The sequence below is a fragment of the Prinia subflava genome, chromosome 4 (genome assembly GCF_021018805.1).
Source record: "Prinia subflava isolate CZ2003 ecotype Zambia chromosome 4, Cam_Psub_1.2, whole genome shotgun sequence".
NCBI lineage: Eukaryota > Metazoa > Chordata > Aves > Passeriformes > Cisticolidae > Prinia > Prinia subflava.
The window spans coordinates 16,542,274-16,605,442 of record NC_086250.1 but is presented as its reverse complement, the minus strand read 5'-3'; the positions used below and the strand labels follow the sequence as shown (position 1 = coordinate 16,605,442).

The 63,169-nt window shown below is 66.1% G+C and overlaps 9 protein-coding genes across 9 annotated transcripts; all 9 read left to right on the top strand.

Annotated features, from left to right (window-relative positions):
- Positions 1 to 6,911: 6,911 nt before the first annotated feature.
- On the top strand, positions 6,912 to 10,088 carry LOC134549287 (collagen alpha-1(I) chain-like). Its single transcript, XM_063394857.1, has 2 exons — positions 6,912 to 8,651; positions 9,989 to 10,088. Exons 1-2 carry the CDS (start codon positions 7,366 to 7,368, stop codon positions 10,086 to 10,088), a joined length of 1,386 nt encoding a protein of 461 aa, XP_063250927.1. The 5' UTR covers positions 6,912 to 7,365.
- A 122-nt stretch (positions 10,089 to 10,210) lies between these two features.
- On the top strand, positions 10,211 to 14,022 carry LOC134549286 (uncharacterized). Its single transcript, XM_063394856.1, has 6 exons — positions 10,211 to 10,395; positions 10,448 to 11,352; positions 11,503 to 11,595; positions 11,822 to 11,925; positions 12,018 to 12,072; positions 12,146 to 14,022. The coding sequence occupies exons 1-6, from the start codon at positions 10,211 to 10,213 to the stop codon at positions 13,495 to 13,497; spliced, it is 2,694 nt and encodes an 897-aa protein (XP_063250926.1). The 3' UTR covers positions 13,498 to 14,022.
- Positions 14,023 to 19,853: 5,831 nt separating this feature from the next.
- On the top strand, positions 19,854 to 24,921 carry LOC134549285 (uncharacterized). Its single transcript, XM_063394855.1, has 4 exons — positions 19,854 to 20,994; positions 21,145 to 21,237; positions 21,464 to 21,571; positions 21,716 to 24,921. The coding sequence occupies exons 1-4, from the start codon at positions 19,854 to 19,856 to the stop codon at positions 23,137 to 23,139; spliced, it is 2,766 nt and encodes a 921-aa protein (XP_063250925.1). The 3' UTR covers positions 23,140 to 24,921.
- On the top strand, positions 24,752 to 28,337 carry LOC134549284 (uncharacterized). The gene is made up of 5 exons (XM_063394854.1): positions 24,752 to 25,736; positions 25,887 to 25,979; positions 26,206 to 26,309; positions 26,402 to 26,456; positions 26,530 to 28,337. The coding sequence occupies exons 1-5, from the start codon at positions 24,752 to 24,754 to the stop codon at positions 27,879 to 27,881; spliced, it is 2,589 nt and encodes an 862-aa protein (XP_063250924.1). The 3' UTR covers positions 27,882 to 28,337.
- Positions 28,338 to 34,391: 6,054 nt separating this feature from the next.
- On the top strand, positions 34,392 to 37,800 carry LOC134549283 (uncharacterized). Its single transcript, XM_063394853.1, has 5 exons — positions 34,392 to 35,376; positions 35,527 to 35,619; positions 35,846 to 35,949; positions 36,042 to 36,096; positions 36,170 to 37,800. The coding sequence occupies exons 1-5, from the start codon at positions 34,392 to 34,394 to the stop codon at positions 37,519 to 37,521; spliced, it is 2,589 nt and encodes an 862-aa protein (XP_063250923.1). The 3' UTR covers positions 37,522 to 37,800.
- A 1,333-nt stretch (positions 37,801 to 39,133) lies between these two features.
- Positions 39,134 to 44,201, top strand: LOC134549282 (uncharacterized). The gene is made up of 4 exons (XM_063394852.1): positions 39,134 to 40,274; positions 40,425 to 40,517; positions 40,744 to 40,851; positions 40,996 to 44,201. Exons 1-4 carry the CDS (start codon positions 39,134 to 39,136, stop codon positions 42,417 to 42,419), a joined length of 2,766 nt encoding a protein of 921 aa, XP_063250922.1. The 3' UTR covers positions 42,420 to 44,201.
- LOC134549281 (uncharacterized) lies at positions 44,032 to 47,440 on the top strand. The gene is made up of 5 exons (XM_063394850.1): positions 44,032 to 45,016; positions 45,167 to 45,259; positions 45,486 to 45,589; positions 45,682 to 45,736; positions 45,810 to 47,440. The coding sequence occupies exons 1-5, from the start codon at positions 44,032 to 44,034 to the stop codon at positions 47,159 to 47,161; spliced, it is 2,589 nt and encodes an 862-aa protein (XP_063250920.1). The 3' UTR covers positions 47,162 to 47,440.
- A 6,822-nt stretch (positions 47,441 to 54,262) lies between these two features.
- On the top strand, positions 54,263 to 58,427 carry LOC134549280 (uncharacterized). Its single transcript, XM_063394849.1, has 4 exons — positions 54,263 to 54,500; positions 54,651 to 54,743; positions 54,970 to 55,077; positions 55,222 to 58,427. The coding sequence occupies exons 1-4, from the start codon at positions 54,263 to 54,265 to the stop codon at positions 56,643 to 56,645; spliced, it is 1,863 nt and encodes a 620-aa protein (XP_063250919.1). The 3' UTR covers positions 56,646 to 58,427.
- Positions 58,258 to 61,666, top strand: LOC134549279 (uncharacterized). The gene is made up of 5 exons (XM_063394848.1): positions 58,258 to 59,242; positions 59,393 to 59,485; positions 59,712 to 59,815; positions 59,908 to 59,962; positions 60,036 to 61,666. Exons 1-5 carry the CDS (start codon positions 58,258 to 58,260, stop codon positions 61,385 to 61,387), a joined length of 2,589 nt encoding a protein of 862 aa, XP_063250918.1. The 3' UTR covers positions 61,388 to 61,666.
- The last annotated feature ends 1,503 nt before the right edge of the window (positions 61,667 to 63,169 follow it).

Sequence of the window (63,169 nt, the reverse complement as noted above, 5' to 3'; positions counted from 1 at the left end):
GACAGAGGAACTTCCTTTGTGTCTGAAGGATCTTCCCAGGCAGAGAGGAGTGGGTATTTCCAGTTGGTAACGCTGCAGGGTCTTGGGAGCTGTGGACTTGACACGGCTGGCACCAGCACTCTTCCTGATGTGCCACCACTTGCTCCAGGAAAGGATTCATTGGAACAGGCTGACCTCTGCTTCTTACTTCCAGGCTTTTTCTGGCCACGGCCATCTTCAGGGATGAGCCAGTTCTGCCGAGCCCTGAGGCGGGCGGGGCACTGACGGCACAAAGGGGCCGAGCGCTGGCGTGAGGCAGGGCTGTGATGTTACAGGGGGTCCTGGCCACAGCACTGTGACATCACCCGCCACCCCTATATAAGCCGGGCCAGCCCCCGCAGCCGCCAGTGCGGTTGCCATGGGACGTGCCGGAGCCATGGGTGACGGTGGTGTCCTGCTCACCGCACTTGTCCTGCTGCTGGCCGCCGTGGCTGTCTGCTGGGCCATCGGCCACTGGCAACCACGGCGGCGGCACACACGGACAGCAGCGACGAGGAGCAAGCGCTCCCGCGTCCGGCCCAGAGGCTCTCGGAGGAAGCGAGGAGCCCCCGCGGCTCCCAGGTCCTGCGGGCCTCGGGCCACCTCTCACAAGCGGCCACGCGCTCCCGCCAGCCCCACGCGCGGCGCCTGCAGCTGCCGCCGCTGCACGGCAGTGGCCCGCGAGCTGCAGGAACTGATGCTGCTGCTCTGGGCTGGCACTGGGACACGTGTGCCGCTCTACGCGGGGATGTGGCAGGCGCTGTGGGAAGGACTGGAGGAGCTGGGGAAGCGAGGCCACCTGCCCTGCTGCGGCTCCTTCAGATCCTCCACAAGCCTCCGTCCCCGCAAGAGGCTGCTCCCAGCAAGACTCTCCATCCCTGGGAGCGCCTCAACCCCTGCAAGGATGGCACAGCAGCGGAGACCCGCCATCCACGCAGGAGGTGCAGGCTGTCAGAGACCCTCCATCCTGCCAGGAGCCTCTGCTATCTCTGACAGCCTCCATCCCTCACAGAGGCTCAGTGAGACCTGTCGGCCTGCAGAAGGTGCAGAGCCCATGCACAGGTCTCCCAGCTCCCTTGGGCTCACGGACTTCAAGGGCACAACCCCGAGCCTTGACGTGGCCAGGGAAAGCCCTGAAGTCCAGATGGGAGCCCAGCCCGAGGCAGGGGAGCTCCAAGAGACCTGTCGGCCTGCAGAAGGTGCAGAGCCCATGCACAGGTCTCCCAGCTCCCTTGGGCTCACGGACTTCAAGGGCACAACCCCGAGCCTTGACGTGGCCAGGGAAAGCCCTGAAGTCCAGATGGGAGCCCAGCCCGAGGCAAGGGAGCTTTCCCAGGAGCAGCTGGCGGAGCAGCCAGCGTCCTGGCACCAGCAGGTGTCATCCCGCAGGTCCCAGGACGCTGTGTTGGCTGTGCCAGCTGGCAACAGCCCCAGCCTGGTGGTGGAGCCGATCCTTGAGACACCAAGGAGTCTCCTCCATCCCCAGGAAGCTGCCGCACCACGGCTCTCGACTACCTCGAAGGCCTTCGTAAGAGCAGGTGAGAGGTCCTGAGGAGCTGTCAGAGGCTCCCCTGGGGCTCCTGACGGGCATGCCCAGGCCAGGCCGGGGCCCCTGAGAGTGGCCTAGTCCCTGGCTGCTTCCAGCGCCTCTGATGCCACGGCTTCAAAAGGCCCTCTCTGCTTTGCAGCTGCTCCTGGGACGCCCCCGGGCGAAGCCTCGGGCTGTAGCCCCGGCCGGCCACAAGAGCTGAGCGCGGCCCACGACGCCGGGGATAGAGACGGTGCCGCCCTGCCCCGCTGCCCTGCGCCTCCCGCAGCCGCCTCTGCGCCCTGCCCCGGCCCGGCCGTGCCGCTGGCCAGCCCCGGGGCTGCCGGGCGGGGGCCGCTGCCCGGCGCACAGCAGGAAGCAGGTCAGAGCAGCGGGGCCCGCGGCGGCTCGGCCCGCTTCACTTGCGGGCGCTCGGGGGGTTCCTGGGCGCAAGGCTGACGGCTCGCTCTTGGCCGCAGGGCGAAAGAAGGAGCTGCAGGAGCTCTACCAGCTGGGCCCGCAGCTGGGCAGCGGCGGCTTCGGCACCGTTTTCTCGGGCATCCGCCTCTCGGACGGGAGGCCGGTGAGTGAGCGGGAAGGCCGGGCGTGCGGGGAGGGGCAGCGGCGGGCAAGGGCAGGCCTTGAGCTCAGCCCCCCCGTCTCGATGGCTGGCAGGTGGCCGTCAAACGCGTGGCCCGGGAGAGCGTCCTGCAGTGGGTCGAGCTGGTGAGTGAGCGGGGCCAGCGGCACAGAGCGGGCTGTGCCCCAAGCGTCCCCCGGGCGGGATGAATCCCCATCACCAGGGAGGCTGCCCGAGGGGCCACGGGGGCATGCCAGGCAGGGCCCGGCGCAGCCACAGGGCAGCGTCAGGCCCGCTGTAGGCGCTGTCTCCTCCTCACAGCCCGACGGCACCTGCGTTCCGATGGAGATCGCGCTCATGGAGAAGGTGGGCTCCGGCTGCCGCTTCATCATCCAGCTGCTGGACTGGTTTGAGCTGCCTGACAGCTTCGCGCTGGTGATGGAGCGTCCGGAGCGGTCGCGGGATCTCCTGCAGCTCCTGCGGGAGCACGGGTTCCTGAGCGAGGACAAGGCGCGCTGGCTCTTCTGCCAGGTGCTGTGCGCCGTGCAGCACTGCACCGCCTGCGGCGTCCTGCACCGGGACATCAAGCTGGAGAACCTCCTCGTGGACCCGGCATGCGGAGATCTGAAGCTGATTGACTTCGGCTGCGGCACCTTCCTCCAGGAGCGAGCCTTCACGCGATTTGCCGGTGAGCCGAGAGCCCCAGCCCGGGCCCTGCTCCCGGTGCCGGGCACTGCACGGCCCCGTTCCCTCCTTGGCCGTGGCCGTGGGGGGCGGCGTTCAGCCGGCTGCCGCCAGCCCTGTGGCACGGGGCGGAGCCGTGTCCCAGGAGCCGGCTGCCGGCCCTGCCCACACGGGGCGGGGGCCGCCAAAGCCGGGCCCCGGCCGCTCGGCTCGGCAGCCCTGCGAGGGCTGGGGCTGCCCCGTCGGCCTTGTCTGCCTTGCAGAAGGGGTTCTTGGCTTGGGCCGGAGGGCGCGGAGTGGCCTCGGGGGTGGGGGGAGGTTGTGGCCGGCAGTGCAGCCCCTGCCTCTGGCAGGAGGCTGGCGCCAGGCTCTGGAAGGCAGCAGCCTGCGGCTGGACAGCGCTGCCTGTGTCCCCTAGGAACACAGGCGTACAGCCCGCCCGAGTTGGTCGCCATGGGCTGCTACCGCGGCGATTCGGCCACCGTGTGGTCCCTGGGCGTGCTGCTGTACGCAATGGTGTGCGGGAGCCTCCCCTTCGAGGACAACCGCGCCATCGTGCTGGGGCAGCTCTTCTTCGGGCCGCAGGTCTCTCCAGGTTGGTACCCGGCCTCAAGCGGGCGGCTTTGGCAGACGGCAGCGCGCAGCCCGGCGCGGCCCTCCCGCAGCTCCGCGGCCCCTGCCCTCAAGGGCCGGCCGCAGGCAGGAGGCGGCCCGTGCCGCCGGGCTCCGTGTGGCACACGCCGCCTGAAGGAGGGGGCCGTGTCCCGCCGGGCCGCCCTCCCGCACCGGGCACCGGCGGCGCTCTGGGCCCGGCGCGGCTCTGAGCACACGCAGCACGGCCCGGGCCCCGCGGGCGTCGGGGGGCGCCGGGCACGAGCCTTCTGCAAGTGACCGCCGCTTTCTGCCTCCTCTCCGCAGAGTGCCAGCACCTCATCTGCTGGTGTCTGTCCAAGCACCCCGCGGACAGGCCACAGCTGGAGGAGATCTTGCGCCACCCTTGGCTGCGGGGCTGGCGGTTTTGAGGCCTTGCCAGAGCCTCTGCAGCACCCAGGTACCCGGGCCCAGGCAGGACTCAATAAAAGAAAAAAACACCAAACCAACCACAAACCAAAAAATAAAACAACCACCAACCCATTCCCGGCTGTCAGGTCTGGTGCTATTTGGGACCATTTCCACTCCGAGCCGAGCCCCAATGTCCCCTCATAATGACCGCCAGCTTGAGGGAGGAGCCGCCATTTAAGGGAAGCCGTGAGGGGCAAGCAGTCACCCCGCAAAGAAATGGGGGTAATCTGGGAAAACACCCACACATATCAAACACCCACCAGCTCCCCGAGTGAGGAGGGACCCTGGCAACTCCCAGAGTGACGCCAGCTCCTCTGGTCACTTTTGAAACGTCACCCCCGAAGGGCACGGGAGCAGGTGATTCCCCAATGTCAGCAGGCAAGCAGGTGAGGCAGAGGGCTGGCTTGCCTGAACAGGCATCTTCTCTGGGAAATAGCATGGAAAAGGAAGCTGTGTGCCCAGTGGAAAGCAGGTCACAGATGCTTCTTGCCACTGAAGGGAGAGATTTGGTGTGGCGAAAGCTCAGCTGGAGATGAAGGTGGCCAGAAATGTGAGGCACAATAAAAAGCAGTGTTTTCAAATACATTAAAGGGAAAAAAAATCATTGTAAAAGTAACATTGTCCCCTACCAGGATGTGGATGGTCACCTCACAGACAGGGGCAGAGACACGGTACAGGTGTTTAATGCATTCTTTGCCTCTGTCTTCAACACTCATCCCTCCCTTCCCAGTGGAAAACGGTGCATTGTAGCAAGGGACACAGCAGAGTTTTGGAAGAGGGCAAGCCCTGCTCAGCAGAAACCAAACCACCCCTGTTTGATTCACAGCATTCCCATCCAAGCCCAACACAGGCCAGCTTCTTGGAAGAAAGGAAGCCTATCCCAGTCAAAACCAGAGCGGTGGGAGCACCATGAGCGGTCTTTAACAAATCCTGATTTATTTAGATCAGAGGCACTGCAGAGGTCAGGGAGCTGCAAACAAATAACTCTTCCAGCCCTCGACCACCGTCTCAGGAGAGCTCCCCAGAGACAGAGGAACTTCCTTTGTGTCTGAAGGATCTTCCCAGGCAGAGAGGAGTGGGTATTTCCAGTTGGTAACGCTGCAGGGTCTTGGGAGCTGTGGACTTGACACGGCTGGCACCAGCACTCTTCCTGATGTGCCACCACTTGCTCCAGGAAAGGATTCATTGGAACAGGCTGACCTCTGCTTCTTACTTCCAGGCTTTTTCTGGCCACGGCCATCTTCAGGGATGAGCCAGTTCTGCCGAGCCCTGAGGCGGGCGGGGCACTGACGGCACAAAGGGGCCGAGCGCTGGCGTGAGGCAGGGCTGTGATGTTACAGGGGGTCCTGGCCACAGCACTGTGACATCACCCGCCACCCCTATATAAGCCGGGCCAGCCCCCGCAGCCGCCAGTGCGGTTGCCATGGGACGTGCCGGAGCCATGGGTGACGGTGGTGTCCTGCTCACCGCACTTGTCCTGCTGCTGGCCGCCGTGGCTGTCTGCTGGGCCATCGGCCACTGGCAACCACGGCGGCGGCACACACGGACAGCAGCGACGAGGAGCAAGCGCTCCCGCGTCCGGCCCAGAGGCTCTCGGAGGAAGCGAGGAGCCCCGCAGCTCCCAGGTCCTGCGGGCCTCGGGCCACCTCTCACAAGCGGCCACGCGCTCCCGCCAGCCCCACGCGCGGCGCCTGCAGCTGCCGCCGCTGCACGGCAGTGGCCCGCGAGCTGCAGGAACTGATGCTGCTGCTCTGGGCTGGCACTGGGACACGTGTGCCGCTCTACGCGGGGATGTGGCAGGCGCTGTGGGAAGGACTGGAGGAGCTGGGGAAGCGAGGCCACCTGCCCTGCTGCGGCTCCTTCAGATCCTCCACAAGCCTCTGTCCCCGCAAGAGGCTGCTCCCAGCAAGACTCTCCATCCCTGGGAGCGCCTCAACCCCTGCAAGGATGGCACAGCAGCGGAGACCCGCCATCCACGCAGGAGGTGCAGGCTGTCAGAGACCCTCCATCCTGCCAGGAGCCTCTGCTATCTCTGACAGCCTCCATCCCTCACAGAGGCTCAGTGAGACCTGTCGGCCTGCAGAAGGTGCAGAGCCCATGCACAGGTCTCCCAGCTCCCTTGGGCTCACGGACTTCAAGGGCACAACCCCGAGCCTTGACGTGGCCAGGGAAAGCCCTGAAGTCCAGATGGGAGCCCAGCCCGAGGCAGGGGAGCTCCAAGAGACCTGTCGGCCTGCAGAAGGTGCAGAGCCCATGCACAGGTCTCCCAGCTCCCTTGGGCTCACGGACTTCAAGGGCACAACCCCGAGCCTTGACGTGGCCAGGGAAAGCCCTGAAGTCCAGATGGGAGCCCAGCCCGAGGCAAGGGAGCTTTCCCAGGAGCAGCTGGCGGAGCAGCCAGCGTCCTGGCACCAGCAGGTGTCATCCCGCAGGTCCCAGGACGCTGTGTTGGCTGTGCCAGCTGGCAACAGCCCCAGCCTGGTGGTGGAGCCGATCCTTGAGACACCAAGGAGTCTCCTCCATCCCCAGGAAGCTGCCGCACCACGGCTCTCGACTACCTCGAAGGCCTTCGTAAGAGCAGGTGAGAGGTCCTGAGGAGCTGTCAGAGGCTCCCCTGGGGCTCCTGACGGGCATGCCCAGGCCAGGCCGGGGCCCCTGAGAGTGGCCTAGTCCCTGGCTGCTTCCAGCGCCTCTGATGCCACGGCTTCAAAAGGCCCTCTCTGCTTTGCAGCTGCTCCTGGGACGCCCCCGGGTGAAGCCTCGGGCTGTAGCCCCGGCCGGCCACAAGAGCTGAGCGCGGCCCACAACGCCGGGGATAGAGACGGTGCCGCCCTGCCCCGCTGCCCTGCGCCTCCCGCAGCCGCCTCTGCGCCCTGCCCCGGCCCGGCCGTGCCGCTGGCCAGCCCCGGGGCTGCCGGGCGGGGGCCGCTGCCCGGCGCACAGCAGGAAGCAGGTCAGAGCAGCGGGGCCCGCGGCGGCTCGGCCCGCTTCACTTGCGGGCGCTCGGGGGGTTCCTGGGCGCAAGGCTGATGGCTCGCTCTTGGCCGCAGGGCGAAAGAAGGAGCTGCAGGAGCTCTACCAGCTGGGCCCGCAGCTGGGCAGCGGCGGCTTCGGCACCGTTTTCTCGGGCATCCGCCTCTCGGACGGGAGGCCGGTGAGTGAGCGGGAAGGCCGGGCGTGCGGGGAGGGGCAGCGGCGGGCAAGGGCAGGCCTTGAGCTCAGCCCCCCCGTCTCGATGGCTGGCAGGTGGCCGTCAAACGCGTGGCCCGGGAGAGCGTCCTGCAGTGGGTCGAGCTGGTGAGTGAGCGGGGCCAGCGGCACAGAGCGGGCTGTGCCCCAAGCGTCCCCCGGGCGGGATGAATCCCCATCACCAGGGAGGCTGCCCGAGGGGCCACGGGGGCATGCCAGGCAGGGCCCGGCGCAGCCACAGGGCAGCGTCAGGCCCGCTGTAGGCGCTGTCTCCTCCTCACAGCCCGACGGCACCTGCGTTCCGATGGAGATCGCGCTCATGGAGAAGGTGGGCTCCGGCTGCCGCTTCATCATCCAGCTGCTGGACTGGTTTGAGCTGCCTGACAGCTTCGCGCTGGTGATGGAGCGTCCGGAGCGGTCGCGGGATCTCCTGCAGCTCCTGCGGGAGCACGGGTTCCTGAGCGAGGACAAGGCGCGCTGGCTCTTCTGCCAGGTGCTGTGCGCCGTGCAGCACTGCACCGCCTGCGGCGTCCTGCACCGGGACATCAAGCTGGAGAACCTCCTCGTGGACCCGGCATGCGGAGATCTGAAGCTGATTGACTTCGGCTGCGGCACCTTCCTCCAGGAGCGAGCCTTCACGCGATTTGCCGGTGAGCCGAGAGCCCCAGCCCGGGCCCTGCTCCCGGTGCCGGGCACTGCACGGCCCCGTTCCCTCCTCGGCCGTGGCCGTGGGGGGCGGCGTTCAGCCGGCTGCCGCCAGCCCTGTGGCACGGGGCGGAGCCGTGTCCCAGGAGCCGGCTGCCGGCCCTGCCCACACGGGGCGGGGGCCGCCAAAGCCGGGCCCCGGCCGCTCGGCTCGGCAGCCCTGCGAGGGCTGGGGCTGCCCCGTCGGCCTTGTCTGCCTTGCAGAAGGGGTTCTTGGCTTGGGCCGGAGGGCGCGGAGTGGCCTCGGGGGTGGGGGGAGGTTGTGGCCGGCAGTGCAGCCCCTGCCTCTGGCAGGAGGCTGGCGCCAGGCTCTGGAAGGCAGCAGCCTGCGGCTGGACAGCGCTGCCTGTGTCCCCTAGGAACACAGGCGTACAGCCCGCCCGAGTTGGTCGCCATGGGCTGCTACCGCGGCGATTCGGCCACCGTGTGGTCCCTGGGCGTGCTGCTGTACGCAATGGTGTGCGGGAGCCTCCCCTTCGAGGACAACCGCGCCATCGTGCTGGGGCAGCTCTTCTTCGGGCCGCAGGTCTCTCCAGGTTGGTACCCGGCCTCAAGCGGGCGGCTTTGGCAGACGGCAGCGCGCAGCCCGGCGCGGCCCTCCCGCAGCTCCGCGGCCCCTGCCCTCAAGGGCCGGCCGCAGGCAGGAGGCGGCCCCGTGCCGCCGGGCTCCGTGTGGCACACGCCGCCTGAAGGAGGGGGCCGTGTCCCGCCGGGCCGCCCTCCCGCACCGGGCACCGGCGGCGCTCTGGGCCCGGCGCGGGCTCTGAGCACACGCAGCACGGCCCGGGCCCCGCGGGCGTCGGGGGGCGCCGGGCACGAGCCTTCTGCAAGTGACCGCCGCTTTCTGCCTCCTCTCCGCAGAGTGCCAGCACCTCATCTGCTGGTGTCTGTCCAAGCACCCCCGCGGACAGGCCACAGCTGGAGGAGATCTTGCGCCACCCTTGGCTGCGGGGCTGGCGGTTTTGAGGCCTTGCCAGAGCCTCTGCAGCACCCAGGTACCCGGGCCCAGGCAGGACTCAATAAAAGAAAAAACACCAAACCAACCACAAACCAAAAAATAAAACAACCACCAACCCATTCCCGGCTGTCAGGTCTGGTGCTATTTGGACCATTTCCACTCCGAGCCGAGCCCCAATGTCCCCTCATAATGACCGCCAGCTTGAGGGAGGAGCCGCCATTTAAGGGAAGCCGTGAGGGGCAAGCAGTCACCCCGCAAAGAAATGGGGGTAATCTGGAAAACACCCACACATATCAAACACCCACCAGCTCCCCGAGTGAGGAGGGACCCTGGCAACTCCCAGAGTGACGCCAGCTCCTCTGGTCACTTTTGAAACGTCACCCCCGAAGGGCACGGGAGCAGGTGATTCCCCAATGTCAGCAGGCAAGCAGGTGAGGCAGAGGGCTGGCTTGCCTGAACAGGCATCTTCTCTGGGAAATAGCATGGAAAAGGAAGCTGTGTGCCCAGTGGAAAGCAGGTCACAGATGCTTCTTGCCACTGAAGGGAGAGATTTGGTGTGGCGAAAGCTCAGCTGGAGATGAAGGTGGCCAGAAATGTGAGGCACAATAAAAAGCAGTGTTTTCAAATACATTAAAGGGAAAAAAAATCATTGTAAAAGTAACATTGTCCCCTACCAGGATGTGGGATGGTCACCTCACAGACAGGGGCAGAGACACGGTACAGGTGTTTAATGCATTCTTTGCCTCTGTCTTCAACACTCATCCCTCCCTTCCCAGTGGAAAACGGTGCATTGTAGCAAGGACACAGCAGAGTTTTGGAAGAGGGCAAGCCCTGCTCAGCAGAAACCAAACCACCCCTGTTTGATTCACAGCATTCCCATCCAAGCCCAACACAGGCCAGCTTCTTGGAAGAAAGGAAGCCTATCCCAGTCAAAACCAGAGCGGTGGGAGCACCATGAGCGGTCTTTAACAAATCCTGATTTATTTAGATCAGAGGCACTGCAGAGGTCAGGGAGCTGCAAACAAATAACTCTTCCAGCCCTCGACCACCGTCTCAGGAGAGCTCCCCAGAGACAGAGGAACTTCCTTTGTGTCTGAAGGATCTTCCCAGGCAGAGAGGAGTGGGTATTTCCAGTTGGTAACGCTGCAGGGTCTTGGGAGCTGTGGACTTGACACGGCTGGCACCAGCACTCTTCCTGATGTGCCACCACTTGCTCCAGGAAAGGATTCATTGGAACAGGCTGACCTCTGCTTCTTACTTCCAGGCTTTTTCTGGCCACGGCCATCTTCAGGGATGAGCCAGTTCTGCCGAGCCCTGAGGCGGGCGGGGCACTGACGGCACAAAGGGGCCGAGCGCTGGCGTGAGGCAGGGCTGTGATGTTACAGGGGGTCCTGGCCACAGCACTGTGACATCACCCGCCACCCCTATATAAGCCGGGCCAGCCCCCGCAGCCGCCAGTGCGGTTGCCATGGGACGTGCCGGAGCCATGGGTGACGGTGGTGTCCTGCTCACCGCACTTGTCCTGCTGCTGGCCGCCGTGGCTGTCTGCTGGGCCATCGGCCACTGGCAACCACGGCGGCGGCACACACGGACAGCAGCGACGAGGAGCAAGCGCTCCCGCGTCCGGCCCAGAGGCTCTCGGAGGAAGCGAGGAGCCCCCGCGGCTCCCAGGTCCTGCGGGCCTCGGGCCACCTCTCACAAGCGGCCACGCGCTCCCCGCCAGCCCCACGCGCGGCGCCTGCAGCTGCCGCCGCTGCACGGCAGTGGCCCGCGAGCTGCAGGAACTGATGCTGCTGCTCTGGGCTGGCACTGGGACACGTGTGCCGCTCTACGCGGGGATGTGGCAGGCGCTGTGGGAAGGACTGGAGGAGCTGGGGAAGCGAGGCCACCTGCCCTGCTGCGGCTCCTTCAGATCCTCCACAAGCCTCCGTCCCCGCAAGAGGCTGCTCCCAGCAAGACTCTCCATCCCTGGGAGCGCCTCAACCCCTGCAAGGATGGCACAGCAGCGGAGACCCGCCATCCACGCAGGAGGTGCAGGCTGTCAGAGACCCTCCATCCTGCCAGGAGCCTCTGCTATCTCTGACAGCCTCCATCCCTCACAGAGGCTCAGTGAGACCTGTCGGCCTGCAGAAGGTGCAGAGCCCATGCACAGGTCTCCCAGCTCCCTTGGGCTCACGGACTTCAAGGGCACAACCCCGAGCCTTGACGTGGCCAGGGAAAGCCCTGAAGTCCAGATGGGAGCCCAGCCCGAGGCAGGGGAGCTCCAAGAGACCTGTCGGCCTGCAGAAGGTGCAGAGCCCATGCACAGGTCTCCCAGCTCCCTTGGGCTCACGGACTTCAAGGGCACAACCCCGAGCCTTGACGTGGCCAGGGAAAGCCCTGAAGTCCAGATGGGAGCCCAGCCCGAGGCAAGGGAGCTTTCCCAGGAGCAGCTGGCGGAGCAGCCAGCGTCCTGGCACCAGCAGGTGTCATCCCGCAGGTCCCAGGACGCTGTGTTGGCTGTGCCAGCTGGCAACAACCCCAGCCTGGTGGTGGAGCCGATCCTTGAGACACCAAGGAGTCTCCTCCATCCCCAGGAAGCTGCCGCACCACGGCTCTCGACTACCTCGAAGGCCTTCGTAAGAGCAGGTGAGAGGTCCTGAGGAGCTGTCAGAGGCTCCCCTGGGGCTCCTGACGGGCATGCCCAGGCCAGGCCGGGGCCCCTGAGAGTGGCCTAGTCCCTGGCTGCTTCCAGCGCCTCTGATGCCACGGCTTCAAAAGGCCCTCTCTGCTTTGCAGCTGCTCCTGGGACGCCCCCGGGCGAAGCCTCGGGCTGTAGCCCCGGCCGGCCACAAGAGCTGAGCGCGGCCCACGACGCCGGGGATAGAGACGGTGCCGCCCTGCCCCGCTGCCCTGCGCCTCCCGCAGCCGCCTCTGCGCCCTGCCCCGGCCCGGCCGTGCCGCTGGCCAGCCCCGGGGCTGCCGGGCGGGGGCCGCTGCCCGGCGCACAGCAGGAAGCAGGTCAGAGCAGCGGGGCCCGCGGCGGCTCGGCCCGCTTCACTTGCGGGCGCTCGGGGGGTTCCTGGGCGCAAGGCTGACGGCTCGCTCTTGGCCGCAGGGCGAAAGAAGGAGCTGCAGGAGCTCTACCAGCTGGGCCCGCAGCTGGGCAGCGGCGGCTTCGGCACCGTTTTCTCGGGCATCCGCCTCTCGGACGGGAGGCCGGTGAGTGAGCGGGAAGGCCGGGCGTGCGGGGAGGGGCAGCGGCGGGCAAGGGCAGGCCTTGAGCTCAGCCCCCCCGTCTCGATGGCTGGCAGGTGGCCGTCAAACGCGTGGCCCGGGAGAGCGTCCTGCAGTGGGTCGAGCTGGTGAGTGAGCGGGGCCAGCGGCACAGAGCGGGCTGTGCCCCAAGCGTCCCCCGGGCGGGATGAATCCCCATCACCAGGAAGGCTGCCCGAGGGGCCACGGGGGCATGCCAGGCAGGGCCCGGCGCAGCCACAGGGCAGCGTCAGGCCCGCTGTAGGCGCTGTCTCCTCCTCACAGCCCGACGGCACCTGCGTTCCGATGGAGATCGCGCTCATGGAGAAGGTGGGCTCCGGCTGCCGCTTCATCATCCAGCTGCTGGACTGGTTTGAGCTGCCTGACAGCTTCGCGCTGGTGATGGAGCGTCCGGAGCGGTCGCGGGATCTCCTGCAGCTCCTGCGGGAGCACGGGTTCCTGAGCGAGGACAAGGCGCGCTGGCTCTTCTGCCAGGTGCTGTGCGCCGTGCAGCACTGCACCGCCTGCGGCGTCCTGCACCGGGACATCAAGCTGGAGAACCTCCTCGTGGACCCGGCATGCGGAGATCTGAAGCTGATTGACTTCGGCTGCGGCACCTTCCTCCAGGAGCGAGCCTTCACGCGATTTGCCGGTGAGCCGAGAGCCCCAGCCCGGGCCCTGCTCCCGGTGCCGGGCACTGCACGGCCCCGTTCCCTCCTCGGCCGTGGCCGTGGGGGGCGGCGTTCAGCCGGCTGCCGCCAGCCCTGTGGCACGGGGCGGAGCCGTGTCCCAGGAGCCGGCTGCCGGCCCTGCCCACACGGGGCGGGGGCCGCCAAAGCCGGGCCCCGGCCGCTCGGCTCGGCAGCCCTGCGAGGGCTGGGGCTGCCCCGTCGGCCTTGTCTGCCTTGCAGAAGGGGTTCTTGGCTTGGGCCGGAGGGCGCGGAGTGGCCTCGGGGGTGGGGGGAGGTTGTGGCCGGCAGTGCAGCCCCTGCCTCTGGCAGGAGGCTGGCGCCAGGCTCTGGAAGGCAGCAGCCTGCGGCTGGACAGCGCTGCCTGTGTCCCCTAGGAACACAGGCGTACAGCCCGCCCGAGTTGGTCGCCATGGGCTGCTACCGCGGCGATTCGGCCACCGTGTGGTCCCTGGGCGTGCTGCTGTACGCAATGGTGTGCGGGAGCCTCCCCTTCGAGGACAACCGCGCCATCGTGCTGGGGCAGCTCTTCTTCGGGCCGCAGGTCTCTCCAGGTTGGTACCCGGCCTCAAGCGGGCGGCTTTGGCAGACGGCAGCGCGCAGCCCGGCGCGGCCCTCCCGCAGCTCCGCGGCCCCTGCCCTCAAGGGCCGGCCGCAGGCAGGAGGCGGCCCGTGCCGCCGGGCTCCGTGTGGCACACGCCGCCTGAAGGAGGGGGCCGTGTCCCGCCGGGCCGCCCTCCCGCACCGGGCACCGGCGGCGCTCTGGGCCCGGCGCGGCTCTGAGCACACGCAGCACGGCCCGGGCCCCGCGGGCGTCGGGGGGCGCCGGGCACGAGCCTTCTGCAAGTGACCGCCGCTTTCTGCCTCCTCTCCGCAGAGTGCCAGCACCTCATCTGCTGGTGTCTGTCCAAGCACCCCGCGGACAGGCCACAGCTGGAGGAGATCTTGCGCCACCCTTGGCTGCGGGGCTGGCGGTTTTGAGGCCTTGCCAGAGCCTCTGCAGCACCCAGGTACCCGGGCCCAGGCAGGACTCAATAAAAGAAAAAAACACCAAACCAACCACAAACCAAAAAATAAAACAACCACCAACCCATTCCCGGCTGTCAGGTCTGGTGCTATTTGGGACCATTTCCACTCCGAGCCGAGCCCCAATGTCCCCTCATAATGACCGCCAGCTTGAGGGAGGAGCCGCCATTTAAGGGAAGCCGTGAGGGGCAAGCAGTCACCCCGCAAAGAAATGGGGGTAATCTGGGAAAACACCCACACATATCAAACACCCACCAGCTCCCCGAGTGAGGAGGGACCCTGGCAACTCCCAGAGTGACGCCAGCTCCTCTGGTCACTTTTGAAACGTCACCCCCGAAGGGCACGGGAGCAGGTGATTCCCCAATGTCAGCAGGCAAGCAGGTGAGGCAGAGGGCTGGCTTGCCTGAACAGGCATCTTCTCTGGGAAATAGCATGGAAAAGGAAGCTGTGTGCCCAGTGGAAAGCAGGTCTTGCCACTGAAGGGAGAGATTTGGTGGTGGCGAAAGCTCAGCTGGAGATGAAGGTGGCCAGAAATGTGAGGCACAATAAAAAAGCAGTGTTTTCAAATACATTAAAGGGAAAAAAAAATCATTGTAAAAGTAACATTGTCCCCTACCAGGATGTGGATGGTCACCTCACAGACAGGGGCAGAGACACGGTACAGGTGTTTAATGCATTCTTTGCCTCTGTCTTCAACACTCATCCCTCCCTTCCCAGTGGAAAACGGTGCATTGTAGCAAGGGACACAGCAGAGTTTTGGAAGAGGGGCAAGCCCTGCTCAGCAGAAACCAAACCACCCCTGTTTGATTCACAGCATTCCCATCCAAGCCCAACACAGGCCAGCTTCTTGGAAGAAAGGAAGCCTATCCCAGTCAAAACCAGAGCGGTGGGAGCACCATGAGCGGTCTTTAACAAATCCTGATTTATTTAGATCAGAGGCACTGCAGAGGTCAGGGGAAGCAGGCAAACAAATAACTCTTCCAGCCCTCGACCACCGTCTCAGGAGAGCTCCCCAGAGACAGAGGAACTTCCTTTGTGTCTGAAGGATCTTCCCAGGCAGAGAGGAGTGGGTATTTCCAGTTGGTAACGCTGCAGGGTCTTGGGAGCTGTGGACTTGACACGGCTGGCACCAGCACTCTTCCTGATGTGCCACCACTTGCTCCAGGAAAGGATTCATTGGAACAGGCTGACCTCTGCTTCTTACTTCCAGGCTTTTTCTGGCCACGGCCATCTTCAGGGATGAGCCAGTTCTGCCGAGCCCTGAGGCGGGCGGGGCACTGACGGCACAAAGGGGCCGAGCGCTGGCTGTGAGGCAGGGCTGTGATGTTACAGGGGGGGTCCTGGCCACAGCACTGTGACATCACCCGCCACCCCTATATAAGCCGGGCCAGCCCCCGCAGCCGCCAGTGCGGTTGCCATGGGACGTGCCGGAGCCATGGGTGACGGTGGTGTCCTGCTCACCGCACTTGTCCTGCTGCTGGCCGCCGTGGCTGTCTGCTGGGCCATCGGCCACTGGCAACCACGGCGGCGGCACACACGGACAGCAGCGACGAGGAGCAAGCGCTCCCGCGTCCGGCCCAGAGGCTCTCGGAGGGAAGCGAGGAGCCCCCGCAGCTCCCAGGTCCTGCGGGCCTCGGGCCACCTCTCACAAGCGGCCACGCGCTCCCGCCAGCCCCACGCGCGGCGCCTGCAGCTGCCGCCGCTGCACGGCAGTGGCCCGCGAGCTGCAGGAACTGATGCTGCTGCTCTGGGCTGGCACTGGGACACGTGTGCCGCTCTACGCGGGGATGTGGCAGGCGCTGTGGGAAGGACTGGAGGAGCTGGGGAAGCGAGGCCACCTGCCCTGCTGCGGCTCCTTCAGATCCTCCACAAGCCTCCGTCCCCGCAAGAGGCTGCTCCCAGCAAGACTCTCCATCCCTGGGAGCGCCTCAACCCCTGCAAGGATGGCACAGCAGCGGAGACCCGCCATCCACGCAGGAGGTGCAGGCTGTCAGAGACCCTCCATCCTGCCAGGAGCCTCTGCTATCTCTGACAGCCTCCATCCCTCACAGAGGCTCAGTGAGACCTGTCGGCCTGCAGAAGGTGCAGAGCCCATGCACAGGTCTCCCAGCTCCCTTGGGCTCACGGACTTCAAGGGCACAACCCCGAGCCTTGACGTGGCCAGGGAAAGCCCTGAAGTCCAGATGGGAGCCCAGCCCGAGGCAAGGGAGCTTTCCCAGGAGCAGCTGGCGGAGCAGCCAGCGTCCTGGCACCAGCAGGTGTCATCCCGCAGGTCCCAGGACGCTGTGTTGGCTGTGCCAGCTGGCAACAGCCCCAGCCTGGTGGTGGAGCCGATCCTTGAGACACCAAGGAGTCTCCTCCATCCCCAGGAAGCTGCCGCACCACGGCTCTCGACTACCTCGAAGGCCTTCGTAAGAGCAGGTGAGAGGTCCTGAGGAGCTGTCAGAGGCTCCCCTGGGGCTCCTGACGGGCATGCCCAGGCCAGGCCGGGGCCCCTGAGAGTGGCCTAGTCCCTGGCTGCTTCCAGCGCCTCTGATGCCACGGCTTCAAAAGGCCCTCTCTGCTTTGCAGCTGCTCCTGGGACGCCCCCGGGCGAAGCCTCGGGCTGTAGCCCCGGCCGGCCACAAGAGCTGAGCGCGGCCCACGACGCCGGGGGATAGAGACGGTGCCGCCCTGCCCCGCTGCCCTGCGCCTCCCGCAGCCGCCTCTGCGCCCTGCCCCGGCCCGGCCGTGCCGCTGGCCAGCCCCGGGGCTGCCGGGCGGGGGCCGCTGCCCGGCGCACAGCAGGAAGCAGGTCAGAGCAGCGGGGCCCGCGGCGGCTCGGCCCGCTTCACTTGCGGGCGCTCGGGGGGTTCCTGGGCGCAAGGCTGACGGCTCGCTCTTGGCCGCAGGGCGAAAGAAGGAGCTGCAGGAGCTCTACCAGCTGGGCCCGCAGCTGGGCAGCGGCGGCTTCGGCACCGTTTTCTCGGGCATCCGCCTCTCGGACGGGAGGCCGGTGAGTGAGCGGGAAGGCCGGGCGTGCGGGGAGGGGCAGCGGCGGGCAAGGGCAGGCCTTGAGCTCAGCCCCCCCGTCTCGATGGCTGGCAGGTGGCCGTCAAACGCGTGGCCCGGGAGAGCGTCCTGCAGTGGGTCGAGCTGGTGAGTGAGCGGGGCCAGCGGCACAGAGCGGGCTGTGCCCCAAGCGTCCCCCGGGCGGGATGAATCCCCATCACCAGGAAGGCTGCCCGAGGGGCCACGGGGGCATGCCAGGCAGGGCCCGGCGCAGCCACAGGGCAGCGTCAGGCCCGCTGTAGGCGCTGTCTCCTCCTCACAGCCCGACGGCACCTGCGTTCCGATGGAGATCGCGCTCATGGAGAAGGTGGGCTCCGGCTGCCGCTTCATCATCCAGCTGCTGGACTGGTTTGAGCTGCCTGACAGCTTCGCGCTGGTGATGGAGCGTCCGGAGCGGGTCGCGGGATCTCCTGCAGCTCCTGCGGGAGCACGGGTTCCTGAGCGAGGACAAGGCGCGCTGGCTCTTCTGCCAGGTGCTGTGCGCCGTGCAGCACTGCACCGCCTGCGGCGTCCTGCACCGGGACATCAAGCTGGAGAACCTCCTCGTGGACCCGGCATGCGGAGATCTGAAGCTGATTGACTTCGGCTGCGGCACCTTCCTCCAGGAGCGAGCCTTCACGCGATTTGCCGGTGAGCCGAGAGCCCCAGCCCGGGCCCTGCTCCCGGTGCCGGGCACTGCACGGCCCCGTTCCCTCCTCGGCCGTGGCCGTGGGGGGCGGCGTTCAGCCGGCTGCCGCCAGCCCTGTGGCACGGGGCGGAGCCGTGTCCCAGGAGCCGGCTGCCGGCCCTGCCCACACGGGGCGGGGGCCGCCAAAGCCGGGCCCCGGCCGCTCGGCTCGGCAGCCCTGCGAGGGCTGGGGCTGCCCCGTCGGCCTTGTCTGCCTTGCAGAAGGGGTTCTTGGCTTGGGCCGGAGGGCGCGGAGTGGCCTCGGGGGTGGGGGGAGGTTGTGGCCGGCAGTGCAGCCCCTGCCTCTGGCAGGAGGCTGGCGCCAGGCTCTGGAAGGCAGCAGCCTGCGGCTGGACAGCGCTGCCTGTGTCCCCTAGGAACACAGGCGTACAGCCCGCCCGAGTTGGTCGCCATGGGCTGCTACCGCGGCGATTCGGCCACCGTGTGGTCCCTGGGCGTGCTGCTGTACGCAATGGTGTGCGGGAGCCTCCCCTTCGAGGACAACCGCGCCATCGTGCTGGGGCAGCTCTTCTTCGGGCCGCAGGTCTCTCCAGGTTGGTACCCGGCCTCAAGCGGGCGGCTTTGGCAGACGGCAGCGCGCAGCCCGGCGCGGCCCTCCCGCAGCTCCGCGGCCCCTGCCCTCAAGGGCCGGCCGCAGGCAGGAGGCGGCCCGTGCCGCCGGGCTCCGTGTGGCACACGCCGCCTGAAGGAGGGGGCCGTGTCCCGCCGGGCCGCCCTCCCGCACCGGGCACCGGCGGCGCTCTGGGCCCGGCGCGGCTCTGAGCACACGCAGCACGGCCCGGGCCCCGCGGGCGTCGGGGGGCGCCGGGCACGAGCCTTCTGCAAGTGACCGCCGCTTTCTGCCTCCTCTCCGCAGAGTGCCAGCACCTCATCTGCTGGTGTCTGTCCAAGCACCCCGCGGACAGGCCACAGCTGGAGGAGATCTTGCGCCACCCTTGGCTGCGGGGCTGGCGGTTTTGAGGCCTTGCCAGAGCCTCTGCAGCACCCAGGTACCCGGGCCCAGGCAGGACTCAATAAAAGAAAAAAACACCAAACCAACCACAAACCAAAAAATAAAACAACCACCAACCCATTCCCGGCTGTCAGGTCTGGTGCTATTTGGGACCATTTCCACTCCAAGCCGAGCCCCAATGTCCCCTCATAATGACCGCCAGCTTGAGGGAGGAGCCGCCATTTAAGGGAAGCCGTGAGGGGCAAGCAGTCACCCCGCAAAGAAATGGGGGTAATCTGGGAAAACACCCACACATATCAAACACCCACCAGCTCCCCGAGTGAGGAGGGACCCTGGCAACTCCCAGAGTGACGCCAGCTCCTCTGGTCACTTTTGAAACGTCACCCCCGAAGGGCACGGGAGCAGGTGATTCCCCAATGTCAGCAGGCAAGCAGGTGAGGCAGAGGGCTGGCTTGCCTGAACAGGCATCTTCTCTGGGAAATAGCATGGAAAAGGAAGCTGTGTGCCCAGTGGAAAGCAGGTCACAGATGCTTCTTGCCACTGAAGGGAGAGATTTGGTGTGGCGAAAGCTCAGCTGGAGATGAAGGTGGCCAGAAATGTGAGGCACAATAAAAAGCAGTGTTTTCAAATACATTAAAGGGAAAAAAAATCATTGTAAAAGTAACATTGTCCCCTACCAGGATGTGGATGGTCACCTCACAGACAGGGGCAGAGACACGGTACAGGTGTTTAATGCATTCTTTGCCTCTGTCTTCAACACTCATCCCTCCCTTCCCAGTGGAAAACGGTGCATTGTAGCAAGGGACACAGCAGAGTTTTGGAAGAGGGCAAGCCCTGCTCAGCAGAAACCAAACCACCCCTGTTTGATTCACAGCATTCCCATCCAAGCCCAACACAGGCCAGCTTCTTGGAAGAAAGGAAGCCTATCCCAGTCAAAACCAGAGCGGTGGGAGCACCATGAGCGGTCTTTAACAAATCCTGATTTATTTAGATCAGAGGCACTGCAGAGGTCAGGGAGCTGCAAACAAATAACTCTTCCAGCCCTCGACCACCGTCTCAGGAGAGCTCCCCAGAGACAGAGGAACTTCCTTTGTGTCTGAAGGATCTTCCCAGGCAGAGAGGAGTGGGTATTTCCAGTTGGTAACGCTGCAGGGTCTTGGGAGCTGTGGACTTGACACGGCTGGCACCAGCACTCTTCCTGATGTGCCACCACTTGCTCCAGGAAAGGATTCATTGGAACAGGCTGACCTCTGCTTCTTACTTCCAGGCTTTTTCTGGCCACGGCCATCTTCAGGGATGAGCCAGTTCTGCCGAGCCCTGAGGCGGGCGGGGCACTGACGGCACAAAGGGGCCGAGCGCTGGCGTGAGGCAGGGCTGTGATGTTACAGGGGGTCCTGGCCACAGCACTGTGACATCACCCGCCACCCCTATATAAGCCGGGCCAGCCCCCGCAGCCGCCAGTGCGGTTGCCATGGGACGTGCCGGAGCCATGGGTGACGGTGGTGTCCTGCTCACCGCACTTGTCCTGCTGCTGGCCGCCGTGGCTGTCTGCTGGGCCATCGGCCACTGGCAACCACGGCGGCGGCACACACGGACAGCAGCGACGAGGAGCAAGCGCTCCCGCGTCCGGCCCAGAGGCTCTCGGAGGAAGCGAGGAGCCCCCGCGGCTCCCAGGTCCTGCGGGCCTCGGGCCACCTCTCACAAGCGGCCACGCGCTCCCGCCAGCCCCACGCGCAGCGCCTGCAGCTGCCGCCGCTGCACGGCAGTGGCCCGCGAGCTGCAGGAACTGATGCTGCTGCTCTGGGCTGGCACTGGGACACGTGTGCCGCTCTACGCGGGGATGTGGCAGGCGCTGTGGGAAGGACTGGAGGAGCTGGGGAAGCGAGGCCACCTGCCCTGCTGCGGCTCCTTCAGATCCTCCACAAGCCTCCGTCCCCGCAAGAGGCTGCTCCCAGCAAGACTCTCCATCCCTGGGAGCGCCTCAACCCCTGCAAGGATGGCACAGCAGCGGAGACCCGCCATCCACGCAGGAGGTGCAGGCTGTCAGAGACCCTCCATCCTGCCAGGAGCCTCTGCTATCTCTGACAGCCTCCATCCCTCACAGAGGCTCAGTGAGACCTGTCGGCCTGCAGAAGGTGCAGAGCCCATGCACAGGTCTCCCAGCTCCCTTGGGCTCACGGACTTCAAGGGCACAACCCCGAGCCTTGACGTGGCCAGGGAAAGCCCTGAAGTCCAGATGGGAGCCCAGCCCGAGGCAGGGGAGCTCCAAGAGACCTGTCGGCCTGCAGAAGGTGCAGAGCCCATGCACAGGTCTCCCAGCTCCCTTGGGCTCACGGACTTCAAGGGCACAACCCCGAGCCTTGACGTGGCCAGGGAAAGCCCTGAAGTCCAGATGGGAGCCCAGCCCGAGGCAAGGGAGCTTTCCCAGGAGCAGCTGGCGGAGCAGCCAGCGTCCTGGCACCAGCAGGTGTCATCCCGCAGGTCCCAGGACGCTGTGTTGGCTGTGCCAGCTGGCAACAGCCCCAGCCTGGTGGTGGAGCCGATCCTTGAGACACCAAGGAGTCTCCTCCATCCCCAGGAAGCTGCCGCACCACGGCTCTCGACTACCTCGAAGGCCTTCGTAAGAGCAGGTGAGAGGTCCTGAGGAGCTGTCAGAGGCTCCCCTGGGGCTCCTGACGGGCATGCCCAGGCCAGGCCGGGGCCCCTGAGAGTGGCCTAGTCCCTGGCTGCTTCCAGCGCCTCTGATGCCACGGCTTCAAAAGGCCCTCTCTGCTTTGCAGCTGCTCCTGGGACGCCCCCGGGCGAAGCCTCGGGCTGTAGCCCCGGCCGGCCACAAGAGCTGAGCGCGGCCCACGACGCCGGGGATAGAGACGGTGCCGCCCTGCCCCGCTGCCCTGCGCCTCCCGCAGCCGCCTCTGCGCCCTGCCCCGGCCCGGCCGTGCCGCTGGCCAGCCCCGGGGCTGCCGGGCGGGGGCCGCTGCCCGGCGCACAGCAGGAAGCAGGTCAGAGCAGCGGGGCCCGCGGCGGCTCGGCCCGCTTCACTTGCGGGCGCTCGGGGGGTTCCTGGGCGCAAGGCTGACGGCTCGCTCTTGGCCGCAGGGCGAAAGAAGGAGCTGCAGGAGCTCTACCAGCTGGGCCCGCAGCTGGGCAGCGGCGGCTTCGGCACCGTTTTCTCGGGCATCCGCCTCTCGGACGGGAGGCCGGTGAGTGAGCGGGAAGGCCGGGCGTGCGGGGAGGGGCAGCGGCGGGCAAGGGCAGGCCTTGAGCTCAGCCCCCCCGTCTCGATGGCTGGCAGGTGGCCGTCAAACGCGTGGCCCGGGAGAGCGTCCTGCAGTGGGTCGAGCTGGTGAGTGAGCGGGGCCAGCGGCACAGAGCGGGCTGTGCCCCAAGCGTCCCCCGGGCGGGATGAATCCCCATCACCAGGGAGGCTGCCCGAGGGGCCACGGGGGCATGCCAGGCAGGGCCCGGCGCAGCCACAGGGCAGCGTCAGGCCCGCTGTAGGCGCTGTCTCCTCCTCACAGCCCGACGGCACCTGCGTTCCGATGGAGATCGCGCTCATGGAGAAGGTGGGCTCCGGCTGCCGCTTCATCATCCAGCTGCTGGACTGGTTTGAGCTGCCTGACAGCTTCGCGCTGGTGATGGAGCGTCCGGAGCGGTCGCGGGATCTCCTGCAGCTCCTGCGGGAGCACGGGTTCCTGAGCGAGGACAAGGCGCGCTGGCTCTTCTGCCAGGTGCTGTGCGCCGTGCAGCACTGCACCGCCTGCGGCGTCCTGCACCGGGACATCAAGCTGGAGAACCTCCTCGTGGACCCGGCATGCGGAGATCTGAAGCTGATTGACTTCGGCTGCGGCACCTTCCTCCAGGAGCGAGCCTTCACGCGATTTGCCGGTGAGCCGAGAGCCCCAGCCCGGGCCCTGCTCCCGGTGCCGGGCACTGCACGGCCCCGTTCCCTCCTCGGCCGTGGCCGTGGGGGGCGGCGTTCAGCCGGCTGCCGCCAGCCCTGTTGCACGGGGCGGAGCCGTGTCCCAGGAGCCGGCTGCCGGCCCTGCCCACACGGGGCGGGGGCCGCCAAAGCCGGGCCCCGGCCGCTCGGCTCGGCAGCCCTGCGAGGGCTGGGGCTGCCCCGTCGGCCTTGTCTGCCTTGCAGAAGGGGTTCTTGGCTTGGGCCGGAGGGCGCGGAGTGGCCTCGGGGGTGGGGGGAGGTTGTGGCCGGCAGTGCAGCCCCTGCCTCTGGCAGGAGGCTGGCGCCAGGCTCTGGAAGGCAGCAGCCTGCGGCTGGACAGCGCTGCCTGTGTCCCCTAGGAACACAGGCGTACAGCCCGCCCGAGTTGGTCGCCATGGGCTGCTACCGCGGCGATTCGGCCACCGTGTGGTCCCTGGGCGTGCTGCTGTACGCAATGGTGTGCGGGAGCCTCCCCTTCGAGGACAACCGCGCCATCGTGCTGGGGCAGCTCTTCTTCGGGCCGCAGGTCTCTCCAGGTTGGTACCCGGCCTCAAGCGGGCGGCTTTGGCAGACGGCAGCGCGCAGCCCGGCGCGGCCCTCCCGCAGCTCCGCGGCCCCTGCCCTCAAGGGCCGGCCGCAGGCAGGAGGCGGCCCGTGCCGCCGGGCTCCGTGTGGCACACGCCGCCTGAAGGAGGGGGCCGTGTCCCGCCGGGCCGCCCTCCCGCACCGGGCACCGGCGGCGCTCTGGGCCCGGCGCGGCTCTGAGCACACGCAGCACGGCCCGGGCCCCGCGGGCGTCGGGGGGCGCCGGGCACGAGCCTTCTGCAAGTGACCGCCGCTTTCTGCCTCCTCTCCGCAGAGTGCCAGCACCTCATCTGCTGGTGTCTGTCCAAGCACCCCGCGGACAGGCCACAGCTGGAGGAGATCTTGCGCCACCCTTGGCTGCGGGGCTGGCGGTTTTGAGGCCTTGCCAGAGCCTCTGCAGCACCCAGGTACCCGGGCCCAGGCAGGACTCAATAAAAGAAAAAAACACCAAACCAACCACAAACCAAAAAATAAAACAACCACCAACCCATTCCCGGCTGTCAGGTCTGGTGCTATTTGGGACCATTTCCACTCCGAGCCGAGCCCCAATGTCCCCTCATAATGACCGCCAGCTTGAGGGAGGAGCCGCCATTTAAGGGAAGCCGTGAGGGGCAAGCAGTCACCCCGCAAAGAAATGGGGGTAATCTGGGAAAACACCCACACATATCAAACACCCACCAGCTCCCCGAGTGAGGAGGGACCCTGGCAACTCCCAGAGTGACGCCAGCTCCTCTGGTCACTTTTGAAACGTCACCCCCGAAGGGCACGGGAGCAGGTGATTCCCCAATGTCAGCAGGCAAGCAGGTGAGGCAGAGGGCTGGCTTGCCTGAACAGGCATCTTCTCTGGGAAATAGCATGGAAAAGGAAGCTGTGTGCCCAGTGGAAAGCAGGTCACAGATGCTTCTTGCCACTGAAGGGAGAGATTTGGTGTGGCGAAAGCTCAGCTGGAGATGAAGGTGGCCAGAAATGTGAGGCACAATAAAAAGCAGTGTTTTCAAATACATTAAAGGGAAAAAAAATCATTGTAAAAGTAACATTGTCCCCTACCAGGATGTGGATGGTCACCTCACAGACAGGGGCAGAGACACGGTACAGGTGTTTAATGCATTCTTTGCCTCTGTCTTCAACACTCATCCCTCCCTTCCCAGTGGAAAACGGTGCATTGTAGCAAGGGACACAGCAGAGTTTTGGAAGAGGGCAAGCCCTGCTCAGCAGAAACCAAACCACCCCTGTTTGATTCACAGCATTCCCATCCAAGCCCAACACAGGCCAGCTTCTTGGAAGAAAGGAAGCCTATCCCAGTCAAAACCAGAGCGGTGGGAGCACCATGAGCGGTCTTTAACAAATCCTGATTTATTTAGATCAGAGGCACTGCAGAGGTCAGGGAGCTGCAAACAAATAACTCTTCCAGCCCTCGACCACCGTCTCAGGAGAGCTCCCCAGAGACAGAGGAACTTCCTTTGTGTCTGAAGGATCTTCCCAGGCAGAGAGGAGTGGGTATTTCCAGTTGGTAACGCTGCAGGGTCTTGGGAGCTGTGGACTTGACACGGCTGGCACCAGCACTCTTCCTGATGTGCCACCACTTGCTCCAGGAAAGGATTCATTGGAACAGGCTGACCTCTGCTTCTTACTTCCAGGCTTTTTCTGGCCACGGCCATCTTCAGGGATGAGCCAGTTCTGCCGAGCCCTGAGGCGGGCGGGGCACTGACGGCACAAAGGGGCCGAGCGCTGGCGTGAGGCAGGGCTGTGATGTTACAGGGGGTCCTGGCCACAGCACTGTGACATCACCCGCCACCCCTATATAAGCCGGGCCAGCCCCCGCAGCCGCCAGTGCGGTTGCCATGGGACGTGCCGGAGCCATGGGTGACGGTGGTGTCCTGCTCACCGCACTTGTCCTGCTGCTGGCCGCCGTGGCTGTCTGCTGGGCCATCGGCCACTGGCAACCACGGCGGCGGCACACACGGACAGCAGCGACGAGGAGCAAGCGCTCCCGCGTCCGGCCCAGAGGCTCTCGGAGGAAGCGAGGAGCCCCCGCAGCTCCCAGGTCCTGCGGGCCTCGGGCCACCTCTCACAAGCGGCCACGCGCTCCCGCCAGCCCCACGCGCGGCGCCTGCAGCTGCCGCCGCTGCACGGCAGTGGCCCGCGAGCTGCAGGAACTGATGCTGCTGCTCTGGGCTGGCACTGGGACACGTGTGCCGCTCTACGCGGGGATGTGGCAGGCGCTGTGGGAAGGACTGGAGGAGCTGGGGAAGCGAGGCCACCTGCCCTGCTGCGGCTCCTTCAGATCCTCCACAAGCCTCCGTCCCCGCAAGAGGCTGCTCCCAGCAAGACTCTCCATCCCTGGGAGCGCCTCAACCCCTGCAAGGATGGCACAGCAGCGGAGACCCGCCATCCACGCAGGAGGTGCAGGCTGTCAGAGACCCTCCATCCTGCCAGGAGCCTCTGCTATCTCTGACAGCCTCCATCCCTCACAGAGGCTCAGTGAGACCTGTCGGCCTGCAGAAGGTGCAGAGCCCATGCACAGGTCTCCCAGCTCCCTTGGGCTCACGGACTTCAAGGGCACAACCCCGAGCCTTGACGTGGCCAGGGAAAGCCCTGAAGTCCAGATGGGAGCCCAGCCCGAGGCAAGGGAGCTTTCCCAGGAGCAGCTGGCGGAGCAGCCAGCGTCCTGGCACCAGCAGGTGTCATCCCGCAGGTCCCAGGACGCTGTGTTGGCTGTGCCAGCTGGCAACAGCCCCAGCCTGGTGGTGGAGCCGATCCTTGAGACACCAAGGAGTCTCCTCCATCCCCAGGAAGCTGCCGCACCACGGCTCTCGACTACCTCGAAGGCCTTCGTAAGAGCAGGTGAGAGGTCCTGAGGAGCTGTCAGAGGCTCCCCTGGGGCTCCTGACGGGCATGCCCAGGCCAGGCCGGGGCCCCTGAGAGTGGCCTAGTCCCTGGCTGCTTCCAGCGCCTCTGATGCCACGGCTTCAAAAGGCCCTCTCTGCTTTGCAGCTGCTCCTGGGACGCCCCCGGGCGAAGCCTCGGGCTGTAGCCCCGGCCGGCCACAAGAGCTGAGCGCGGCCCACGACGCCGGGGATAGAGACGGTGCCGCCCTGCCCCGCTGCCCTGCGCCTCCCGCAGCCGCCTCTGCGCCCTGCCCCGGCCCGGCCGTGCCGCTGGCCAGCCCCGGGGCTGCCGGGCGGGGGCCACTGCCCGGCGCACAGCAGGAAGCAGGTCAGAGCAGCGGGGCCCGCGGCGGCTCGGCCCGCTTCACTTGCGGGCGCTCGGGGGGTTCCTGGGCGCAAGGCTGACGGCTCGCTCTTGGCCGCAGGGCGAAAGAAGGAGCTGCAGGAGCTCTACCAGCTGGGCCCGCAGCTGGGCAGCGGCGGCTTCGGCACCGTTTTCTCGGGCATCCGCCTCTCGGACGGGAGGCCGGTGAGTGAGCGGGAAGGCCGGGCGTGCGGGGAGGGGCAGCGGCGGGCAAGGGCAGGCCTTGAGCTCAGCCCCCCCGTCTCGATGGCTGGCAGGTGGCCGTCAAACGCGTGGCCCGGGAGAGCGTCCTGCAGTGGGTCGAGCTGGTGAGTGAGCGGGGCCAGCGGCACAGAGCGGGCTGTGCCCCAAGCGTCCCCCGGGCGGGATGAATCCCCATCACCAGGAAGGCTGCCCGAGGGGCCACGGGGGCATGCCAGGCAGGGCCCGGCGCAGCCACAGGGCAGCGTCAGGCCCGCTGTAGGCGCTGTCTCCTCCTCACAGCCCGACGGCACCTGCGTTCCGATGGAGATCGCGCTCATGGAGAAGGTGGGCTCCGGCTGCCGCTTCATCATCCAGCTGCTGGACTGGTTTGAGCTGCCTGACAGCTTCGCGCTGGTGATGGAGCGTCCGGAGCGGTCGCGGGATCTCCTGCAGCTCCTGCGGGAGCACGGGTTCCTGAGCGAGGACAAGGCGCGCTGGCTCTTCTGCCAGGTGCTGTGCGCCGTGCAGCACTGCACCGCCTGCGGCGTCCTGCACCGGGACATCAAGCTGGAGAACCTCCTCGTGGACCCGGCATGCGGAGATCTGAAGCTGATTGACTTCGGCTGCGGCACCTTCCTCCAGGAGCGAGCCTTCACGCGATTTGCCGGTGAGCCGAGAGCCCCAGCCCGGGCCCTGCTCCCGGTGCCGGGCACTGCACGGCCCCGTTCCCTCCTCGGCCGTGGCCGTGGGGGGCGGCGTTCAGCCGGCTGCCGCCAGCCCTGTGGCACGGGGCGGAGCCGTGTCCCAGGAGCCGGCTGCCGGCCCTGCCCACACGGGGCAGGGGCCGCCAAAGCCGGGCCCCGGCCGCTCGGCTCGGCAGCCCTGCGAGGGCTGGGGCTGCCCCGTCGGCCTTGTCTGCCTTGCAGAAGGGGTTCTTGGCTTGGGCCGGAGGGCGCGGAGTGGCCTCGGGGGTGGGGGGAGGTTGTGGCCGGCAGTGCAGCCCCTGCCTCTGGCAGGAGGCTGGCGCCAGGCTCTGGAAGGCAGCAGCCTGCGGCTGGACAGCGCTGCCTGTGTCCCCTAGGAACACAGGCGTACAGCCCGCCCGAGTTGGTCGCCATGGGCTGCTACCGCGGCGATTCGGCCACCGTGTGGTCCCTGGGCGTGCTGCTGTACGCAATGGTGTGCGGGAGCCTCCCCTTCGAGGACAACCGCGCCATCGTGCTGGGGCAGCTCTTCTTCGGGCCGCAGGTCTCTCCAGGTTGGTACCCGGCCTCAAGCGGGCGGCTTTGGCAGACGGCAGCGCGCAGCCCGGCGCGGCCCTCCCGCAGCTCCGCGGCCCCTGCCCTCAAGGGCCGGCCGCAGGCAGGAGGCGGCCCGTGCCGCCGGGCTCCGTGTGGCACACGCCGCCTGAAGGAGGGGGCCGTGTCCCGCCGGGCCGCCCTCCCGCACCGGGCACCGGCGGCGCTCTGGGCCCGGCGCGGCTCTGAGCACACGCAGCACGGCCCGGGCCCCGCGGGCGTCGGGGGGCGCCGGGCACGAGCCTTCTGCAAGTGACCGCCGCTTTCTGCCTCCTCTCCGCAGAGTGCCAGCACCTCATCTGCTGGTGTCTGTCCAAGCACCCCGCGGACAGGCCACAGCTGGAGGAGATCTTGCGCCACCCTTGGCTGCGGGGCTGGCGGTTTTGAGGCCTTGCCAGAGCCTCTGCAGCACCCAGGTACCCGGGCCCAGGCAGGACTCAATAAAAGAAAAAAACACCAAACCAACCACAAACCAAAAAATAAAACAACCACCAACCCATTCCCGGCTGTCAGGTCTGGTGCTATTTGGGACCATTTCCACTCCGAGCCGAGCCCCAATGTCCCCTCATAATGACCGCCAGCTTGAGGGAGGAGCCGCCATTTAAGGGAAGCCGTGAGGGGCAAGCAGTCACCCCGCAAAGAAATGGGGGTAATCTGGGAAAACACCCACACATATCAAACACCCACCAGCTCCCCGAGTGAGGAGGGACCCTGGCAACTCCCAGAGTGACGCCAGCTCCTCTGGTCACTTTTGAAACGTCACCCCCGAAGGGCACGGGAGCAGGTGATTCCCCAATGTCAGCAGGCAAGCAGGTGAGGCAGAGGGCTGGCTTGCCTGAACAGGCATCTTCTCTGGGAAATAGCATGGAAAAGGAAGCTGTGTGCCCAGTGGAAAGCAGGTCACAGATGCTTCTTGCCACTGAAGGGAGAGATTTGGTGTGGCGAAAGCTCAGCTGGAGATGAAGGTGGCCAGAAATGTGAGGCACAATAAAAAGCAGTGTTTTCAAATACATTAAAGGGAAAAAAAATCATTGTAAAAGTAACATTGTCCCCTACCAGGATGTGGATGGTCACCTCACAGACAGGGGCAGAGACACGGTACAGGTGTTTAATGCATTCTTTGCCTCTGTCTTCAACACTCATCCCTCCCTTCCCAGTGGAAAACGGTGCATTGTAGCAAGGGACACAGCAGAGTTTTGGAAGAGGGCAAGCCCTGCTCAGCAGAAACCAAACCACCCCTGTTTGATTCACAGCATTCCCATCCAAGCCCAACACAGGCCAGCTTCTTGGAAGAAAGGAAGCCTATCCCAGTCAAAACCAGAGCGGTGGGAGCACCATGAGCGGTCTTTAACAAATCCTGATTTATTTAGATCAGAGGCACTGCAGAGGTCAGGGAGCTGCAAACAAATAACTCTTCCAGCCCTCGACCACCGTCTCAGGAGAGCTCCCCAGAGACAGAGGAACTTCCTTTGTGTCTGAAGGATCTTCCCAGGCAGAGAGGAGTGGGTATTTCCAGTTGGTAACGCTGCAGGGTCTTGGGAGCTGTGGACTTGACACGGCTGGCACCAGCACTCTTCCTGATGTGCCACCACTTGCTCCAGGAAAGGATTCATTGGAACAGGCTGACCTCTGCTTCTTACTTCCAGGCTTTTTCTGGCCACGGCCATCTTCAGGGATGAGCCAGTTCTGCCGAGCCCTGAGGCGGGCGGGGCACTGACGGCACAAAGGGGCCGAGCGCTGGCGTGAGGCAGGGCTGTGATGTTACAGGGGGTCCTGGCCACAGCACTGTGACATCACCCGCCACCCCTATATAAGCCGGGCCAGCCCCCGCAGCCGCCAGTGCGGTTGCCATGGGACGTGCCGGAGCCATGGGTGACGGTGGTGTCCTGCTCACCGCACTTGTCCTGCTGCTGGCCGCCGTGGCTGTCTGCTGGGCCATCGGCCACTGGCAACCACGGCGGCGGCACACACGGACAGCAGCGACGAGGAGCAAGCGCTCCCGCGTCCGGCCCAGAGGCTCTCGGAGGAAGCGAGGAGCCCCCGCGGCTCCCAGGTCCTGCGGGCCTCGGGCCACCTCTCACAAGCGGCCACGCGCTCCCGCCAGCCCCACGCGCGGCGCCTGCAGCTGCCGCCGCTGCACGGCAGTGGCCCGCGAGCTGCAGGAACTGATGCTGCTGCTCTGGGCTGGCACTGGGACACGTGTGCCGCTCTACGCGGGGATGTGGCAGGCGCTGTGGGAAGGACTGGAGGAGCTGGGGAAGCGAGGCCACCTGCCCTGCTGCGGCTCCTTCAGATCCTCCACAAGCCTCCGTCCCCGCAAGAGGCTGCTCCCAGCAAGACTCTCCATCCCTGGGAGCGCCTCAACCCCTGCAAGGATGGCACAGCAGCGGAGACCCGCCATCCACGCAGGAGGTGCAGGCTGTCAGAGACCCTCCATCCTGCCAGGAGCCTCTGCTATCTCTGACAGCCTCCATCCCTCACAGAGGCTCAGTGAGACCTGTCGGCCTGCAGAAGGTGCAGAGCCCATGCACAGGTCTCCCAGCTCCCTTGGGCTCACGGACTTCAAGGGCACAACCCCGAGCCTTGACGTGGCCAGGGAAAGCCCTGAAGTCCAGATGGGAGCCCAGCCCGAGGCAGGGGAGCTCCAAGAGACCTGTCGGCCTGCAGAAGGTGCAGAGCCCATGCACAGGTCTCCCAGCTCCCTTGGGCTCACGGACTTCAAGGGCACAACCCCGAGCCTTGACGTGGCCAGGGAAAGCCCTGAAGTCCAGATGGGAGCCCAGCCCGAGGCAAGGGAGCTTTCCCAGGAGCAGCTGGCGGAGCAGCCAGCGTCCTGGCACCAGCAGGTGTCATCCCGCAGGTCCCAGGACGCTGTGTTGGCTGTGCCAGCTGGCAACAGCCCCAGCCTGGTGGTGGAGCCGATCCTTGAGACACCAAGGAGTCTCCTCCATCCCCAGGAAGCTGCCGCACCACGGCTCTCGACTACCTCGAAGGCCTTCGTAAGAGCAGGTGAGAGGTCCTGAGGAGCTGTCAGAGGCTCCCCTGGGGCTCCTGACGGGCATGCCCAGGCCAGGCCGGGGCCCCTGAGAGTGGCCTAGTCCCTGGCTGCTTCCAGCGCCTCTGATGCCACGGCTTCAAAAGGCCCTCTCTGCTTTGCAGCTGCTCCTGGGACGCCCCCGGGCGAAGCCTCGGGCTGTAGCCCCGGCCGGCCACAAGAGCTGAGCGCGGCCCACGACGCCGGGGATAGAGACGGTGCCGCCCTGCCCCGCTGCCCTGCGCCTCCCGCAGCCACCTCTGCGCCCTGCCCCAGCCCGGCCGTGCCGCTGGCCAGCCCCGGGGCTGCCGGGCGGGGGCCGCTGCCCGGCGCACAGCAGGAAGCAGGTCAGAGCAGCGGGGCCCGCGGCGGCTCGGCCCGCTTCACTTGCGGGCGCTCGGGGGGTTCCTGGGCGCAAGGCTGACGGCTCGCTCTTGGCCGCAGGGCGAAAGAAGGAGCTGCAGGAGCTCTACCAGCTGGGCCCGCAGCTGGGCAGCGGCGGCTTCGGCACCGTTTTCTCGGGCATCCGCCTCTCGGACGGGAGGCCGGTGAGTGAGCGGGAAGGCCGGGCGTGCGGGGAGGGGCAGCGGCGGGCAAGGGCAGGCCTTGAGCTCAGCCCCCCCGTCTCGATGGCTGGCAGGTGGCCGTCAAACGCGTGGCCCGGGAGAGCGTCCTGCAGTGGGTCGAGCTGGTGAGTGAGCGGGGCCAGCGGCACAGAGCGGGCTGTGCCCCAAGCGTCCCCCGGGCGGGATGAATCCCCATCACCAGGGAGGCTGCCCGAGGGGCCACGGGGGCATGCCAGGCAGGGCCCGGCGCAGCCACAGGGCAGCGTCAGGCCCGCTGTAGGCGCTGTCTCCTCCTCACAGCCCGACGGCACCTGCGTTCCGATGGAGATCGCGCTCATGGAGAAGGTGGGCTCCGGCTGCCGCTTCATCATCCAGCTGCTGGACTGGTTTGAGCTGCCTGACAGCTTCGCGCTGGTGATGGAGCGTCCGGAGCGGTCGCGGGATCTCCTGCAGCTCCTGCGGGAGCACGGGTTCCTGAGCGAGGACAAGGCGCGCTGGCTCTTCTGCCAGGTGCTGTGCGCCGTGCAGCACTGCACCGCCTGCGGCGTCCTGCACCGGGACATCAAGCTGGAGAACCTCCTCGTGGACCCGGCATGCGGAGATCTGAAGCTGATTGACTTCGGCTGCGGCACCTTCCTCCAGGAGCGAGCCTTCACGCGATTTGCCGGTGAGCCGAGAGCCCCAGCCCGGGCCCTGCTCCCGGTGCCGGGCACTGCACGGCCCCGTTCCCTCCTCGGCCGTGGCCGTGGGGGGCGGCGTTCAGCCGGCTGCCGCCAGCCCTGTTGCACGGGGCGGAGCCGTGTCCCAGGAGCCGGCTGCCGGCCCTGCCCACACGGGGCGGGGGCCGCCAAAGCCGGGCCCCGGCCGCTCGGCTCGGCAGCCCTGCGAGGGCTGGGGCTGCCCCGTCGGCCTTGTCTGCCTTGCAGAAGGGGTTCTTGGCTTGGGCCGGAGGGCGCGGAGTGGCCTCGGGGGTGGGGGGAGGTTGTGGCCGGCAGTGCAGCCCCTGCCTCTGGCAGGAGGCTGGCGCCAGGCTCTGGAAGGCAGCAGCCTGCGGCTGGACAGCGCTGCCTGTGTCCCCTAGGAACACAGGCGTACAGCCCGCCCGAGTTGGTCGCCATGGGCTGCTACCGCGGCGATTCGGCCACCGTGTGGTCCCTGGGCATGCTGCTGTACGCAATGGTGTGCGGGAGCCTCCCCTTCGAGGACAACCGCGCCATCGTGCTGGGGCAGCTCTTCTTCGGGCCGCAGGTCTCTCCAGGTTGGTACCCGGCCTCAAGCGGGCGGCTTTGGCAGACGGCAGCGTGCAGCCCGGCGCGGCCCTCCCGCAGCTCCGCAGCCCCTGCCCTCAAGGGCCGGCCGCAGGCAGGAGGCGGCCCGTGCCGCCGGGCTCCGTGTGGCACACGCCGCCTGAAGGAGGGGGCCGTGTCCCGCCGGGCCGCCCTCCCGCACCGGGCACCGGCGGCGCTCTGGGCCCGGCGCGGCTCTGAGCACACGCAGCACGGCCCGGGCCCCGCGGGCGTCGGGGGGCGCCGGGCACGAGCCTTCTGCAAGTGACCGCCGCTTTCTGCCTCCTCTCCGCAGAGTGCCAGCACCTCATCTGCTGGTGTCTGTCCAAGCACCCCGCGGACAGGCCACAGCTGGAGGAGATCTTGCGCCACCCTTGGCTGCGGGGCTGGCGGTTTTGAGGCCTTGCCAGAGCCTCTGCAGCACCCAGGTACCCGGGCCCAGGCAGGACTCAATAAAAGAAAAAAACACCAAACCAACCACAAACCAAAAAATAAAACAACCACCAACCCATTCCCGGCTGTCAGGTCTGGTGCTATTTGGGACCATTTCCACTCCGAGCCGAGCCCCAATGTCCCCTCATAATGACCGCCAGCTTGAGGGAGGAGCCGCCATTTAAGGGAAGCCGTGAGGGGCAAGCAGTCACCCCGCAAAGAAATGGGGGTAATCTGGGAAAACACCCACACATATCAAACACCCACCAGCTCCCCGAGTGAGGAGGGACCCTGGCAACTCCCAGAGTGACGCCAGCTCCTCTGGTCACTTTTGAAACGTCACCCCCGAAGGGCACGGGAGCAGGTGATTCCCCAATGTCAGCAGGCAAGCAGGTGAGGCAGAGGGCTGGCTTGCCTGAACAGGCATCTTCTCTGGGAAATAGCATGGAAAAGGAAGCTGTGTGCCCAGTGGAAAGCAGGTCACAGATGCTTCTTGCCACTGAAGGGAGAGATTTGGTGTGGCGAAAGCTCAGCTGGAGATGAAGGTGGCCAGAAATGTGAGGCACAATAAAAAGCAGTGTTTTCAAATACATTAAAGGGAAAAAAAATCATTGTAAAAGTAACATTGTCCCCTACCAGGATGTGGATGGTCACCTCACAGACAGGGGCAGAGACACGGTACAGGTGTTTAATGCATTCTTTGCCTCTGTCTTCAACACTCATCCCTCCCTTCCCAGTGGAAAACGGTGCATTGTAGCAAGGGACACAGCAGAGTTTTGGAAGAGGGCAAGCCCTGCTCAGCAGAAACCAAACCACCCCTGTTTGATTCACAGCATTCCCATCCAAGCCCAACACAGGCCAGCTTCTTGGAAGAAAGGAAGCCTATCCCAGTCAAAACCAGAGCGGTGGGAGCACCATGAGCGGTCTTTAACAAATCCTGATTTATTTAGATCAGAGGCACTGCAGAGGTCAGGGAGCTGCAAACAAATAACTCTTCCAGCCCTCGACCACCGTCTCAGGAGAGCTCCCCAGAGACAGAGGAACTTCCTTTGTGTCTGAAGGATCTTCCCAGGCAGAGAGGAGTGGGTATTTCCAGTTGGTAACGCTGCAGGGTCTTGGGAGCTGTGGACTTGACACGGCTGGCACCAGCACTCTTCCTGATGTGCCACCACTTGCTCCAGGAAAGGATTCATTGGAACAGGCTGACCTCTGCTTCTTACTTCCAGGCTTTTTCTGGCCACGGCCATCTTCAGGGATGAGCCAGTTCTGCCGAGCCCTGAGGCGGGCGGGGCACTGACGGCACAAAGGGGCCGAGCGCTGGCGTGAGGCAGGGCTGTGATGTTACAGGGGGTCCTGGCCACAGCACTGTGACATCACCCGCCACCCCTATATAAGCCGGGCCAGCCCCCGCAGCCGCCAGTGCGGTTGCCATGGGACGTGCCGGAGCCATGGGTGACGGTGGTGTCCTGCTCACCGCACTTGTCCTGCTGCTGGCCGCCGTGGCTGTCTGCTGGGCCATCGGCCACTGGCAACCACGGCGGCGGCACACACGGACAGCAGCGACGAGGAGCAAGCGCTCCCGCGTCCGGCCCAGAGGCTCTCGGAGGAAGCGAGGAGCCCCCGCAGCTCCCAGGTCCTGCGGGCCTCGGGCCACCTCTCACAAGCGGCCACGCGCTCCCGCCAGCCCCACGCGCGGCGCCTGCAGCTGCCGCCGCTGCACGGCAGTGGCCCGCGAGCTGCAGGAACTGATGCTGCTGCTCTGGGCTGGCACTGGGACACGTGTGCCGCTCTACGCGGGGATGTGGCAGGCGCTGTGGGAAGGACTGGAGGAGCTGGGGAAGCGAGGCCACCTGCCCTGCTGCGGCTCCTTCAGATCCTCCACAAGCCTCCGTCCCCGCAAGAGGCTGCTCCCAGCAAGACTCTCCATCCCTGGGAGCGCCTCAACCCCTGCAAGGATGGCACAGCAGCGGAGACCCGCCATCCACGCAGGAGGTGCAGGCTGTCAGAGACCCTCCATCCTGCCAGGAGCCTCTGCTATCTCTGACAGCCTCCATCCCTCACAGAGGCTCAGTGAGACCTGTCGGCCTGCAGAAGGTGCAGAGCCCATGCACAGGTCTCCCAGCTCCCTTGGGCTCACGGACTTCAAGGGCACAACCCCGAGCCTTGACGTGGCCAGGGAAAGCCCTGAAGTCCAGATGGGAGCCCAGCCCGAGGCAAGGGAGCTTTCCCAGGAGCAGCTGGCGGAGCAGCCAGCGTCCTGGCACCAGCAGGTGTCATCCCGCAGGTCCCAGGACGCTGTGTTGGCTGTGCCAGCTGGCAACAGCCCCAGCCTGGTGGTGGAGCCGATCCTTGAGACACCAAGGAGTCTCCTCCATCCCCAGGAAGCTGCCGCACCACGGCTCTCGACTACCTCGAAGGCCTTCGTAAGAGCAGGTGAGAGGTCCTGAGGAGCTGTCAGAGGCTCCCCTGGGGCTCCTGACGGGCATGCCCAGGCCAGGCCGGGGCCCCTGAGAGTGGCCTAGTCCCTGGCTGCTTCCAGCGCCTCTGATGCCACGGCTTCAAAAGGCCCTCTCTGCTTTGCAGCTGCTCCTGGGACGCCCCCGGGCGAAGCCTCGGGCTGTAGCCCCGGCCGGCCACAAGAGCTGAGCGCGGCCCACGACGCCGGGGATAGAGACGGTGCCGCCCTGCCCCGCTGCCCTGCGCCTCCCGCAGCCGCCTCTGCGCCCTGCCCCGGCCCGGCCGTGCCGCTGGCCAGCCCCGGGGCTGCCGGGCGGGGGCCGCTGCCCGGCGCACAGCAGGAAGCAGGTCAGAGCAGCGGGGCCCGCGGCGGCTCGGCCCGCTTCACTTGCGGGCGCTCGGGGGGTTCCTGGGCGCAAGGCTGACGGCTCGCTCTTGGCCGCAGGGCGAAAGAAGGAGCTGCAGGAGCTCTACCAGCTGGGCCCGCAGCTGGGCAGCGGCGGCTTCGGCACCGTTTTCTCGGGCATCCGCCTCTCGGACGGGAGGCCGGTGAGTGAGCGGGAAGGCCGGGCGTGCGGGGAGGGGCAGCGGCGGGCAAGGGCAGGCCTTGAGCTCAGCCCCCCCGTCTCGATGGCTGGCAGGTGGCCGTCAAACGCGTGGCCCGGGAGAGCGTCCTGCAGTGGGTCGAGCTGGTGAGTGAGCGGGGCCAGCGGCACAGAGCGGGCTGTGCCCCAAGCGTCCCCCGGGCGGGATGAATCCCCATCACCAGGAAGGCTGCCCGAGGGGCCACGGGGGCATGCCAGGCAGGGCCCGGCGCAGCCACAGGGCAGCGTCAGGCCCGCTGTAGGCGCTGTCTCCTCCTCACAGCCCGACGGCACCTGCGTTCCGATGGAGATCGCGCTCATGGAGAAGGTGGGCTCCGGCTGCCGCTTCATCATCCAGCTGCTGGACTGGTTTGAGCTGCCTGACAGCTTCGCGCTGGTGATGGAGCGTCCGGAGCGGTCGCGGGATCTCCTGCAGCTCCTGCGGGAGCACGGGTTCCTGAGCGAGGACAAGGCGCGCTGGCTCTTCTGCCAGGTGCTGTGCGCCGTGCAGCACTGCACCGCCTGCGGCGTCCTGCACCGGGACATCAAGCTGGAGAACCTCCTCGTGGACCCGGCATGCGGAGATCTGAAGCTGATTGACTTCGGCTGCGGCACCTTCCTCCAGGAGCGAGCCTTCACGCGATTTGCCGGTGAGCCGAGAGCCCCAGCCCGGGCCCTGCTCCCGGTGCCGGGCACTGCACGGCCCCGTTCCCTCCTCGGCCGTGGCCGTGGGGGGCGGCGTTCAGCCGGCTGCCGCCAGCCCTGTGGCACGGGGCGGAGCCGTGTCCCAGGAGCCGGCTGCCGGCCCTGCCCACACGGGGCGGGGGCCGCCAAAGCCGGGCCCCGGCCGCTCGGCTCGGCAGCCCTGCGAGGGCTGGGGCTGCCCCGTCGGCCTTGTCTGCCTTGCAGAAGGGGTTCTTGGCTTGGGCCGGAGGGCGCGGAGTGGCCTCGGGGGTGGGGGGAGGTTGTGGCCGGCAGTGCAGCCCCTGCCTCTGGCAGGAGGCTGGCGCCAGGCTCTGGAAGGCAGCAGCCTGCGGCTGGACAGCGCTGCCTGTGTCCCCTAGGAACACAGGCGTACAGCCCGCCCGAGTTGGTCGCCATGGGCTGCTACCGCGGCGATTCGGCCACCGTGTGGTCCCTGGGCGTGCTGCTGTACGCAATGGTGTGCGGGAGCCTCCCCTTCGAGGACAACCGCGCCATCGTGCTGGGGCAGCTCTTCTTCGGGCCGCAGGTCTCTCCAGGTTGGTACCCGGCCTCAAGCGGGCGGCTTTGGCAGACGGCAGCGCGCAGCCCGGCGCGGCCCTCCCGCAGCTCCGCGGCCCCTGCCCTCAAGGGCCGGCCGCAGGCAGGAGGCGGCCCGTGCCGCCGGGCTCCGTGTGGCACACGCCGCCTGAAGGAGGGGGCCGTGTCCCGCCGGGCCGCCCTCCCGCACCGGGCACCGGCGGCGCTCTGGGCCCGGCGCGGCTCTGAGCACACGCAGCACGGCCCGGGCCCCGCGGGCGTCGGGGGGCGCCGGGCACGAGCCTTCTGCAAGTGACCGCCGCTTTCTGCCTCCTCTCCGCAGAGTGCCAGCACCTCATCTGCTGGTGTCTGTCCAAGCACCCCGCGGACAGGCCACAGCTGGAGGAGATCTTGCGCCACCCTTGGCTGCGGGGCTGGCGGTTTTGAGGCCTTGCCAGAGCCTCTGCAGCACCCAGGTACCCGGGCCCAGGCAGGACTCAATAAAAGAAAAAAACACCAAACCAACCACAAACCAAAAAATAAAACAACCACCAACCCATTCCCGGCTGTCAGGTCTGGTGCTATTTGGGACCATTTCCACTCCAAGCCGAGCCCCAATGTCCCCTCATAATGACCGCCAGCTTGAGGGAGGAGCCGCCATTTAAGGGAAGCCGTGAGGGGCAAGCAGTCACCCCGCAAAGAAATGGGGGTAATCTGGGAAAACACCCACACATATCAAACACCCACCAGCTCCCCGAGTGAGGAGGGACCCTGGCAACTCCCAGAGTGACGCCAGCTCCTCTGGTCACTTTTGAAACGTCACCCCCGAAGGGCACGGGAGCAGGTGATTCCCCAATGTCAGCAGGCAAGCAGGTGAGGCAGAGGGCTGGCTTGCCTGAACAGGCATCTTCTCTGGGAAATAGCATGGAAAAGGAAGCTGTGTGCCCAGTGGAAAGCAGGTCACAGATGCTTCTTGCCACTGAAGGGAGAGATTTGGTGTGGCGAAAGCTCAGCTGGAGATGAAGGTGGCCAGAAATGTGAGGCACAATAAAAAGCAGTGTTTTCAAATACATTAAAGGGAAAAAAAATCATTGTAAAAGTAACATTGTCCCCTACCAGGATGTGGATGGTCACCTCACAGACAGGGGCAGAGACACGGTACAGGTGTTTAATGCATTCTTTGCCTCTGTCTTCAACACTCATCCCTCCCTTCCCAGTGGAAAACGGTGCATTGTAGCAAGGGACACAGCAGAGTTTTGGAAGAGGGCAAGCCCTGCTCAGCAGAAACCAAACCACCCCTGTTTGATTCACAGCATTCCCATCCAAGCCCAACACAGGCCAGCTTCTTGGAAGAAAGGAAGCCTATCCCAGTCAAAACCAGAGCGGTGGGAGCACCATGAGCGGTCTTTAACAAATCCTGATTTATTTAGATCAGAGGCACTGCAGAGGTCAGGGAGCTGCAAACAAATAACTCTTCCAGCCCTCGACCACCGTCTCAGGAGAGCTCCCCAGAGACAGAGGAACTTCCTTTGTGTCTGAAGGATCTTCCCAGGCAGAGAGGAGTGGGTATTTCCAGTTGGTAACGCTGCAGGGTCTTGGGAGCTGTGGACTTGACACGGCTGGCACCAGCACTCTTCCTGATGTGCCACCACTTGCTCCAGGAAAGGATTCATTGGAACAGGCTGACCTCTGCTTCTTACTTCCAGGCTTTTTCTGGCCACGGCCATCTTCAGGGATGAGCCAGTTCTGCCGAGCCCTGAGGCGGGCGGGGCACTGACGGCACAAAGGGGCCGAGCGCTGGCGTGAGGCAGGGCTGTGATGTTACAGGGGGTCCTGGCCACAGCACTGTGACATCACCCGCCACCCCTATATAAGCCGGGCCAGCCCCCGCAGCCGCCAGTGCGGTTGCCATGGGACGTGCCGGAGCCATGGGTGACGGTGGTGTCCTGCTCACCGCACTTGTCCTGCTGCTGGCCGCCGTGGCTGTCTGCTGGGCCATCGGCCACTGGCAACCACGGCGGCGGCACACACGGACAGCAGCGACGAGGAGCAAGCGCTCCCGCGTCCGGCCCAGAGGCTCTCGGAGGAAGCGAGGAGCCCCCGCAGCTCCCAGGTCCTGCGGGCCTCGGGCCACCTCTCACAAGCGGCCACGCGCTCCCGCCAGCCCCACGCGCAGCGCCTGCAGCTGCCGCCGCTGCACGGCAGTGGCCCGCGAGCTGCAGGAACTGATGCTGCTGCTCTGGGCTGGCACTGGGACACGTGTGCCGCTCTACGCGGGGATGTGGCAGGCGCTGTGGGAAGGACTGGAGGAGCTGGGGAAGCGAGGCCACCTGCCCTGCTGCGGCTCCTTCAGATCCTCCACAAGCCTCCGTCCCCGCAAGAGGCTGCTCCCAGCAAGACTCTCCATCCCTGGGAGCGCCTCAACCCCTGCAAGGATGGCACAGCAGCGGAGACCCGCCATCCACGCAGGAGGTGCAGGCTGTCAGAGACCCTCCATCCTGCCAGGAGCCTCTGCTATCTCTGACAGCCTCCATCCCTCACAGAGGCTCAGTGAGACCTGTCGGCCTGCAGAAGGTGCAGAGCCCATGCACAGGTCTCCCAGCTCCCTTGGGCTCACGGACTTCAAGGGCACAACCCCGAGCCTTGACGTGGCCAGGGAAAGCCCTGAAGTCCAGATGGGAGCCCAGCCCGAGGCAGGGGAGCTCCAAGAGACCTGTCGGCCTGCAGAAGGTGCAGAGCCCATGCACAGGTCTCCCAGCTCCCTTGGGCTCACGGACTTCAAGGGCACAACCCCGAGCCTTGACGTGGCCAGGGAAAGCCCTGAAGTCCAGATGGGAGCCCAGCCCGAGGCAAGGGAGCTTTCCCAGGAGCAGCTGGCGGAGCAGCCAGCGTCCTGGCACCAGCAGGTGTCATCCCGCAGGTCCCAGGACGCTGTGTTGGCTGTGCCAGCTGGCAACAGCCCCAGCCTGGTGGTGGAGCCGATCCTTGAGACACCAAGGAGTCTCCTCCATCCCCAGGAAGCTGCCGCACCACGGCTCTCGACTACCTCGAAGGCCTTCGTAAGAGCAGGTGAGAGGTCCTGAGGAGCTGTCAGAGGCTCCCCTGGGGCTCCTGACGGGCATGCCCAGGCCAGGCCGGGGCCCCTGAGAGTGGCCTAGTCCCTGGCTGCTTCCAGCGCCTCTGATGCCACGGCTTCAAAAGGCCCTCTCTGCTTTGCAGCTGCTCCTGGGACGCCCCCGGGCGAAGCCTCGGGCTGTAGCCCCGGCCGGCCACAAGAGCTGAGCGCGGCCCACGACGCCGGGGATAGAGACGGTGCCGCCCTGCCCCGCTGCCCTGCGCCTCCCGCAGCCGCCTCTGCGCCCTGCCCCGGCCCGGCCGTGCCGCTGGCCAGCCCCGGGGCTGCCGGGCGGGGGCCGCTGCCCGGCGCACAGCAGGAAGCAGGTCAGAGCAGCGGGGCCCGCGGCGGCTCGGCCCGCTTCACTTGCGGGCGCTCGGGGGGTTCCTGGGCGCAAGGCTGACGGCTCGCTCTTGGCCGCAGGGCGAAAGAAGGAGCTGCAGGAGCTCTACCAGCTGGGCCCGCAGCTGGGCAGCGGCGGCTTCGGCACCGTTTTCTCGGGCATCCGCCTCTCGGACGGGAGGCCGGTGAGTGAGCGGGAAGGCCGGGCGTGCGGGGAGGGGCAGCGGCGGGCAAGGGCAGGCCTTGAGCTCAGCCCCCCCGTCTCGATGGCTGGCAGGTGGCCGTCAAACGCGTGGCCCGGGAGAGCGTCCTGCAGTGGGTCGAGCTGGTGAGTGAGCGGGGCCAGCGGCACAGAGCGGGCTGTGCCCCAAGCGTCCCCCGGGCGGGATGAATCCCCATCACCAGGGAGGCTGCCCGAGGGGCCACGGGGGCATGCCAGGCAGGGCCCGGCGCAGCCACAGGGCAGCGTCAGGCCCGCTGTAGGCGCTGTCTCCTCCTCACAGCCCGACGGCACCTGCGTTCCGATGGAGATCGCGCTCATGGAGAAGGTGGGCTCCGGCTGCCGCTTCATCATCCAGCTGCTGGACTGGTTTGAGCTGCCTGACAGCTTCGCGCTGGTGATGGAGCGTCCGGAGCGGTCGCGGGATCTCCTGCAGCTCCTGCGGGAGCACGGGTTCCTGAGCGAGGACAAGGCGCGCTGGCTCTTCTGCCAGGTGCTGTGCGCCGTGCAGCACTGCACCGCCTGCGGCGTCCTGCACCGGGACATCAAGCTGGAGAACCTCCTCGTGGACCCGGCATGCGGAGATCTGAAGCTGATTGACTTCGGCTGCGGCACCTTCCTCCAGGAGCGAGCCTTCACGCGATTTGCCGGTGAGCCGAGAGCCCCAGCCCGGGCCCTGCTCCCGGTGCCGGGCACTGCACGGCCCCGTTCCCTCCTCGGCCGTGGCCGTGGGGGGCGGCGTTCAGCCGGCTGCCGCCAGCCCTGTTGCACGGGGCGGAGCCGTGTCCCAGGAGCCGGCTGCCGGCCCTGCCCACACGGGGCGGGGGCCGCCAAAGCCGGGCCCCGGCCGCTCGGCTCGGCAGCCCTGCGAGGGCTGGGGCTGCCCCGTCGGCCTTGTCTGCCTTGCAGAAGGGGTTCTTGGCTTGGGCCGGAGGGCGCGGAGTGGCCTCGGGGGTGGGGGGAGGTTGTGGCCGGCAGTGCAGCCCCTGCCTCTGGCAGGAGGCTGGCGCCAGGCTCTGGAAGGCAGCAGCCTGCGGCTGGACAGCGCTGCCTGTGTCCCCTAGGAACACAGGCGTACAGCCCGCCCGAGTTGGTCGCCATGGGCTGCTACCGCGGCGATTCGGCCACCGTGTGGTCCCTGGGCGTGCTGCTGTACGCAATGGTGTGCGGGAGCCTCCCCTTCGAGGACAACCGCGCCATCGTGCTGGGGCAGCTCTTCTTCGGGCCGCAGGTCTCTCCAGGTTGGTACCCGGCCTCAAGCGGGCGGCTTTGGCAGACGGCAGCGCGCAGCCCGGCGCGGCCCTCCCGCAGCTCCGCGGCCCCTGCCCTCAAGGGCCGGCCGCAGGCAGGAGGCGGCCCGTGCCGCCGGGCTCCGTGTGGCACACGCCGCCTGAAGGAGGGGGCCGTGTCCCGCCGGGCCGCCCTCCCGCACCGGGCACCGGCGGCGCTCTGGGCCCGGCGCGGCTCTGAGCACACGCAGCACGGCCCGGGCCCCGCGGGCGTCGGGGGGCGCCGGGCACGAGCCTTCTGCAAGTGACCGCCGCTTTCTGCCTCCTCTCCGCAGAGTGCCAGCACCTCATCTGCTGGTGTCTGTCCAAGCACCCCGCGGACAGGCCACAGCTGGAGGAGATCTTGCGCCACCCTTGGCTGCGGGGCTGGCGGTTTTGAGGCCTTGCCAGAGCCTCTGCAGCACCCAGGTACCCGGGCCCAGGCAGGACTCAATAAAAGAAAAAAACACCAAACCAACCACAAACCAAAAAATAAAACAACCACCAACCCATTCCCGGCTGTCAGGTCTGGTGCTATTTGGGACCATTTCCACTCCGAGCCGAGCCCCAATGTCCCCTCATAATGACCGCCAGCTTGAGGGAGGAGCCGCCATTTAAGGGAAGCCGTGAGGGGCAAGCAGTCACCCCGCAAAGAAATGGGGGTAATCTGGGAAAACACCCACACATATCAAACACCCACCAGCTCCCCGAGTGAGGAGGGACCCTGGCAACTCCCAGAGTGACGCCAGCTCCTCTGGTCACTTTTGAAACGTCACCCCCGAAGGGCACGGGAGCAGGTGATTCCCCAATGTCAGCAGGCAAGCAGGTGAGGCAGAGGGCTGGCTTGCCTGAACAGGCATCTTCTCTGGGAAATAGCATGGAAAAGGAAGCTGTGTGCCCAGTGGAAAGCAGGTCACAGATGCTTCTTGCCACTGAAGGGAGAGATTTGGTGTGGCGAAAGCTCAGCTGGAGATGAAGGTGGCCAGAAATGTGAGGCACAATAAAAAGCAGTGTTTTCAAATACATTAAAGGGAAAAAAAATCATTGTAAAAGTAACATTGTCCCCTACCAGGATGTGGATGGTCACCTCACAGACAGGGGCAGAGACACGGTACAGGTGTTTAATGCATTCTTTGCCTCTGTCTTCAACACTCATCCCTCCCTTCCCAGTGGAAAACGGTGCATTGTAGCAAGGGACACAGCAGAGTTTTGGAAGAGGGCAAGCCCTGCTCAGCAGAAACCAAACCACCCCTGTTTGATTCACAGCATTCCCATCCAAGCCCAACACAGGCCAGCTTCTTGGAAGAAAGGAAGCCTATCCCAGTCAAAACCAGAGCGGTGGGAGCACCATGAGCGGTCTTTAACAAATCCTGATTTATTTAGATCAGAGGCACTGCAGAGGTCAGGGAGCTGCAAACAAATAACTCTTCCAGCCCTCGACCACCGTCTCAGGAGAGCTCCCCAGAGACAGAGGAACTTCCTTTGTGTCTGAAGGATCTTCCCAGGCAGAGAGGAGTGGGTATTTCCAGTTGGTAACGCTGCAGGGTCTTGGGAGCTGTGGACTTGACACGGCTGGCACCAGCACTCTTCCTGATGTGCCACCACTTGCTCCAGGAAAGGATTCATTGGAACAGGCTGACCTCTGCTTCTTACTTCCAGGCTTTTTCTGGCCACGGCCATCTTCAGGGATGAGCCAGTTCTGCCGAGCCCTGAGGCGGGCGGGGCACTGACGGCACAAAGGGGCCGAGCGCTGGCGTGAGGCAGGGCTGTGATGTTACAGGGGGTCCTGGCCACAGCACTGTGACATCACCCGCCACCCCTATATAAGCCGGGCCAGCCCCCGCAGCCGCCAGTGCGGTTGCCATGGGACGTGCCGGAGCCATGGGTGACGGTGGTGTCCTGCTCACCGCACTTGTCCTGCTGCTGGCCGCCGTGGCTGTCTGCTGGGCCATCGGCCACTGGCAACCACGGCGGCGGCACACACGGACAGCAGCGACGAGGAGCAAGCGCTCCCGCGTCCGGCCCAGAGGCTCTCGGAGGAAGCGAGGAGCCCCCGCAGCTCCCAGGTCCTGCGGGCCTCGGGCCACCTCTCACAAGCGGCCACGCGCTCCCGCCAGCCCCACGCGCGGCGCCTGCAGCTGCCGCCGCTGCACGGCAGTGGCCCGCGAGCTGCAGGAACTGATGCTGCTGCTCTGGGCTGGCACTGGGACACGTGTGCCGCTCTACGCGGGGATGTGGCAGGCGCTGTGGGAAGGACTGGAGGAGCTGGGGAAGCGAGGCCACCTGCCCTGCTGCGGCTCCTTCAGATCCTCCACAAGCCTCCGTCCCCGCAAGAGGCTGCTCCCAGCAAGACTCTCCATCCCTGGGAGCGCCTCAACCCCTGCAAGGATGGCACAGCAGCGGAGACCCGCCATCCACGCAGGAGGTGCAGGCTGTCAGAGACCCTCCATCCTGCCAGGAGCCTCTGCTATCTCTGACAGCCTCCATCCCTCACAGAGGCTCAGTGAGACCTGTCGGCCTGCAGAAGGTGCAGAGCCCATGCACAGGTCTCCCAGCTCCCTTGGGCTCACGGACTTCAAGGGCACAACCCCGAGCCTTGACGTGGCCAGGGAAAGCCCTGAAGTCCAGATGGGAGCCCAGCCCGAGGCAAGGGAGCTTTCCCAGGAGCAGCTGGCGGAGCAGCCAGCGTCCTGGCACCAGCAGGTGTCATCCCGCAGGTCCCAGGACGCTGTGTTGGCTGTGCCAGCTGGCAACAACCCCAGCCTGGTGGTGGAGCCGATCCTTGAGACACCAAGGAGTCTCCTCCATCCCCAGGAAGCTGCCGCACCACGGCTCTCGACTACCTCGAAGGCCTTCGTAAGAGCAGGTGAGAGGTCCTGAGGAGCTGTCAGAGGCTCCCCTGGGGCTCCTGACGGGCATGCCCAGGCCAGGCCGGGGCCCCTGAGAGTGGCCTAGTCCCTGGCTGCTTCCAGCGCCTCTGATGCCACGGCTTCAAAAGGCCCTCTCTGCTTTGCAGCTGCTCCTGGGACGCCCCCGGGCGAAGCCTCGGGCTGTAGCCCCGGCCGGCCACAAGAGCTGAGCGCGGCCCACGACGCCGGGGATAGAGACGGTGCCGCCCTGCCCCGCTGCCCTGCGCCTCCCGCAGCCGCCTCTGCGCCCTGCCCCGGCCCGGCCGTGCCGCTGGCCAGCCCCGGGGCTGCCGGGCGGGGGCCACTGCCCGGCGCACAGCAGGAAGCAGGTCAGAGCAGCGGGGCCCGCGGCGGCTCGGCCCGCTTCACTTGCGGGCGCTCGGGGGGTTCCTGGGCGCAAGGCTGACGGCTCGCTCTTGGCCGCAGGGCGAAAGAAGGAGCTGCAGGAGCTCTACCAGCTGGGCCCGCAGCTGGGCAGCGGCGGCTTCGGCACCGTTTTCTCGGGCATCCGCCTCTCGGACGGGAGGCCGGTGAGTGAGCGGGAAGGCCGGGCGTGCGGGGAGGGGCAGCGGCGGGCAAGGGCAGGCCTTGAGCTCAGCCCCCCCGTCTCGATGGCTGGCAGGTGGCCGTCAAACGCGTGGCCCGGGAGAGCGTCCTGCAGTGGGTCGAGCTGGTGAGTGAGCGGGGCCAGCGGCACAGAGCGGGCTGTGCCCCAAGCGTCCCCCGGGCGGGATGAATCCCCATCACCAGGAAGGCTGCCCGAGGGGCCACGGGGGCATGCCAGGCAGGGCCCGGCGCAGCCACAGGGCAGCGTCAGGCCCGCTGTAGGCGCTGTCTCCTCCTCACAGCCCGACGGCACCTGCGTTCCGATGGAGATCGCGCTCATGGAGAAGGTGGGCTCCGGCTGCCGCTTCATCATCCAGCTGCTGGACTGGTTTGAGCTGCCTGACAGCTTCGCGCTGGTGATGGAGCGTCCGGAGCGGTCGCGGGATCTCCTGCAGCTCCTGCGGGAGCACGGGTTCCTGAGCGAGGACAAGGCGCGCTGGCTCTTCTGCCAGGTGCTGTGCGCCGTGCAGCACTGCACCGCCTGCGGCGTCCTGCACCGGGACATCAAGCTGGAGAACCTCCTCGTGGACCCGGCATGCGGAGATCTGAAGCTGATTGACTTCGGCTGCGGCACCTTCCTCCAGGAGCGAGCCTTCACGCGATTTGCCGGTGAGCCGAGAGCCCCAGCCCGGGCCCTGCTCCCGGTGCCGGGCACTGCACGGCCCCGTTCCCTCCTCGGCCGTGGCCGTGGGGGGCGGCGTTCAGCCGGCTGCCGCCAGCCCTGTGGCACGGGGCGGAGCCGTGTCCCAGGAGCCGGCTGCCGGCCCTGCCCACACGGGGCAGGGGCCGCCAAAGCCGGGCCCCGGCCGCTCGGCTCGGCAGCCCTGCGAGGGCTGGGGCTGCCCCGTCGGCCTTGTCTGCCTTGCAGAAGGGGTTCTTGGCTTGGGCCGGAGGGCGCGGAGTGGCCTCGGGGGTGGGGGGAGGTTGTGGCCGGCAGTGCAGCCCCTGCCTCTGGCAGGAGGCTGGCGCCAGGCTCTGGAAGGCAGCAGCCTGCGGCTGGACAGCGCTGCCTGTGTCCCCTAGGAACACAGGCGTACAGCCCGCCCGAGTTGGTCGCCATGGGCTGCTACCGCGGCGATTCGGCCACCGTGTGGTCCCTGGGCGTGCTGCTGTACGCAATGGTGTGCGGGAGCCTCCCCTTCGAGGACAACCGCGCCATCGTGCTGGGGCAGCTCTTCTTCGGGCCGCAGGTCTCTCCAGGTTGGTACCCGGCCTCAAGCGGGCGGCTTTGGCAGACGGCAGCGCGCAGCCCGGCGCGGCCCTCCCGCAGCTCCGCGGCCCCTGCCCTCAAGGGCCGGCCGCAGGCAGGAGGCGGCCCGTGCCGCCGGGCTCCGTGTGGCACACGCCGCCTGAAGGAGGGGGCCGTGTCCCGCCGGGCCGCCCTCCCGCACCGGGCACCGGCGGCGCTCTGGGCCCGGCGCGGCTCTGAGCACACGCAGCACGGCCCGGGCCCCGCGGGCGTCGGGGGGCGCCGGGCACGAGCCTTCTGCAAGTGACCGCCGCTTTCTGCCTCCTCTCCGCAGAGTGCCAGCACCTCATCTGCTGGTGTCTGTCCAAGCACCCCGCGGACAGGCCACAGCTGGAGGAGATCTTGCGCCACCCTTGGCTGCGGGGCTGGCGGTTTTGAGGCCTTGCCAGAGCCTCTGCAGCACCCAGGTACCCGGGCCCAGGCAGGACTCAATAAAAGAAAAAAACACCAAACCAACCACAAACCAAAAAATAAAACAACCACCAACCCATTCCCGGCTGTCAGGTCTGGTGCTATTTGGGACCATTTCCACTCCAAGCCGAGCCCCAATGTCCCCTCATAATGACCGCCAGCTTGAGGGAGGAGCCGCCATTTAAGGGAAGCCGTGAGGGGCAAGCAGTCACCCCGCAAAGAAATGGGGGTAATCTGGGAAAACACCCACACATATCAAACACCCACCAGCTCCCCGAGTGAGGAGGGACCCTGGCAACTCCCAGAGTGACGCCAGCTCCTCTGGTCACTTTTGAAACGTCACCCCCGAAGGGCACGGGAGCAGGTGATTCCCCAATGTCAGCAGGCAAGCAGGTGAGGCAGAGGGCTGGCTTGCCTGAACAGGCATCTTCTCTGGGAAATAGCATGGAAAAGGAAGCTGTGTGCCCAGTGGAAAGCAGGTCACAGATGCTTCTTGCCACTGAAGGGAGAGATTTGGTGTGGCGAAAGCTCAGCTGGAGATGAAGGTGGCCAGAAATGTGAGGCACAATAAAAAGCAGTGTTTTCAAATACATTAAAGGGAAAAAAAATCATTGTAAAAGTAACATTGTCCCCTACCAGGATGTGGATGGTCACCTCACAGACAGGGGCAGAGACACGGTACAGGTGTTTAATGCATTCTTTGCCTCTGTCTTCAACACTCATCCCTCCCTTCCCAGTGGAAAACGGTGCATTGTAGCAAGGGACACAGCAGAGTTTTGGAAGAGGGCAAGCCCTGCTCAGCAGAAACCAAACCACCCCTGTTTGATTCACAGCATTCCCATCCAAGCCCAACACAGGCCAGCTTCTTGGAAGAAAGGAAGCCTATCCCAGTCAAAACCAGAGCGGTGGGAGCACCATGAGCGGTCTTTAACAAATCCTGATTTATTTAGATCAGAGGCACTGCAGAGGTCAGGGAGCTGCAAACAAATAACTCTTCCAGCCCTCGACCACCGTCTCAGGAGAGCTCCCCAGAGACAGAGGAACTTCCTTTGTGTCTGAAGGATCTTCCCAGGCAGAGAGGAGTGGGTATTTCCAGTTGGTAACGCTGCAGGGTCTTGGGAGCTGTGGACTTGACACGGCTGGCACCAGCACTCTTCCTGATGTGCCACCACTTGCTCCAGGAAAGGATTCATTGGAACAGGCTGACCTCTGCTTCTTACTTCCAGGCTTTTTCTGGCCACGGCCATCTTCAGGGATGAGCCAGTTCTGCCGAGCCCTGAGGCGGGCGGGGCACTGACGGCACAAAGGGGCCGAGCGCTGGCGTGAGGCAGGGCTGTGATGTTACAGGGGGTCCTGGCCACAGCACTGTGACATCACCCGCCACCCCTATATAAGCCGGGCCAGCCCCCGCAGCCGCCAGTGCGGTTGCCATGGGACGTGCCGGAGCCATGGGTGACGGTGGTGTCCTGCTCACCGCACTTGTCCTGCTGCTGGCCGCCGTGGCTGTCTGCTGGGCCATCGGCCACTGGCAACCACGGCGGCGGCACACACGGACAGCAGCGACGAGGAGCAAGCGCTCCCGCGTCCGGCCCAGAGGCTCTCGGAGGAAGCGAGGAGCCCCCGCGGCTCCCAGGTCCTGCGGGCCTCGGGCCACCTCTCACAAGCGGCCACGCGCTCCCGCCAGCCCCACGCGCGGCGCCTGCAGCTGCCGCCGCTGCACGGCAGTGGCCCGCGAGCTGCAGGAACTGATGCTGCTGCTCTGGGCTGGCACTGGGACACGTGTGCCGCTCTACGCGGGGATGTGGCAGGCGCTGTGGGAAGGACTGGAGGAGCTGGGGAAGCGAGGCCACCTGCCCTGCTGCGGCTCCTTCAGATCCTCCACAAGCCTCCGTCCCCGCAAGAGGCTGCTCCCAGCAAGACTCTCCATCCCTGGGAGCGCCTCAACCCCTGCAAGGATGGCACAGCAGCGGAGACCCGCCATCCACGCAGGAGGTGCAGGCTGTCAGAGACCCTCCATCCTGCCAGGAGCCTCTGCTATCTCTGACAGCCTCCATCCCTCACAGAGGCTCAGTGAGACCTGTCGGCCTGCAGAAGGTGCAGAGCCCATGCACAGGTCTCCCAGCTCCCTTGGGCTCACGGACTTCAAGGGCACAACCCCGAGCCTTGACGTGGCCAGGGAAAGCCCTGAAGTCCAGATGGGAGCCCAGCCCGAGGCAAGGGAGCTTTCCCAGGAGCAGCTGGCGGAGCAGCCAGCGTCCTGGCACCAGCAGGTGTCATCCCGCAGGTCCCAGGACGCTGTGTTGGCTGTGCCAGCTGGCAACAGCCCCAGCCTGGTGGTGGAGCCGATCCTTGAGACACCAAGGAGTCTCCTCCATCCCCAGGAAGCTGCCGCACCACGGCTCTCGACTACCTCGAAGGCCTTCGTAAGAGCAGGTGAGAGGTCCTGAGGAGCTGTCAGAGGCTCCCCTGGGGCTCCTGACGGGCATGCCCAGGCCAGGCCGGGGCCCCTGAGAGTGGCCTAGTCCCTGGCTGCTTCCAGCGCCTCTGATGCCACGGCTTCAAAAGGCCCTCTCTGCTTTGCAGCTGCTCCTGGGACGCCCCCGGGCGAAGCCTCGGGCTGTAGCCCCGGCCGGCCACAAGAGCTGAGCGCGGCCCACGACGCCGGGGATAGAGACGGTGCCGCCCTGCCCCGCTGCCCTGCGCCTCCCGCAGCCGCCTCTGCGCCCTGCCCCGGCCCGGCCGTGCCGCTGGCCAGCCCCGGGGCTGCCGGGCGGGGGCCGCTGCCCGGCGCACAGCAGGAAGCAGGTCAGAGCAGCGGGGCCCGCGGCGGCTCGGCCCGCTTCACTTGCGGGCGCTCGGGGGGTTCCTGGGCGCAAGGCTGACGGCTCGCTCTTGGCCGCAGGGCGAAAGAAGGAGCTGCAGGAGCTCTACCAGCTGGGCCCGCAGCTGGGCAGCGGCGGCTTCGGCACCGTTTTCTCGGGCATCCGCCTCTCGGACGGGAGGCCGGTGAGTGAGCGGGAAGGCCGGGCGTGCGGGGAGGGGCAGCGGCGGGCAAGGGCAGGCCTTGAGCTCAGCCCCCCCGTCTCGATGGCTGGCAGGTGGCCGTCAAACGCGTGGCCCGGGAGAGCGTCCTGCAGTGGGTCGAGCTGGTGAGTGAGCGGGGCCAGCGGCACAGAGCGGGCTGTGCCCCAAGCGTCCCCCGGGCGGGATGAATCCCCATCACCAGGGAGGCTGCCCGAGGGGCCACGGGGGCATGCCAGGCAGGGCCCGGCGCAGCCACAGGGCAGCGTCAGGCCCGCTGTAGGCGCTGTCTCCTCCTCACAGCCCGAGGAGCACGGGTTCCTGAGCGAGGACAAGGCGCGCTGGCTCTTCTGCCAGGTGCTGTGCGCCGTGCAGCACTGCACCGCCTGCGGCGTCCTGCACCGGGACATCAAGCTGGAGAACCTCCTCGTGGACCCGGCATGCGGAGATCTGAAGCTGATTGACTTCGGCTGCGGCACCTTCCTCCAGGAGCGAGCCTTCACGCGATTTGCCGGTGAGCCGAGAGCCCCAGCCCGGGCCCTGCTCCCGGTGCCGGGCACTGCACGGCCCCGTTCCCTCCTCGGCCGTGGCCGTGGGGGGCGGCGTTCAGCCGGCTGCCGCCAGCCCTGTGGCACGGGGCGGAGCCGTGTCCCAGGAGCCGGCTGCCGGCCCTGCCCACACGGGGCGGGGGCCGCCAAAGCCGGGCCCCGGCCGCTCGGCTCGGCAGCCCTGCGAGGGCTGGGGCTGCCCCGTCGGCCTTGTCTGCCTTGCAGAAGGGGTTCTTGGCTTGGGCCGGAGGGCGCGGAGTGGCCTCGGGGGTGGGGGGAGGTTGTGGCCGGCAGTGCAGCCCCTGCCTCTGGCAGGAGGCTGGCGCCAGGCTCTGGAAGGCAGCAGCCTGCGGCTGGACAGCGCTGCCTGTGTCCCCTAGGAACACAGGCGTACAGCCCGCCCGAGTTGGTCGCCATGGGCTGCTACCGCGGCGATTCGGCCACCGTGTGGTCCCTGGGCGTGCTGCTGTACGCAATGGTGTGCGGGAGCCTCCCCTTCGAGGACAACCGCGCCATCGTGCTGGGGCAGCTCTTCTTCGGGCCGCAGGTCTCTCCAGGTTGGTACCCGGCCTCAAGCGGGCGGCTTTGGCAGACGGCAGCGCGCAGCCCGGCGCGGCCCTCCCGCAGCTCCGCGGCCCCTGCCCTCAAGGGCCGGCCGCAGGCAGGAGGCGGCCCGTGCCGCCGGGCTCCGTGTGGCACACGCCGCCTGAAGGAGGGGGCCGTGTCCCGCCGGGCCGCCCTCCCGCACCGGGCACCGGCGGCGCTCTGGGCCCGGCGCGGCTCTGAGCACACGCAGCACGGCCCGGGCCCCGCGGGCGTCGGGGGGCGCCGGGCACGAGCCTTCTGCAAGTGACCGCCGCTTTCTGCCTCCTCTCCGCAGAGTGCCAGCACCTCATCTGCTGGTGTCTGTCCAAGCACCCCGCGGACAGGCCACAGCTGGAGGAGATCTTGCGCCACCCTTGGCTGCGGGGCTGGCGGTTTTGAGGCCTTGCCAGAGCCTCTGCAGCACCCAGGTACCCGGGCCCAGGCAGGACTCAATAAAAGAAAAAAACACCAAACCAACCACAAACCAAAAAATAAAACAACCACCAACCCATTCCCGGCTGTCAGGTCTGGTGCTATTTGGGACCATTTCCACTCCAAGCCGAGCCCCAATGTCCCCTCATAATGACCGCCAGCTTGAGGGAGGAGCCGCCATTTAAGGGAAGCCGTGAGGGGCAAGCAGTCACCCCGCAAAGAAATGGGGGTAATCTGGGAAAACACCCACACATATCAAACACCCACCAGCTCCCCGAGTGAGGAGGGACCCTGGCAACTCCCAGAGTGACGCCAGCTCCTCTGGTCACTTTTGAAACGTCACCCCCGAAGGGCACGGGAGCAGGTGATTCCCCAATGTCAGCAGGCAAGCAGGTGAGGCAGAGGGCTGGCTTGCCTGAACAGGCATCTTCTCTGGGAAATAGCATGGAAAAGGAAGCTGTGTGCCCAGTGGAAAGCAGGTCACAGATGCTTCTTGCCACTGAAGGGAGAGATTTGGTGTGGCGAAAGCTCAGCTGGAGATGAAGGTGGCCAGAAATGTGAGGCACAATAAAAAGCAGTGTTTTCAAATACATTAAAGGGAAAAAAAATCATTGTAAAAGTAACATTGTCCCCTACCAGGATGTGGATGGTCACCTCACAGACAGGGGCAGAGACACGGTACAGGTGTTTAATGCATTCTTTGCCTCTGTCTTCAACACTCATCCCTCCCTTCCCAGTGGAAAACGGTGCATTGTAGCAAGGGACACAGCAGAGTTTTGGAAGAGGGCAAGCCCTGCTCAGCAGAAACCAAACCACCCCTGTTTGATTCACAGCATTCCCATCCAAGCCCAACACAGGCCAGCTTCTTGGAAGAAAGGAAGCCTATCCCAGTCAAAACCAGAGCGGTGGGAGCACCATGAGCGGTCTTTAACAAATCCTGATTTATTTAGATCAGAGGCACTGCAGAGGTCAGGGAGCTGCAAACAAATAACTCTTCCAGCCCTCGACCACCGTCTCAGGAGAGCTCCCCAGAGACAGAGGAACTTCCTTTGTGTCTGAAGGATCTTCCCAGGCAGAGAGGAGTGGGTATTTCCAGTTGGTAACGCTGCAGGGTCTTGGGAGCTGTGGACTTGACACGGCTGGCACCAGCACTCTTCCTGATGTGCCACCACTTGCTCCAGGAAAGGATTCATTGGAACAGGCTGACCTCTGCTTCTTACTTCCAGGCTTTTTCTGGCCACGGCCATCTTCAGGGATGAGCCAGTTCTGCCGAGCCCTGAGGCGGGCGGGGCACTGACGGCACAAAGGGGCCGAGCGCTGGCGTGAGGCAGGGCTGTGATGTTACAGGGGGTCCTGGCCACAGCACTGTGACATCACCCGCCACCCCTATATAAGCCGGGCCAGCCCCCGCAGCCGCCAGTGCGGTTGCCATGGGACGTGCCGGAGCCATGGGTGACGGTGGTGTCCTGCTCACCGCACTTGTCCTGCTGCTGGCCGCCGTGGCTGTCTGCTGGGCCATCGGCCACTGGCAACCACGGCGGCGGCACACACGGACAGCAGCGACGAGGAGCAAGCGCTCCCGCGTCCGGCCCAGAGGCTCTCGGAGGAAGCGAGGAGCCCCCGCAGCTCCCAGGTCCTGCGGGCCTCGGGCCACCTCTCACAAGCGGCCACGCGCTCCCGCCAGCCCCACGCGCAGCGCCTGCAGCTGCCGCCGCTGCACGGCAGTGGCCCGCGAGCTGCAGGAACTGATGCTGCTGCTCTGGGCTGGCACTGGGACACGTGTGCCGCTCTACGCGGGGATGTGGCAGGCGCTGTGGGAAGGACTGGAGGAGCTGGGGAAGCGAGGCCACCTGCCCTGCTGCGGCTCCTTCAGATCCTCCACAAGCCTCCGTCCCCGCAAGAGGCTGCTCCCAGCAAGACTCTCCATCCCTGGGAGCGCCTCAACCCCTGCAAGGATGGCACAGCAGCGGAGACCCGCCATCCACGCAGGAGGTGCAGGCTGTCAGAGACCCTCCATCCTGCCAGGAGCCTCTGCTATCTCTGACAGCCTCCATCCCTCACAGAGGCTCAGTGAGACCTGTCGGCCTGCAGAAGGTGCAGAGCCCATGCACAGGTCTCCCAGCTCCCTTGGGCTCACGGACTTCAAGGGCACAACCCCGAGCCTTGACGTGGCCAGGGAAAGCCCTGAAGTCCAGATGGGAGCCCAGCCCGAGGCAGGGGAGCTCCAAGAGACCTGTCGGCCTGCAGAAGGTGCAGAGCCCATGCACAGGTCTCCCAGCTCCCTTGGGCTCACGGACTTCAAGGGCACAACCCCGAGCCTTGACGTGGCCAGGGAAAGCCCTGAAGTCCAGATGGGAGCCCAGCCCGAGGCAAGGGAGCTTTCCCAGGAGCAGCTGGCGGAGCAGCCAGCGTCCTGGCACCAGCAGGTGTCATCCCGCAGGTCCCAGGACGCTGTGTTGGCTGTGCCAGCTGGCAACAGCCCCAGCCTGGTGGTGGAGCCGATCCTTGAGACACCAAGGAGTCTCCTCCATCCCCAGGAAGCTGCCGCACCACGGCTCTCGACTACCTCGAAGGCCTTCGTAAGAGCAGGTGAGAGGTCCTGAGGAGCTGTCAGAGGCTCCCCTGGGGCTCCTGACGGGCATGCCCAGGCCAGGCCGGGGCCCCTGAGAGTGGCCTAGTCCCTGGCTGCTTCCAGCGCCTCTGATGCCACGGCTTCAAAAGGCCCTCTCTGCTTTGCAGCTGCTCCTGGGACGCCCCCGGGCGAAGCCTCGGGCTGTAGCCCCGGCCGGCCACAAGAGCTGAGCGCGGCCCACGACGCCGGGGATAGAGACGGTGCCGCCCTGCCCCGCTGCCCTGCGCCTCCCGCAGCCGCCTCTGCGCCCTGCCCCGGCCCGGCCGTGCCGCTGGCCAGCCCCGGGGCTGCCGGGCGGGGGCCGCTGCCCGGCGCACAGCAGGAAGCAGGTCAGAGCAGCGGGGCCCGCGGCGGCTCGGCCCGCTTCACTTGCGGGCGCTCGGGGGGTTCCTGGGCGCAAGGCTGACGGCTCGCTCTTGGCCGCAGGGCGAAAGAAGGAGCTGCAGGAGCTCTACCAGCTGGGCCCGCAGCTGGGCAGCGGCGGCTTCGGCACCGTTTTCTCGGGCATCCGCCTCTCGGACGGGAGGCCGGTGAGTGAGCGGGAAGGCCGGGCGTGCGGGGAGGGGCAGCGGCGGGCAAGGGCAGGCCTTGAGCTCAGCCCCCCCGTCTCGATGGCTGGCAGGTGGCCGTCAAACGCGTGGCCCGGGAGAGCGTCCTGCAGTGGGTCGAGCTGGTGAGTGAGCGGGGCCAGCGGCACAGAGCGGGCTGTGCCCCAAGCGTCCCCCGGGCGGGATGAATCCCCATCACCAGGGAGGCTGCCCGAGGGGCCACGGGGGCATGCCAGGCAGGGCCCGGCGCAGCCACAGGGCAGCGTCAGGCCCGCTGTAGGCGCTGTCTCCTCCTCACAGCCCGACGGCACCTGCGTTCCGATGGAGATCGCGCTCATGGAGAAGGTGGGCTCCGGCTGCCGCTTCATCATCCAGCTGCTGGACTGGTTTGAGCTGCCTGACAGCTTCGCGCTGGTGATGGAGCGTCCGGAGCGGTCGCGGGATCTCCTGCAGCTCCTGCGGGAGCACGGGTTCCTGAGCGAGGACAAGGCGCGCTGGCTCTTCTGCCAGGTGCTGTGCGCCGTGCAGCACTGCACCGCCTGCGGCGTCCTGCACCGGGACATCAAGCTGGAGAACCTCCTCGTGGACCCGGCATGCGGAGATCTGAAGCTGATTGACTTCGGCTGCGGCACCTTCCTCCAGGAGCGAGCCTTCACGCGATTTGCCGGTGAGCCGAGAGCCCCAGCCCGGGCCCTGCTCCCGGTGCCGGGCACTGCACGGCCCCGTTCCCTCCTCGGCCGTGGCCGTGGGGGGCGGCGTTCAGCCGGCTGCCGCCAGCCCTGTTGCACGGGGCGGAGCCGTGTCCCAGGAGCCGGCTGCCGGCCCTGCCCACACGGGGCGGGGGCCGCCAAAGCCGGGCCCCGGCCGCTCGGCTCGGCAGCCCTGCGAGGGCTGGGGCTGCCCCGTCGGCCTTGTCTGCCTTGCAGAAGGGGTTCTTGGCTTGGGCCGGAGGGCGCGGAGTGGCCTCGGGGGTGGGGGGAGGTTGTGGCCGGCAGTGCAGCCCCTGCCTCTGGCAGGAGGCTGGCGCCAGGCTCTGGAAGGCAGCAGCCTGCGGCTGGACAGCGCTGCCTGTGTCCCCTAGGAACACAGGCGTACAGCCCGCCCGAGTTGGTCGCCATGGGCTGCTACCGCGGCGATTCGGCCACCGTGTGGTCCCTGGGCGTGCTGCTGTACGCAATGGTGTGCGGGAGCCTCCCCTTCGAGGACAACCGCGCCATCGTGCTGGGGCAGCTCTTCTTCGGGCCGCAGGTCTCTCCAGGTTGGTACCCGGCCTCAAGCGGGCGGCTTTGGCAGACGGCAGCGCGCAGCCCGGCGCGGCCCTCCCGCAGCTCCGCGGCCCCTGCCCTCAAGGGCCGGCCGCAGGCAGGAGGCGGCCCGTGCCGCCGGGCTCCGTGTGGCACACGCCGCCTGAAGGAGGGGGCCGTGTCCCGCCGGGCCGCCCTCCCGCACCGGGCACCGGCGGCGCTCTGGGCCCGGCGCGGCTCTGAGCACACGCAGCACGGCCCGGGCCCCGCGGGCGTCGGGGGGCGCCGGGCACGAGCCTTCTGCAAGTGACCGCCGCTTTCTGCCTCCTCTCCGCAGAGTGCCAGCACCTCATCTGCTGGTGTCTGTCCAAGCACCCCGCGGACAGGCCACAGCTGGAGGAGATCTTGCGCCACCCTTGGCTGCGGGGCTGGCGGTTTTGAGGCCTTGCCAGAGCCTCTGCAGCACCCAGGTACCCGGGCCCAGGCAGGACTCAATAAAAGAAAAAAACACCAAACCAACCACAAACCAAAAAATAAAACAACCACCAACCCATTCCCGGCTGTCAGGTCTGGTGCTATTTGGGACCATTTCCACTCCGAGCCGAGCCCCAATGTCCCCTCATAATGACCGCCAGCTTGAGGGAGGAGCCGCCATTTAAGGGAAGCCGTGAGGGGCAAGCAGTCACCCCGCAAAGAAATGGGGGTAATCTGGGAAAACACCCACACATATCAAACACCCACCAGCTCCCCGAGTGAGGAGGGACCCTGGCAACTCCCAGAGTGACGCCAGCTCCTCTGGTCACTTTTGAAACGTCACCCCCGAAGGGCACGGGAGCAGGTGATTCCCCAATGTCAGCAGGCAAGCAGGTGAGGCAGAGGGCTGGCTTGCCTGAACAGGCATCTTCTCTGGGAAATAGCATGGAAAAGGAAGCTGTGTGCCCAGTGGAAAGCAGGTCACAGATGCTTCTTGCCACTGAAGGGAGAGATTTGGTGTGGCGAAAGCTCAGCTGGAGATGAAGGTGGCCAGAAATGTGAGGCACAATAAAAAGCAGTGTTTTCAAATACATTAAAGGGAAAAAAAATCATTGTAAAAGTAACATTGTCCCCTACCAGGATGTGGATGGTCACCTCACAGACAGGGGCAGAGACACGGTACAGGTGTTTAATGCATTCTTTGCCTCTGTCTTCAACACTCATCCCTCCCTTCCCAGTGGAAAACGGTGCATTGTAGCAAGGGACACAGCAGAGTTTTGGAAGAGGGCAAGCCCTGCTCAGCAGAAACCAAACCACCCCTGTTTGATTCACAGCATTCCCATCCAAGCCCAACACAGGCCAGCTTCTTGGAAGAAAGGAAGCCTATCCCAGTCAAAACCAGAGCGGTGGGAGCACCATGAGCGGTCTTTAACAAATCCTGATTTATTTAGATCAGAGGCACTGCAGAGGTCAGGGAGCTGCAAACAAATAACTCTTCCAGCCCTCGACCACCGTCTCAGGAGAGCTCCCCAGAGACAGAGGAACTTCCTTTGTGTCTGAAGGATCTTCCCAGGCAGAGAGGAGTGGGTATTTCCAGTTGGTAACGCTGCAGGGTCTTGGGAGCTGTGGACTTGACACGGCTGGCACCAGCACTCTTCCTGATGTGCCACCACTTGCTCCAGGAAAGGATTCATTGGAACAGGCTGACCTCTGCTTCTTACTTCCAGGCTTTTTCTGGCCACGGCCATCTTCAGGGATGAGCCAGTTCTGCCGAGCCCTGAGGCGGGCGGGGCACTGACGGCACAAAGGGGCCGAGCGCTGGCGTGAGGCAGGGCTGTGATGTTACAGGGGGTCCTGGCCACAGCACTGTGACATCACCCGCCACCCCTATATAAGCCGGGCCAGCCCCCGCAGCCGCCAGTGCGGTTGCCATGGGACGTGCCGGAGCCATGGGTGACGGTGGTGTCCTGCTCACCGCACTTGTCCTGCTGCTGGCCGCCGTGGCTGTCTGCTGGGCCATCGGCCACTGGCAACCACGGCGGCGGCACACACGGACAGCAGCGACGAGGAGCAAGCGCTCCCGCGTCCGGCCCAGAGGCTCTCGGAGGAAGCGAGGAGCCCCCGCAGCTCCCAGGTCCTGCGGGCCTCGGGCCACCTCTCACAAGCGGCCACGCGCTCCCGCCAGCCCCACGCGCGGCGCCTGCAGCTGCCGCCGCTGCACGGCAGTGGCCCGCGAGCTGCAGGAACTGATGCTGCTGCTCTGGGCTGGCACTGGGACACGTGTGCCGCTCTACGCGGGGATGTGGCAGGCGCTGTGGGAAGGACTGGAGGAGCTGGGGAAGCGAGGCCACCTGCCCTGCTGCGGCTCCTTCAGATCCTCCACAAGCCTCCGTCCCCGCAAGAGGCTGCTCCCAGCAAGACTCTCCATCCCTGGGAGCGCCTCAACCCCTGCAAGGATGGCACAGCAGCGGAGACCCGCCATCCACGCAGGAGGTGCAGGCTGTCAGAGACCCTCCATCCTGCCAGGAGCCTCTGCTATCTCTGACAGCCTCCATCCCTCACAGAGGCTCAGTGAGACCTGTCGGCCTGCAGAAGGTGCAGAGCCCATGCACAGGTCTCCCAGCTCCCTTGGGCTCACGGACTTCAAGGGCACAACCCCGAGCCTTGACGTGGCCAGGGAAAGCCCTGAAGTCCAGATGGGAGCCCAGCCCGAGGCAAGGGAGCTTTCCCAGGAGCAGCTGGCGGAGCAGCCAGCGTCCTGGCACCAGCAGGTGTCATCCCGCAGGTCCCAGGACGCTGTGTTGGCTGTGCCAGCTGGCAACAACCCCAGCCTGGTGGTGGAGCCGATCCTTGAGACACCAAGGAGTCTCCTCCATCCCCAGGAAGCTGCCGCACCACGGCTCTCGACTACCTCGAAGGCCTTCGTAAGAGCAGGTGAGAGGTCCTGAGGAGCTGTCAGAGGCTCCCCTGGGGCTCCTGACGGGCATGCCCAGGCCAGGCCGGGGCCCCTGAGAGTGGCCTAGTCCCTGGCTGCTTCCAGCGCCTCTGATGCCACGGCTTCAAAAGGCCCTCTCTGCTTTGCAGCTGCTCCTGGGACGCCCCCGGGCGAAGCCTCGGGCTGTAGCCCCGGCCGGCCACAAGAGCTGAGCGCGGCCCACGACGCCGGGGATAGAGACGGTGCCGCCCTGCCCCGCTGCCCTGCGCCTCCCGCAGCCGCCTCTGCGCCCTGCCCCGGCCCGGCCGTGCCGCTGGCCAGCCCCGGGGCTGCCGGGCGGGGGCCACTGCCCGGCGCACAGCAGGAAGCAGGTCAGAGCAGCGGGGCCCGCGGCGGCTCGGCCCGCTTCACTTGCGGGCGCTCGGGGGGTTCCTGGGCGCAAGGCTGACGGCTCGCTCTTGGCCGCAGGGCGAAAGAAGGAGCTGCAGGAGCTCTACCAGCTGGGCCCGCAGCTGGGCAGCGGCGGCTTCGGCACCGTTTTCTCGGGCATCCGCCTCTCGGACGGGAGGCCGGTGAGTGAGCGGGAAGGCCGGGCGTGCGGGGAGGGGCAGCGGCGGGCAAGGGCAGGCCTTGAGCTCAGCCCCCCCGTCTCGATGGCTGGCAGGTGGCCGTCAAACGCGTGGCCCGGGAGAGCGTCCTGCAGTGGGTCGAGCTGGTGAGTGAGCGGGGCCAGCGGCACAGAGCGGGCTGTGCCCCAAGCGTCCCCCGGGCGGGATGAATCCCCATCACCAGGAAGGCTGCCCGAGGGGCCACGGGGGCATGCCAGGCAGGGCCCGGCGCAGCCACAGGGCAGCGTCAGGCCCGCTGTAGGCGCTGTCTCCTCCTCACAGCCCGACGGCACCTGCGTTCCGATGGAGATCGCGCTCATGGAGAAGGTGGGCTCCGGCTGCCGCTTCATCATCCAGCTGCTGGACTGGTTTGAGCTGCCTGACAGCTTCGCGCTGGTGATGGAGCGTCCGGAGCGGTCGCGGGATCTCCTGCAGCTCCTGCGGGAGCACGGGTTCCTGAGCGAGGACAAGGCGCGCTGGCTCTTCTGCCAGGTGCTGTGCGCCGTGCAGCACTGCACCGCCTGCGGCGTCCTGCACCGGGACATCAAGCTGGAGAACCTCCTCGTGGACCCGGCATGCGGAGATCTGAAGCTGATTGACTTCGGCTGCGGCACCTTCCTCCAGGAGCGAGCCTTCACGCGATTTGCCGGTGAGCCGAGAGCCCCAGCCCGGGCCCTGCTCCCGGTGCCGGGCACTGCACGGCCCCGTTCCCTCCTCGGCCGTGGCCGTGGGGGGCGGCGTTCAGCCGGCTGCCGCCAGCCCTGTGGCACGGGGCGGAGCCGTGTCCCAGGAGCCGGCTGCCGGCCCTGCCCACACGGGGCAGGGGCCGCCAAAGCCGGGCCCCGGCCGCTCGGCTCGGCAGCCCTGCGAGGGCTGGGGCTGCCCCGTCGGCCTTGTCTGCCTTGCAGAAGGGGTTCTTGGCTTGGGCCGGAGGGCGCGGAGTGGCCTCGGGGGTGGGGGGAGGTTGTGGCCGGCAGTGCAGCCCCTGCCTCTGGCAGGAGGCTGGCGCCAGGCTCTGGAAGGCAGCAGCCTGCGGCTGGACAGCGCTGCCTGTGTCCCCTAGGAACACAGGCGTACAGCCCGCCCGAGTTGGTCGCCATGGGCTGCTACCGCGGCGATTCGGCCACCGTGTGGTCCCTGGGCGTGCTGCTGTACGCAATGGTGTGCGGGAGCCTCCCCTTCGAGGACAACCGCGCCATCGTGCTGGGGCAGCTCTTCTTCGGGCCGCAGGTCTCTCCAGGTTGGTACCCGGCCTCAAGCGGGCGGCTTTGGCAGACGGCAGCGCGCAGCCCGGCGCGGCCCTCCCGCAGCTCCGCGGCCCCTGCCCTCAAGGGCCGGCCGCAGGCAGGAGGCGGCCCGTGCCGCCGGGCTCCGTGTGGCACACGCCGCCTGAAGGAGGGGGCCGTGTCCCGCCGGGCCGCCCTCCCGCACCGGGCACCGGCGGCGCTCTGGGCCCGGCGCGGCTCTGAGCACACGCAGCACGGCCCGGGCCCCGCGGGCGTCGGGGGGCGCCGGGCACGAGCCTTCTGCAAGTGACCGCCGCTTTCTGCCTCCTCTCCGCAGAGTGCCAGCACCTCATCTGCTGGTGTCTGTCCAAGCACCCCGCGGACAGGCCACAGCTGGAGGAGATCTTGCGCCACCCTTGGCTGCGGGGCTGGCGGTTTTGAGGCCTTGCCAGAGCCTCTGCAGCACCCAGGTACCCGGGCCCAGGCAGGACTCAATAAAAGAAAAAAACACCAAACCAACCACAAACCAAAAAATAAAACAACCACCAACCCATTCCCGGCTGTCAGGTCTGGTGCTATTTGGGACCATTTCCACTCCAAGCCGAGCCCCAATGTCCCCTCATAATGACCGCCAGCTTGAGGGAGGAGCCGCCATTTAAGGGAAGCCGTGAGGGGCAAGCAGTCACCCCGCAAAGAAATGGGGGTAATCTGGGAAAACACCCACACATATCAAACACCCACCAGCTCCCCGAGTGAGGAGGGACCCTGGCAACTCCCAGAGTGACGCCAGCTCCTCTGGTCACTTTTGAAACGTCACCCCCGAAGGGCACGGGAGCAGGTGATTCCCCAATGTCAGCAGGCAAGCAGGTGAGGCAGAGGGCTGGCTTGCCTGAACAGGCATCTTCTCTGGGAAATAGCATGGAAAAGGAAGCTGTGTGCCCAGTGGAAAGCAGGTCACAGATGCTTCTTGCCACTGAAGGGAGAGATTTGGTGTGGCGAAAGCTCAGCTGGAGATGAAGGTGGCCAGAAATGTGAGGCACAATAAAAAGCAGTGTTTTCAAATACATTAAAGGGAAAAAAAATCATTGTAAAAGTAACATTGTCCCCTACCAGGATGTGGATGGTCACCTCACAGACAGGGGCAGAGACACGGTACAGGTGTTTAATGCATTCTTTGCCTCTGTCTTCAACACTCATCCCTCCCTTCCCAGTGGAAAACGGTGCATTGTAGCAAGGGACACAGCAGAGTTTTGGAAGAGGGCAAGCCCTGCTCAGCAGAAACCAAACCACCCCTGTTTGATTCACAGCATTCCCATCCAAGCCCAACACAGGCCAGCTTCTTGGAAGAAAGGAAGCCTATCCCAGTCAAAACCAGAGCGGTGGGAGCACCATGAGCGGTCTTTAACAAATCCTGATTTATTTAGATCAGAGGCACTGCAGAGGTCAGGGAGCTGCAAACAAATAACTCTTCCAGCCCTCGACCACCGTCTCAGGAGAGCTCCCCAGAGACAGAGGAACTTCCTTTGTGTCTGAAGGATCTTCCCAGGCAGAGAGGAGTGGGTATTTCCAGTTGGTAACGCTGCAGGGTCTTGGGAGCTGTGGACTTGACACGGCTGGCACCAGCACTCTTCCTGATGTGCCACCACTTGCTCCAGGAAAGGATTCATTGGAACAGGCTGACCTCTGCTTCTTACTTCCAGGCTTTTTCTGGCCACGGCCATCTTCAGGGATGAGCCAGTTCTGCCGAGCCCTGAGGCGGGCGGGGCACTGACGGCACAAAGGGGCCGAGCGCTGGCGTGAGGCAGGGCTGTGATGTTACAGGGGGTCCTGGCCACAGCACTGTGACATCACCCGCCACCCCTATATAAGCCGGGCCAGCCCCCGCAGCCGCCAGTGCGGTTGCCATGGGACGTGCCGGAGCCATGGGTGACGGTGGTGTCCTGCTCACCGCACTTGTCCTGCTGCTGGCCGCCGTGGCTGTCTGCTGGGCCATCGGCCACTGGCAACCACGGCGGCGGCACACACGGACAGCAGCGACGAGGAGCAAGCGCTCCCGCGTCCGGCCCAGAGGCTCTCGGAGGAAGCGAGGAGC

Excerpts from the sequence above, each read along its gene's own strand:
- LOC134549287 (XM_063394857.1), top strand. The coding sequence starts at position 7,366 with ATGGAGATCGCGCTCATGGAGAAGGTGGGCTCCGGCTGCCGCTTCATC. Across the intron at positions 8,652-9,988 it reads CCAGCACCTCATCTGCTGGT|GCTTTTTCTGGCCACGGCCA; the intron begins GTCTGTCCAAGC and ends TCTTACTTCCAG.
- LOC134549285 (XM_063394855.1), top strand. The coding sequence starts at position 19,854 with ATGGGTGACGGTGGTGTCCTGCTCACCGCACTTGTCCTGCTGCTGGCC. Across the intron at positions 20,995-21,144 it reads GAAGGCCTTCGTAAGAGCAG|CTGCTCCTGGGACGCCCCCG; the intron begins GTGAGAGGTCCT and ends TCTGCTTTGCAG. Across the intron at positions 21,238-21,463 it reads CGACGCCGGGGATAGAGACG|GGCGAAAGAAGGAGCTGCAG; the intron begins GTGCCGCCCTGC and ends TCTTGGCCGCAG.
- LOC134549283 (XM_063394853.1), top strand. The coding sequence starts at position 34,392 with ATGGGTGACGGTGGTGTCCTGCTCACCGCACTTGTCCTGCTGCTGGCC. Across the intron at positions 35,950-36,041 it reads GCCTCTCGGACGGGAGGCCG|GTGGCCGTCAAACGCGTGGC; the intron begins GTGAGTGAGCGG and ends GATGGCTGGCAG. Across the intron at positions 36,097-36,169 it reads GCAGTGGGTCGAGCTGGTGA|GAAGGCTGCCCGAGGGGCCA; the intron begins GTGAGCGGGGCC and ends CCCCATCACCAG.
- LOC134549284 (XM_063394854.1), top strand. The coding sequence starts at position 24,752 with ATGGGTGACGGTGGTGTCCTGCTCACCGCACTTGTCCTGCTGCTGGCC. Across the intron at positions 25,737-25,886 it reads GAAGGCCTTCGTAAGAGCAG|CTGCTCCTGGGACGCCCCCG; the intron begins GTGAGAGGTCCT and ends TCTGCTTTGCAG. Across the intron at positions 26,457-26,529 it reads GCAGTGGGTCGAGCTGGTGA|GAAGGCTGCCCGAGGGGCCA; the intron begins GTGAGCGGGGCC and ends CCCCATCACCAG.
- LOC134549286 (XM_063394856.1), top strand. The coding sequence starts at position 10,211 with ATGGGTGACGGTGGTGTCCTGCTCACCGCACTTGTCCTGCTGCTGGCC. Across the intron at positions 11,353-11,502 it reads GAAGGCCTTCGTAAGAGCAG|CTGCTCCTGGGACGCCCCCG; the intron begins GTGAGAGGTCCT and ends TCTGCTTTGCAG. Across the intron at positions 12,073-12,145 it reads GCAGTGGGTCGAGCTGGTGA|GAAGGCTGCCCGAGGGGCCA; the intron begins GTGAGCGGGGCC and ends CCCCATCACCAG.
- LOC134549280 (XM_063394849.1), top strand. The coding sequence starts at position 54,263 with ATGGGAGCCCAGCCCGAGGCAAGGGAGCTTTCCCAGGAGCAGCTGGCG. Across the intron at positions 54,501-54,650 it reads GAAGGCCTTCGTAAGAGCAG|CTGCTCCTGGGACGCCCCCG; the intron begins GTGAGAGGTCCT and ends TCTGCTTTGCAG. Across the intron at positions 55,078-55,221 it reads CTCGGACGGGAGGCCGGTGA|TGAGCGGGGCCAGCGGCACA; the intron begins GTGAGCGGGAAG and ends CGAGCTGGTGAG.
- LOC134549279 (XM_063394848.1), top strand. The coding sequence starts at position 58,258 with ATGGGTGACGGTGGTGTCCTGCTCACCGCACTTGTCCTGCTGCTGGCC. Across the intron at positions 59,486-59,711 it reads CGACGCCGGGGATAGAGACG|GGCGAAAGAAGGAGCTGCAG; the intron begins GTGCCGCCCTGC and ends TCTTGGCCGCAG. Across the intron at positions 59,963-60,035 it reads GCAGTGGGTCGAGCTGGTGA|GAAGGCTGCCCGAGGGGCCA; the intron begins GTGAGCGGGGCC and ends CCCCATCACCAG.
- LOC134549282 (XM_063394852.1), top strand. The coding sequence starts at position 39,134 with ATGGGTGACGGTGGTGTCCTGCTCACCGCACTTGTCCTGCTGCTGGCC. Across the intron at positions 40,275-40,424 it reads GAAGGCCTTCGTAAGAGCAG|CTGCTCCTGGGACGCCCCCG; the intron begins GTGAGAGGTCCT and ends TCTGCTTTGCAG. Across the intron at positions 40,852-40,995 it reads CTCGGACGGGAGGCCGGTGA|TGAGCGGGGCCAGCGGCACA; the intron begins GTGAGCGGGAAG and ends CGAGCTGGTGAG.
- LOC134549281 (XM_063394850.1), top strand. The coding sequence starts at position 44,032 with ATGGGTGACGGTGGTGTCCTGCTCACCGCACTTGTCCTGCTGCTGGCC. Across the intron at positions 45,260-45,485 it reads CGACGCCGGGGATAGAGACG|GGCGAAAGAAGGAGCTGCAG; the intron begins GTGCCGCCCTGC and ends TCTTGGCCGCAG. Across the intron at positions 45,737-45,809 it reads GCAGTGGGTCGAGCTGGTGA|GAAGGCTGCCCGAGGGGCCA; the intron begins GTGAGCGGGGCC and ends CCCCATCACCAG.